Source organism: Nyctereutes procyonoides, unplaced genomic scaffold, assembly GCF_905146905.1.
Source record: "Nyctereutes procyonoides isolate TBG_1078 unplaced genomic scaffold, NYPRO_anot_genome, whole genome shotgun sequence".
Classification (NCBI taxonomy): domain Eukaryota; kingdom Metazoa; phylum Chordata; class Mammalia; order Carnivora; family Canidae; genus Nyctereutes; species Nyctereutes procyonoides.
Genome location: NW_026575146.1, coordinates 66,263,670 through 66,335,758, shown reverse-complemented (window position 1 = coordinate 66,335,758; position 72,089 = coordinate 66,263,670). Strand labels below are relative to the sequence as shown.

General features: G+C 43.8%; 1 protein-coding gene across 2 annotated transcripts; it reads left to right on the top strand.

Annotated features, from left to right (window-relative positions):
- Nucleotides 1-40,278: 40,278 nt before the first annotated feature.
- Nucleotides 40,279-67,472, top strand: ZNF274 (zinc finger protein 274). Of its 2 annotated transcripts, XR_008662459.1 has the most exons (8): nt 40,279-40,829; nt 41,578-41,704; nt 42,470-42,565; nt 55,763-56,245; nt 59,306-59,406; nt 60,522-60,669; nt 62,760-66,214; nt 66,319-67,472. XR_008662459.1 is itself a non-coding variant. In XM_055309683.1 (7 exons), the coding sequence occupies exons 1-7, from the start codon at nt 40,797-40,799 to the stop codon at nt 62,019-62,021; spliced, it is 1,890 nt and encodes a 629-aa protein (XP_055165658.1). In that variant the 5' UTR covers nt 40,279-40,796; the 3' UTR covers nt 62,022-62,440. The 2 variants fall into 2 exon arrangements, 1 of the variants encoding a protein (XP_055165658.1); XM_055309683.1 differs by lacking the exons at nt 62,760-66,214; nt 66,319-67,472 and adding an exon at nt 61,120-62,440.
- The last annotated feature ends 4,617 nt before the right edge of the window (nt 67,473-72,089 follow it).

Sequence of the window (72,089 nt, the reverse complement as noted above, 5' to 3'; positions counted from 1 at the left end):
TTCTCCCTCTACCTGTGTCTCTGCCTCTCTCTCTCTCTGTGACTATCATAACTAAATAAAAAAAAAATTTAAAAAAAATAAAAAAAAAAATTTAAAAAAAAAAAAAAAAAAAAAAAAAGAACCAGTAGCAGAAAGAAAATCAAGTACCAGAAAAACATTAAGTAAAACAAACTTCTATTTATCTGGAAAACAAAACCTTCTTTTTCCCTCAGGAATTCTCAGCTCAAAGAGAAATATCAATAGAAATTAGAAAACACCAAGAAGCAAACTGAACAATGGAAATGGTAGATCTCAGAACATGTGCAAATGGGGGTGAGACTAACAGTTCCTCCAAAAATGCTGGCCTTTACTGCTGGTGTTAAAAAAAAAAAAGACTGAAGGTTATTGAGTTCCATTTAAGACTTAAAGGAAAAAACAAAGGAATAAACAAACAGGAAGTAGAAGGATAGTGATAATAAAGGTAATAAAAGGAATTAAAGAAACAAAATAAAGAACATCCAAGAAGAGAAAGAAAACCAAGTCTGTTATTTGAAAAGATTAATCACACTTAGGAGGGCACTTAATGGGATGAGCACTGGGTGTTATATGTTGGCAAATCGAACTTCAACTAAAAAAAAAAAAGGAAAAGATTAATGAAATAGACATACTTTGGCCAAGAGTATCCAAAAAAGAGAAGGCACACATTAGTGATATCAGTCATGAAAGAGGGATTTAACTAAGAAACAGAAAGTTACCAAAATGGCAACATTGGATTTATCCTAAGAATGCAAGGACGGGGGATCCCTGGGTGGCGCAGTGGTTTGGCGCCTGCCTTTGGCCCAGGGGCGCGATCCTGGAGACCCGGGCTCGAATCCCACGTCGGGCTCCCGGTGCATGGAGCCTGCTTCTCCCTCTCCCTCTGCCTATGTCTGTGTGTGTGTGTGTGTGTGTGTGTGTGTGTGTGTGACTATCATAAATAAATAAAATTAAAAAAAAAAGAATGCAAGGACTGTGAAACATTAGAATGTCTACTGACTCAACTCCCTATATTTTCAGAAAGAAATAGAAAACAATCCCCTATATCCTATCTCAGTAAAGTAAGAAAGTTAATTTGAGGAAATCTCATCCAGACTCATGATCAAAATGCTCTCAGATTCAGGTAGTAGACCCCTTTAACTCTATCAATAAATCCAAAAAGGAAAGCTCCAACTCTTGATGAACATTCTTAACAATCAGGGACACAAGGAATCAAGGTAAGCATCATACCCAATGCAAAAACATCAGATTTGTTCACTTTGAAGCCAAAACCAACATCCCAGAAGCCTCCTACATCACAGCATTCAACAGTGATGTGGAGTTGGGCTAGTTGGTCTGGAGGACCAGGTCCCAAGATGTCCTGAATGTTACGAGTTCCTCACCTACAGAAAAGGCCTCCTGAGGCTGCCCTGCCACCACACTGCATGTTTCCCGTACTGGGTCTTTGGAGTACACTGGGGCCTGGATGGCCTGTGGTTATACTGTGAACATCAGAGATAGAGAGCACCTTCCTTTAGGTCTGTAGGGGAAGGATGTATGTGTGAACTTAAAAGAAAGGAGTCAGACATATATATATATACATATATATACACACATACACATATATATATACATATATATGTGTATATATGTATACATACATGAGAGACACAGAGACACAGAGAGACAGGCAGGCACGTGTGTGTGTGTGTGTGTGTGTGTGTGTGTGTGTGTGTGTATGATACCACTTGGGGAAATTTTTTAGGCACAGAAATATTCTGGAAGTAATGCCCTGCCAAGACACTTACCAAAGCTGTGATCATGACTGTCTCGAGGATATGGAGAATGGGCCTTGAGAGTAAAGGGAATATCTAGTCAATTTATAATAGACATTTTCTTTATTGCAATAAGAGACACCACTAAGAAAGTGAAATGACAACCCATCAATGGGAGAAAATATTTACAAAGCATACATCTAATAAAGAACTTATATGTAGAAGATATAAAAAAAAACTCTTAAACTCAATTAACAAAACAAACCAAATTTTAAAAACAGGCAACGGATGTGAGTAGACATTTATCCACAGAAAAGATACAGATGGCCAAAAAGCACATGAAAAGATACTCAACTTCACTGTCATTAGGGAAATGCTAATCAAAACCATAGTGAGATACCACTTCATACCCAGGAGTGTGGCCACAGTAAAAAAAAAAAAAAAAAAAAAAAAAAAAAGACAATAATGGGGCGTCTGGCTGGCTCAGTCAGTTGAGCAAGTGACTCTTGGTTTCAGCTCAGGTCATGATCTCAGGGTCATGGGATCAAGCCCCTCATCTGGCTCCACATGGATCTGCTTAGGATTCTCTCCCTTTCCAGTTCCTTCCTCTTCTCTCCAACCCCTCTCTCTAAAATAAGTAATTAAAAAGTAATTTTTTAAAAAAGATTTTATTTATTCATGAGAGACGAGAGAGAGAGAGAGAGAGAGAGAGAGAGAGAGAGAGAGAGAGGCCAGAGACACAGGTAGAGGGAGAAGCAGGCTCCATGCAGGGAGCCCGATGTGGGACTCGATATCCCGGGACTCCAGGATCACACCCTGGGCCAAAGGCAGGCACTCAACCGCTGAGCCACCCAGGGATCCCTTAAAAAGTAATTTTAAAAAGTTAAACATAGGGATACCTGGGTAGCTTAGGGGTCTCTCATGAATAAATAAATAAAATAAAATAAAAATTCAAAAAGTTAAGCATAGAGTTACATGACCCAGCAACTCTACTCCTAGATATCTACTCAAGAAAAATGCAAGCATAAGTCCACACATAAACTTGTATTTGAATTACAAGTTCACAGTAGCACTATTCATGACAAACAAAAAGTGGAAATTCAGATAAATGTCCTTCAACTGAGGAACAGCTAAACAAAATGCAGAAATCCACACAATGAGATATTCTTCAGCCACAAGAAGGAAAGAATCACTAATACATCCTACAACAACATAGATGAACCTTAAAAACATTGTGCTCAGTTGAAGAACTCTGACCCAAAAGACTACGTATTATATGATCGCACTTATATGAAATGTCCAGAACTGGCAATTCCATACAGACAGAAATTAGTGGTTGCCAGCAACTGGGAAAAAAAGTGGAATGATTACTAATGGGTATGGGGTTTCTTGTTGGCCTAATGAAAACATTTTGGAATTACACAGTGGTGATGGTTACACAGCTTTGTAAATATACTAAAAACCACTTTGAATGAATCATATGGTATTATGAGTTATACCTCAATAAACCTATAGTAAGTAAATTTACACCTTCAAGAATGATGCCAGTGATGCTAAGCATAGATGTGTCCCCTAGAAGGGGACAAGTCTCTTCCAGCCTGAACCAGAGCTCTTGACCTTGGTAGTACTTCCTCAGAGCATGTGGAAATCTGTGGAGGTGTTAGGTTGTCACAAAGATGCAGGCAGTGGAGAATGCGGGCCATCTGATGGGCCTGGCCTGGGGATATAAATTTGCTTCCATGCTCAGGACCACCACATGATGCTTGACCACCCCATGGACCAAAGTCCCTGCATCATACTACTTGGGGTATCTCAGAACAGAATAATACTTTATGTGTTACAAGACATTAAGGAAAAGGTGCCTTCATTTAGAAGAAAGCTAAAAAGAGGGATGCCTGGGTGGCTCAGAGGTTGAGCATCTGCCTTCGGCGCAGGGTGTGATCCCAGGATCCATGATCAAGTCCCACATTGGGCTCCCTGAAGGGAGACTGCTTCTCCCTCTGCCTATGTCTCTGCCTCTCTCTCTCTCTCTCTTTCTGTGTCTCTCATGAATAAATAAATAAATCTTAAAAAAGAGAGAGAGGGAGAGAAAGCTAAAAAGAAATCAGGATACTGCCCTGGATTTATGGACTCATTCCCTATTTTGCATCTCCTTCACAAAAACTGGTCATTCCAACTATATCTTCAGTCAATGAGTGCCTGAGGGCCATAGTGAGACTTTGGGGGAAATAATATTAGGGAATTTAACAAAGGTATCACATTGAATTTTACTAATTAAGGTTGTTTTAAAAACATCTCAGATTATGGCAGCCCCGGTGGCTCAGCAGTTTAGTGCTGCTTTTGGCCCAGAGTGTGATCCTGGAGACCTGGGATCAAGTCCTACCCACGTCGGGCTCCCTGCATGGAGCCTGCTTCTCCCTCTGCCTGTGTCTCTGCCTCTCTCTCTCTCTCTCTCTCTCTCTCTGTCTCTCGCAAATAAATAAATACAATCTTAAAAAAAAAAAAACTCAGATTGCAGCACTTGCTGGCTCAGTCAGAAAAGCATATGACTGACTCTTGCTTGATTTTGGGTTTGTGACTTTAAACCCCACACTGGGTGTAGAGATTACATAAATATATATGTAAATATGTACTTAAATAAATACATACATACATAAATAAAACTTAAAATACATACATACATACATACATACAACTTAAAAAAACAAACACAAGGGGCACTTGGTCGGCTCACTTAGTTAAGTGTCTGCCTTTGGCTTGGGTCATGATCTTGGAGTTCTTAGATGGAGTCCCAGGACTGAGCCCTGCATCAGGCTCCCTGCTCAGCAGGAAGTCTGCTTCTCCCTCTGCCCCTCACCATGCTCATGCTCTCTCAAATACATAAATAAAACCTTTAAAAAAATAAATAAGTAAAATAAAATATCTCAGATTATTTCCTTCCTTCTTATTTATGTACTACCACTTTTAGAAGTACAAAATTTATGCTGTAAAAAATTCACCTTGATGCCATTCACATATTTTGGGGGTTCCCTATTTCTCCCCCACTATTCTTCTGACCCTGTCCTCAGATGTTCACCATACTACTTGTCTGAAGCCCCAGTATTACCAATTTTCCCCAGTCTGTCCTTCTCTTCCCCATGGCCATCTACGAAGGTAGTCTCCAAGGCTATTTTTACATGTTACCCCAGCATGGGCTGAGATGTCAGGTCTGAAGAACTGTTTTCTGTAATAAATTGTCCTGATGTTGTTCCAGGTCATATCACAAGGGGTGACTGATCCTTTCCCTATGACTATGTCCCAGCTCATCTAAACAGCCTGGGTTGCCTTACTGCATAAGTACTTTCTCTCCTTTCTACTTAATACACCTGGTCTGTGTCCACTTCCCCAGCACTCATTGTTCCAAAAGCATCCACCCATACCTCACCTCATTCAGTTTCACTGAAGACAGTAACTTCTTACTATCCTATAATTCAAACCATCAGCACTGGACTGCTTCCTATATCTTCTAAGGCATTGTACCCAAGCATTTAAATCCGGAAATAAATACTTTCATTGATTCTTTATATGCACATAAGACTTTAGTATTTTAAAATTACATGGATATATAACATTATCTTAAAATTGCTTTAATAGCTACTCCAGGATGGCAAAAGACACACTGCAAATGACTATTCACAAAAAGTGACCATTACACAAAAATTAACTCAAAATAGATCACAGGCCTAAATATGAAAGCTGAAATCATAAAATTCTTTTTATATATATATAGATTTTATTTATTTATTCATGAGAGACAGAGAGAGAGGCAGAGACACAGGCAAAGGGAGAAGCAGGCTCCATGCAGGGAGCCCGATGTGGGACTCAATCCCGGAACTCTAGGATCACACCCTGAGCCAAAGGCAGACGCTCAACCGCTGAGCCACCCAGGCATCTCTGAAATCATAAAATTCTTAAAAGAAAAACAAGTACAGATTTTCACAAATGGGTACAACACAAAAGTACAAGTGACCAAAAAAAGTAGATAAAATTGACTAATCAAAATTAAAACATTTGTGCTTCAAAGAATTTCAATAGGAAAGTGAAAAAGGAAAAAACAATAACTCAACCCTCAGAGAGGCTCCTGGCTGGCTCAGTTGGAAAAGCATGGAACTCTTAATCTCAGGATCAGGAGTTCAAGCCCCATGTGGGGTGTAGACATTATTTAAATAAGTAAAACTTTTAAAAAACTCCACAGTGGGATGCCTGGGCGGCTCAGAGATTGAGCGTCTGTCTGCCTTTGGCTCAGGTCGTGATCCGGGGATGGAGTCCCACATCGGGTTCCCTGTGGGAAGCCTGCTTCTCCCTCTGCCTGTGTCTCTGCCTCTGTGTGTCTTTCATGAATAAATAAATAAATCTTTAAAAAAATAAAAATTAAAAACTCCACAGAATAGGATCAAATACTTGCAAATCATATATCTGATTAAGGTACAAGTACCAAGAATAAATAAATCTTTCAACTCAATAATTAAAAAAGATAGGGGATCCCTGGGTGGCTCAGTGGTTTGGCGCCTGCCTTTGGCCTAGGGCGTGGTCCTGGGGTCGAGTCCCGCGTCGGGTTCCCGTCATGGAGCCTGCTTCTCCCTCCTCCTGTGTCTCTGCCTCTCTCTGTATGTATATGTCTCTCATGAATAAATAAGTTTTAAAAAAATAATAATAATTTAAAAAGATCAAGGGGTGCTTGAGTGGTTCAGTCGTTTGAATGCCTGCTTTTAGCTCAGGTCCTGATTCCAGGTCCCTGGGATAGAGCCCCATTGGGCTTCCTGCTCAGTGGAGAACCTGCTTCTCTTCTTCCTCTGCCTCTCCCCTCTGCTCCTGCTCTTTCTTCAAATAAATAAAACCCTTAAAAAATACTTAAAAGATCAGTAACTCACTTAATAAAGGGGCAAAGGATCTGAATTGATAGTTCTCCAAAAAAAGATATACAAATGGACAAATAAGCACAATGAAAAGATGCACAACACCATTAATTACTAGGGAAATGCCTATCAATACCGCATTGAGATACCACTTCATGGGACGCCTGGCTGGCTCAGTGGTTAAGCATCTGCCTTCGGCTCAGGCATGATCCTGGAGTCCTGGGATTGAGTCCCACATCGGGCTCCCTGCATGGAGCCTGCTTCTCCCTCTGCCTATGTCTCTGCCTCTCTGCCTGCCCCTCTCTCTCTCTCTCTCTCTCTCTCTCTCTCTCTTATGAATAAACAAAATCTTAAAAAAAAAAAAAGAAAGAAAGAGATACCACTTCACATCCAGAAGGATGGCTATAGTCGGTTCTACTCCTAGGGAGTTATTTATCCAAGAGAAATGAAAACATAGGTCCATCAAAAAAAACAAAACAAAACAAAACAAAAAAAACACTCCACACATGAATGTCTACAGAAACATTATTCATAATATACAAAAAGTGGAAGCAACTCAAATGTCCATCTACTGATGAACTGATAAACAAAATGAGGTATATCCTTACAATGAAACATTTCTCATCCATAAAAATGAGCTAGATACTGATAGATGCTACTCTACTATACAACAAAAACCTTGAAAACATTATGCTAAGTCAAAGACAATCCCCCAAAAAGGATTTTATATGGCCATTTATATGAAATATCTAGAAGGCAAATGCGTAGAGACAAAAAGTAGACTAATGATTGCCTAAGGCTTGGAGGGATAAAAGACATAAGGAGTGACTGCTAATGTGTATAGATTTGGTTTTGGGGGATGATGAAAACATTTTTAAATTGATAGCAGTGATAGATACACAACCTAAAAAACACTGAATTGTATACCTTAAAGGATAAATTGTATACTATATGAATTGTATCTCAAAAAAGCTGTTTTAAAAACAAAATTAAGGAGGTGAGGCACCTGGGTGTCACAGGGGGTTAATTATCTGATTCTTAGTTTCAACTCAGGTCATGATCTCAGGGTCATGAGACCAGCCCTACTTGGGGCTCCGAGCTTAATGCGTGGAGTTTGCTGGAGATTCTCTTTCCCTTTGCCCCTCCTGCTCATGCTCTCTCTAAAATGAATAAACAAATCTTAAAAAAAAAAAAAAGTGTTGAGTCGGCTGGGATCAGAACCACTAGTTTAGACACCACCTAGAATGTTCTGATACCTTATAACTTCACAAGAGAAGTTAACAGTTTTATAGGGATGTGCCAAACTTATATAGAATTCTATTCCCAGGCACTGACCTCTGAAGGGCTTTATCCCCAGTTTGGACCACCTGGCAGAGGGCTCACTTGAGCTGGATGCCTGGATGTTTGACATCAGTGGCACCAGACCTCAGTTGTCCAACCCCATCCACATGGTTCCTGCCATCTCTATGGACCACCTATGATAATGTTTACTTGTTTAAGTGATGCATTCTTTAACAAAAATAGTTTCCCAATTTTAGCTCTGTCCTAATAAAGTCACCCACCTGACTACCAATGTGATAAAGTGTGATTCCATTTGGATGAATGACTGCTACTGGTTTTCAAGCCTCCCCCTTCTCCTACTGCTCCACATGTAGGCAAGCTAACTAGAAAGCCTGGGTGCTTTCTTCTTGCTATGAGCAGGACCCTGAAATCATGACCTAAGCCCAAATCAAGAATTGGTGGCTTAATGGACTGAACCACCCAGACACCTCCCCCCCCCCCGTTTTTTTTATTGGCAAAGGATAACAAACTTTTCTGGGGTGATGGTAATTTTGATAAAGAATTGGGTTGTACTTGTAAAAACTTTCCCAGTGGTACAGTGAAGATCTATGCATTTCCCCATTTCACTGTGTCAATTTTGCCTCAAAAATTTCAAAAAGCAGGACGCCTGGGTGGCTCAGCGGTTTAGCCTCTGCCTTTGATTCAGGGCGGGGTCCTGCGGTCCTGGGATGGAGTACCACATCAGGCTCCATGCGCGGCCCTGCTTCTCCTTCTGCCTAGGTCTCTGCCTCTCTCATGAATAAATAAAATCTTTAAAAATTTTTTTTCAAAGGGCAATAATGAGATGTTTGAGGGGGGAGCTTCGTAATACCTGGAACTTCCTTAAATGTTCCCCCCAAAAGATTAACGTATGGTTAAAGGATGAAGGAAAACATATAAGAGGCAGCATGTATAGCAAATGTTAGCGGGTAGGCTTAATTAAGGTCGCACAAGTATTGCCTCCCCTATATGTACGAAAACTTCTTCCATAAACTATTAGCAGGAGAGGAGTTGAAAAAAAAGAACCACTATACCAAGGGAGAGGAAAATGAAACGGCCACTAAAAAAACAGGTGGGAAAATAGTTGATTTTACAGCTAGCAGGTGGAGGGAAGAACGAGGGATCTGCCACCTGCGGGGTCTTACCACCTGTGGGAAATGGCAGTTTCCCGGCGCCACGCGGCCACTCTAGTCTGAGACCCACCGACAGCGGTCCATCACTATTCGGCAGAATAGCGGTGGACCCGGAATTCGCCCCAGCGGCAGAGCCGGGTACCTAGAAGACCGGAGCAAAATGGTCCCAGTGGAACGACCAGCCGGACACGAGCGCGGAACCCCTGAGCGGCGCGAAGGACTGAGCTGAGGCGTCCTCACTCGCGGGGGGCGTCTACGTCCAAGGTGGGTGCTACGTCCTGGGTCGCTGAGGCAGCTGTGCCCCGGGCCGACCGGCGCCCCTGAGAGCCGGACGCGCCCACTCCTCTCATGAAATCCGCCCGCCGACGCACCGCCCACGCCGCACCAGAATCCGGCTGACACCTTCCGCGCTCCACATACCCACCTACACACACACATCACCGTCCTGAGGGAAACTGAGGCTCCAGGGTCCGTAGGACACGGCCGCACTCACCTCTGGCGGGCAGGCGATTGGACCAGAGGCGGCGGCCATTTGCAGCGGGTGCGCGTGCGCGCGCCGGGACCCGGATGTGTGCGTCCCTGTGGGCTCCGCCCCGCCGCGGACCGTGCAGACAGGTCCGATGTTCCCCGACTTTGGGGGCTGAGCGGCGGTGTAGCCCCTCTGTCTGGGTGGGGGTTGGAGCGGGTTCCAGCCTCAGACGTCCACGTCCTGCGTCCACACCTCACTCTGCCTTGACGTCACCCGCGCGGGTCGACGAAGGACGTTGCCCGGAAGAGCTGCCTCTATTCCCCCTTTATCCACCCAATTATTTATTGATATCAATACGGACTCACGAGGAATTTTTCTCCTTTGGTTTTAATCGACGCCATCATATTGTACAGCCTCATTTTTATTATACCATATTGAATTATTTTAAATAGCTTTAGAATTATTTTAAATATGGTATTATGGTATAAATGTATTTATGGTATAAATAAATATGGTATTCTATACCATAATTTATTATTTCTGTGAAAAATACGTAAAAATTAAGATATTTACACCTCGTTATTCGTTGACAATATAACTAGTTGAAACAAGCTACACAATTTTGAATTAATAGGACAGCTAGGGGATCCCTAGGTGGCTCAGCGGGTGTAGCGCCTGACTTCGGCCAGGGACGTGATATTGGAGTCCCAGGATGGAGTCCCGCATAGGGCTCCCTGCGTGGAGCCTGCCCCCTCTCTCTCTCTCTCTCTCTCTCTCTCTCTCTCTCTCTCTCTCTCTCTCTTAATCTTAAAAAAAAAAAAAGGACAGCTAAGTAAGGATTTTATTAGTAAAAATCAGTGAATCCATTATGGAAAACGTAAAAATCAGTAATAAGCAGTTAGGAAACACGCTCTGAAAAGAAATACTGTCAATTTTATGTATGTATGTGTATAAAATGATTCCAATAACAATAATACCTTTCTGTACCTCCATCATCCATCATTAACTTTGGGGAAGATGATGCAACCCCCAAAGTAGACCAGGCAGCGTTTAAGTCCCAGGTTACTAGGCTGGGATCCTCCAGCAGAGCCTGGGAAGGGATGATGAGATGATTCTCAAAGAATGTCTCAAATATGTTTTTTTAATTATAAAGGGGAAAACAGTAGCTTGATAGTGGAGAAACCTAGCAGGCACCATCCTCACCATCACTTTTCTGGAATTCTTGTCAAAAATGCACCATCTCAATCTAATAATCATGGGAAACAGACAAACATTATAGAAAATAACTGACCAGTATCCTGCTAAAGTGTCAAAGTCATGAAAGACAAGGAAAGACTAAGGAATTGTCACACATTAGAGAAGACTGAGACACCACAAATAAATGCAATGTGGGATCTTGGAACAAAAATGGACATTTGGAAACAATAATTCAAGTAAAGTCTGTATTTCAGTCGTTAACAGTGAACCAATGGTAGTTTCCTAGTTTTTTTTTTTTTTTAAGTAATCTCTACACCCAACTTGGGGCTAGAACTCAAAACCCCAAGATCAAGAGTTGCATGATTTTCTGACTAAAGCCATCCAAGCACCCTGGTAATTTCCTTGTTTTGGTAACTATATCATGGTTACCTAAAATGGTAACGTTAGTGGAAACTGGTGAAAGGTCTACAGAAGTCTATTATTTTTCCAGCTTTTCTATGTTAAGAAAACCATAGGGGCACCAGGCTGGCTCAGTGGATGGAAGATGTAACTCTTGATCTCGAGTTTGTGAGTTTGAGCCCCACTGTGTATAGAGACTACTTAACAATAAAATCTTTTTAAAAAAGAAAAAGAAAACCACAGGCCAAAAATTGTATTACTTAGGCCACATCACCAAACTGGAACTTAATACCTAAATTAACTGCATTACATGTCTCCCTCAGACATGTAGTCCTAACCTGTTGTCAGGAATTTTCTGGTCAGTACCAAAAAGGTAATCTGTCACTTGGGCCCTCTTCATCCCTCAGAGGAAGGGGAATCCACCTAGTAAGATATAGTAAGACCCTTTTGATCCCAAATGAAGGTGACCTAACCTGCAATAATCCTTTTTTCTGGAGCTCCTCTCTACTTACTAGATGGGATGCTGCCCATTTTATGGATCCTTTAATAAAATTAATCAGAGTTCAAATCTACTTGGTTGAATTTTGTTTATTTACATTTGTAAGATTAAAATTACTTCTAAAATAAAAATTTAGAAAAAAAAACTCTAGTCCTGATGAGGGATGGAAGCAGAAAAATGTTCACCTTTAGACCAGAAGGCTGACCTATAGCCTGCATAGTTCCAATAAGGATCAAATAAGTGCTGGTTGCTACATTCCTAAATAGTCTCGTGACTGCCTGTACATCACACCAATAGTTAATACTGAACTGATTGATAAGCACTGAGAAACCTTGCAAAAGTAGTTTATGAGCAGAAATTAAAAGAAGACATTTATGATCTAATATTGAAGGCACATCCCCTCCCTCTTGATCACTATGCACATAACCAAGCTTCACACAGCAAAAGTACAGATCTTCCCACAAATCCTGTCCCTGTGCTACTTAAACAAACTTACTAAATTGCATCAGAAAACATCTTAATAATTCTTTCTTGGGATATCTGGGTGGCTCAGAGGTTAAGCATCTGCCTTTAGCTCAGGGCATGATCCTGGAGTCCCAGCATTGAGTCCTACATCGGGCTTGCTTCTCCCTCTGTCTATGTCTCTGCTCTCTCTCTCTCTCTCTCTCTCTCTCTCTCTCTCTCTCTCTCTGTGTGTGTGTGTGTGTCTCATGAATAAATAAATAAAATATTTTTAAAAATAATAATAAATCTTTCTTGACTATATTGTGTTTTTTAAAGATTTATTTACTCATGAGAGACACACAGAGAGAGAGAGGTGAAGTTTGTGGGCAGTGTTGTTTGAGTCCTCTATACCCTTATCAATCTCCAACTACTTATTCTATTAATTACAGAGAAAAGAGTATTTTTTTAATGATTTTATTTGTTTATTCATAGAGACACACAGAGAGAGGCACAGGCACAGGCAGAGGGAGAAGCAGGCTCCACGCAGGGAGCCCAACATGAGACTTGATCCAGGGTCCCCAGGATCAAACCCCAGGCTGCAGGCAGCACTAAACTGCTGTGCTACCAGGGCTGCCAGAGAATAGAGTATTAAAGTCTCCAACTATAATTACGGATCTAGTTTTCTTTAAATTCTACTAGTTTTTGCTTCATTTATTTTGGAGTTCTCTTGTCAGGTGCATACATATTTAGGATAGTTATGTCTTCTTCATAAATTTTGTATCTTTATGTAATGTCTGATTAAGTTTTGGAATATCAGTGAGGTCTAGAGCGGATGACCAAGAAAGAATTCTTGAGAAATCTTTGGTGCAAAACGGTGGCTGTATTAAAGCCCGGGAACAGGACCCATGGGCAGGAAGAGCCGCTGCCCCAGACCTGTGAGGGGTGGCTGATTATACACCTGGGAGTTAGGAGGGGTTTGAGGATAGTGTACTTTCTAAGGAATTTTGGAAGCAAGGTTTCCAGGACCTTGAGGGGGCTAGCTATTGTTGGGAAAAGGTCACTTATTACCGTCTAATAAAACCTGAGTCATGAGACCCTTCAGATGTATATCAGTGGGCCATTGTGCTTGGAGGATGACTGCCAACACGTATCTTGGAGGTTTAGAGATAAAGGAAATTTCTAAAGTCATTTTTATAAGTTAAAGTAGACTGACAGGATCCTGGGGGTTGTGCTAAGATTGCCTTCTGCCCTCAGCAAAGTGTAAACTTTGAGGTAGTTGAGTCTGTAGAGGAATGTCACTCTCTCTGTTTCAAGGACTTGTCAATGTGCTTTGTCCCTCAGCGAGTCCTCTGTCCCCTCATCACTGAGATCAAGAGTCACATGCTCTATAGACTGAGCCAGCCAGGCACCCCTACATCATTCACTTTTATTTTTTTTTATTTTTTTTAATTTTTATTTATTTATGATAGTCACAGAGAGAGAGAGAGAGAGAGGCAGAGACACAGGCAGAGGGAGAAGCAGGCTCCATGCACCGGGAGCCCGACGTGGGATTCGATCCCGGGTCTCCAGGATCGCGCCCTGGGCCAAAGGCAGGCGCTAAAGTGCTGCGCCACCCAGGGATCCCCATCATTCACTTTTAATGTAATTATTGATAAGGTTGAATTTAAGGCCTACAATATTACTATTTGTTTTCTGTTGGTCTCTTCCATGATTTGTTTCTTTGTTTCCCCTTTCCTGCCTTCTCTGGATTATTTGAATATTCTGTAGCATTGCATCTTATTTATCTATTGGCATTTTAGCTATACATCTTTGCGTTTTTTTAGTGGTTCTAATGGGGTGCAGAAGGCTAGCTAGGACAAAACACAAACTGACATTCTGCACCCTCCTTTCGCAACCCTCCACTATGGGGTTTGTGTGATGTTCCTCCAGAAAACTTCCAACTATTCCCAAACCCCTCCCAACTCCCGGGTTAATCAGCCACCCCTTACAGGCCTGGGGCAACAGCTCTTCCTGCCCATGGGTCCTGTCCCCATGTTTTAATAAAACCACCATTTTGCACCAAAGACACCTCAAGAATTCTTTCTTGGTCATCGATTCTGGACCTTACCCCACCAAACCTCACCTATATTCCAAAACTTCATCACTTGAACGTTTTAATTTTGCAAATATGTGCCTTTTACCAAATTTGGGGAGTTTGCAGCCATTATTTCTTCAAGTATTTTTTTCTTAGCCAATCTTTCTCCTTTCCTGATGCTTTAATGACACAACTTTAGACATTTTGATATTGTCCCATAGGTCACTGAGGCTGTTTTCATTATTTTTGACCATTTCATTCTGCCTATTCTTCAACCTGATCTTCAATGTTACTAATTATTTTCTCTTATTTTATTCTGCTCCTGAGCTCATCCATTTGGTGAACTCTTTATTTTAGGTATTTTTCAGTTCCAAAATTTGCATATGTTCTAATTTCAACTTCCAGTTTTAATTCCCTACTGAAAAGTCTGTCTTTCCATTTCATTTGTTTACCTCTACCTCATGGAGCAGAGTTAGAGTAGCTGCTTTAAAGTCTTTGGTAGGGACGCCTGGGTGGCTCAGCAGTTTGTTGCCTGCCTTCATGCCTAGGTCCTGTTCCTGGAGTCCTGGAATTGAGTCCCACATTGGGCTCCCTGCATGGAGCCTGCTTCTCCCTCTGCCTATGTCTCTGTCGCTCTCTCTCTGTGTCTCTCATGAATAAATAAATAAAATCTTAAAAAAAAAATAAAAATAAAGTCTTCGGTAATTGCTATATCCAGGTCCTTTCCTTTAAGTGTTGATCATTGTTCATATTTGCCTGGTTCTCTTTATAGCAAATAATTTGGATTGTGCCCTGGGAATTTTGAATATTACGTTATGGGACTCTGGGATTTCTTAAAATCAGCTGGAAAATGTTGCATTTTTGTTTTATCAGTGATAAACCCAGATAGCCTTTTTTTTTATTTTTTAAAGATTTTATTTATTCATTCATGAGAGACACACAGAGAGAGAGGCAGAGACACAGGCAGAGGGAGGAGCAGGCCCCATGTAGGGAGCCCGACGCAGGACCAATCCCGTGTTCCCAGGATCACGTCCTGTGCCGAAGGCAGGCGCTAAACCGCTGAGCCACCCGGGCTGCCCTCCAGCTAGGTTTAGACTGTAAGTTCTGCCTCATTTTTTGTGGATTGTGGTTCCAATGTCAGTTCAGGGTGGGTTGTTGTTGTTTTGAGAGAGAGAGAAAGAGAGAGACAGGGAGAGCAGGAGTGAAGTGGTGGTGATAGAGGGAGCAGGAAGGCCACCCTGGGACTCTTAGCCCAGGACTCTGAGATCATGACCTGAGCCAAAATTGGGAGGCTTAACCAACTGAGCTACCCAGTCACCCCTGCCAGTGTCAGCTCAGTTTTAAACTCTGCTATGGTGTTTGAGTCTACCTGACATGCAACCAAAGCTACATACCAGAATGTCCATATCACTAATATTCATAAAAGTCCAAAAGCATCATCAACCAAATAATCTACCAACAGTAAAATGAACAGAATTTGGCATTTTCATACAGTGTAATACTGGACCAAACAAACCACTACTTACATACAAAAAAAGGATAAATTTTATAAATAGTATTGAGCAAAAGAAGGCAAAAAAGAATACATACTTCAGAACTCCATTTATGCAAAGTTCAAAAACTGGCAAAAGGAATCCACCACAACAGAAATCAGGATAGTGTTTGTGAACCTTCGGAGGAGAGCTAATATTGACTTGGAATGAATCAGAAAGGGAGCATCTGGGAGCGCTGTTAATATTTTATTTTTTATTTTTTTTAAAGATTTTATTTATTCATAAGAGGCGGGGTGGGGGGGCAGGGGCGCAGAGACACAGGCAGAGGGAGAAGCAGGCTCCATACAAGGAGCCAGACATGGGACTTGATCCTGGGTCTCCAGGATCAGGCCCTGGGCGGAAGGCGGCCCTAAACCGCTGAGCCACCCGGGCTGCACAATATTTTATTTATTTATTTTATATTTGTGATGCCCTCTTCCAGAATGGAGAAAAGGCCTCCCAGAAGCCAGGCCAGGGACCCCAGAGGACATGTTTTCTTCCAGAGAGAAGAATCAGAGTCTAAAAAAACCGTAATCACTTCCTAATCACTAAACTCTACCTGAAGAAAGAAATAATACACTGAAACTAATAATACACCATATATTAATTGGTTTTGAATTTTAAAAAGGGGGGAAAGAAGCCTCCTTTGTGGTTAGGGCAGGATTTCATAGGTGCGGTGCACTGGAATCTGCCTTTTCCTTTGCGAATCCAGTCCCTCCCTGCTCACCACAGTACTTTGGGAGTGGGGCGGGGCTCAGAACTTCTCCTTTAGCGTCAAGGTCAATGGATCCCCGGGACTCTCGGGACCTGAGCTATCTGAGTTATCCCTTTGGGAGGGTAGTGCAGTATGTGTGGGAAGAAAGATGGACAGATATCCAGGGACCAGAGGGTGTCTGCCACCAGTGGGTCTCCTCCTCCAGAGGATGGAGGACTTGCTGGGAGATGGGGTTGGACGAGGAGAAAGGCCCCTGCCCGTACAGTGGATCTGGGGGACGATCCCCAGTGATGGCCAGCAGCAGATACCTGCCCCCACTGGAGCCGCCTGCGACCCCGCTCCGGGTCCTCCCGGCTGCCCCGCCGCCGACTCCGCCCGAGCGCTAATCACGCTGCCTCATCAGAAGCAGCAACGTTAACGCTGGGTTCTCCGTCACCCCCACTCGAAAGGCAACCGCCCACCCCTCCCGCGCCAGCGTACCCGCTTCCGGGTCTCCAGCACGCATGCGTGTTCTCCCAGAAGCCTACAACTCCCAGAAAGTCGCGCGAGGCGGCGCACCACCTTCTTCTACAAGTCGTGTTAGCTGTGGCGGCGGCGCCCTCTCCTGGCGAGAAAGGGAGACGACAGCAGATCCTGGATGTCAAGGATTCAGATCGCAGGGCTCTGAAGTTTCACCCCACAGGTGAAAGGAAAAATCACCCGCGGAATTCAGCCTCAAGCACCGAGCCCCGCAGTTCCTACTGGATTCATCCTCAAGGGCTATACGCGGAGCTCTGAGCCAGCCTGTAGGGGCGGTAGGGACTTTTATCTGGTGACTGAAGTTTACTTTTGGCCACCCTAGGTGTTCTTACCAGAATATTTTCTTTAATACAAGGAAAAGTCAATGGCTTAGACAATTTGTCTAGAAACGAATGAGGGCTAACTCCCTCAGCCAAAGATATGTGAACCTTAGAAAATACTGCATTTATTGGATTTACTTTTCCTCAACATCCTATTTAGAACATTTTCAATTATTTAGAAAACTTAGCAAGATTGTGGGAGCACACACCTAACCCTGCCCCTAAATTAGACAATAAACGTTTAACAACAGGTGTTTTATCACTATACACACATACACCATTGGGTTTATTTTGATAATAATCGAATGGGATTAAGAGTGGTTTCAAAAAGGCATGGCCTGTGCCTCAGGTTAACACAGATGCTTTCTAGCTTCATAAGTGATGTAAAAAGACCTCAACTCTCTAAACTCTCCAAAACTCACCTTTAGGGACACCTGGGTGGCTCAGCGGTTGAGCATTGACCTTCGGATCAGGGCGTGATCCCAGGATTCAGAATCGAGTCCCACATCGGGCTCCCTGTGAGGAGCCTGCTTCTCCCTCTGCCTATGTCTCTGCCTCTCTCTGTGTGTGTCTCTCATGAATAAATAAATCTTTAAAAAAAATAAAACTCACCTTCCTCATTTGAAAATCGGAGTAATTAGAGAGCTCTGTGAGGACTGTATTGCTAGTACCTGTGTGTTCTATACACACTAAACCCTCAATGCAGATTCACTATTGTTTAATTACTAAGGCCTCTTTAAGAATTTCTAGAAACGGAATTCCTAGATGCCAGAATGATATGAACATTTTAAGTAATTTTATATTATTATGAAATCTCCCTTCATACTTCTCCCACGTACACTCGCCACCAGATGTTTCCAGAGTCAGATTCTTGGGACCAACAATAGAAATGAGGCAGGACCACAAATCAAATGTAAAGGCAAAGCTATATTGGGGGTGACAGCTCAAGCTGAGGAAAGACAGTACTAACACGCAAGAATTAAACTAACTCCTTGGGCAGCCTGTGTGGCTCAGCAGTTTTACGTGCCGCCTTCGGCCCAGGGGATGACCCTGGAGACCCGGGACCGAGTCCCATGTCAGGATCCCTGCATGGAGCCTGCTTCTCCCCCTGCCTATGTCTCTGCCTCTCTCTCTCATGAATAAATTAATAAAATCTTAAAAAGAATAAACTCACCCCTCCTAACGATGGAGAGGCCCTGCTTATATAGAGAAAGTTCCACCCACTAAGGTTCCCACTCAGGTCCAATATGCTAAGGACAGAAAGGGGTAAAAAAAATACCTCATCCTGATTGATCAATATTGGTAGTTAACACAGGCAACTCACTGGTGCTTTTGGGAGCCAGGGTCTTCTGTTTTTGTTTTTTGTTTTTTTTTTAAAGATTTAATTTATTTATTCATGAGATACACAGAGAGAGAGGCAGAAACACAGACAGAGGGAGAAACAGGCTTCTCGCAGGGAGCCTGATGTGGGACTCGACCCCAGGACTGGATTCACACCCTGAGCCAAAGGGAGACACTCAACCGCTGATCCACCCAGGCATCCCCAGGGTCTTATGTTTTAAGTCTGGCTTGTATATGGGGTGGGCCATATCCTGGTTCTGCTCTGTAGGAGAAAAACCATGTAACAACAAAGTGCTCCAGATACACAATGTTTTTTACCTGTAACTTGTTCCCATAGTCCCTTTCATGCCTCTATTGTTTCTCTTGCTATTTAATAATCTACCATAAATTTAACACCATAAAACAACATGCATTTATTATCTTGTAGTTCCTATGAGTTCAGGAGTCTGGCATGGCTTAACTGGGTCCTCTGTCTTCAGTGGGTTGCAAACGGGGTAAGAGTATACTTCCAAGCTTATTCATTTGTTTAAGATTTTATTTATTTATTCATGAGAGATACAGACAGAGGCAGAGACATAGGCAGAGGGAGGAGAAGCATGCTCCATGGAGGAGACTGATGCAGGACTTGATCCCAGAACTCCAGGATCATGTCCTGAGCCAAAGGAAGGATGCTCAACAGCTGAGCCGCCCGGGCATCCCCCAAGCTCATTCAGATTGTGACTGAATACATTTCCTTGTAGCTGTAGAGCTCAGAGCAGCTTGCCTCTTCCAAGCTAGCAACAGAGAGTCTTAAACACTCTTTTCAAGACTTCAGACTGGGGCGCATGGGCGGCTCAGTTGGTTAAGCATCGGCCCTTTTTTGTTTTAATAAAGATTTTATTTATTTATTCATGAGAGACACACACACAGAGAGAGAGAGAGAGAGAGAGAGAGAGAGAGAGACAGGCAGAGGGAGAAGCAGGCTCCATACAGGGAACCTGACGTAGGACTCAATCTTGGGCCTCCAGGATCATGCCCTGGGCTGAAGGCAGTGCTAAACCGTTGAGCCACCGGGCTGCCCAAACATTTGTCTTAGGCTGAGGTCAGATCCCATGACCCTAGGATTTCTCCCTGGTTAGCAGGAAGCCTGCTTCTCCCTATGCTTGCTGCTTCCCCTGTTTGTGCTCTTTCTCTGTCAAATAAACAAAAACCTTAAAAAAAAATCAGACTGACCAAGTCCAGCTGATTCAAATTAACCTCCCTTTTGATTAGCTTAAATCAACAAATTTGTAACCTTAATTACATCTTCAAAATCCCATCCTTTGCCATACAAACTAAACTAATCATGGTATAAAGTTCTTAGAATTCTGTGTACCACAATATCCAATCTAGAAATTGCAGCGTATCATTGATTTAACTTGCATGTCCTTAATAATGAACATTTCTTGCATGTCGATTCATTAATACCCAGTTTGGGGGGGGACTAGTCACTTAATATTGTTTATTCATTTCTATGCTGGAGTCCATTGATCTCACAGATGTGTCTGAACTTTAACGTGGAAGCTCCTCTGCCTCCTTTCACACTTTTTTGTTTTGCTTTTCAAGGTGGTGCAGTTCAGGATCATACACTGAGACAGAGATAAAAGTGCAAAAATGACACCAGAGGCTAGGGGAGTTGCAACGCCTCAGACTTTAACCACCAGCCAGTGGCAGGTTCTTTTTTTTTTTTTTTTTTTGTTAAGACTTTATTTATTTATTCGTGAGAGACACACAGAGAGAAGGAAACAGAGACACAGGCAGAGGGAGAAGCAAGCTCCACGCAGGGAGTCCGATGTGGGACTCGATTCCGGGACTCCATGATCACGCCCTGGGCCGAAGGCAGGCGCTAAACCGCTAAGCCATCCAGGGATCCCCACAGGTTCTTGATTTTAGCATAGAACAAATTCAAGGATGAGTCTGCTGACGTATAGAAGTGGCTTTATTGCAAAGCAAAATTACACACCTGAAGGGGCGGAAGGAGTGCAGTCACAGATTCAGGATCTGAGTCGCTAGGTACATGTGGGGATCTGATCTTTATAAGCAGTTTTATTAAGGGGGTGGAAAATTCATGTAGAGTTCTGGGAATAAGCGGGACCTCTAAAAAGTCTACAGACTCTACATGCTCGATGCTAGACTATGCGCACGCGCAGCCTGATTTTTCTCTTGGGACACGCCAAAGATATTCAAGCTCTACTAGGAGTCCTTGAGCGCCCCCAGGGGAGGGGTCATTCGCAAATTGTTTTTTTAATTTTTTAAATTTACTTATGATAATCACAGAGAGAGAGAGAGAGAGAGAGAGAGAAAGAAAGAAAGAGAGAGAGGCAGAGACATAGGCAGAGACATAGGCAGAGGGAGAAGCAGGCTCCATGCACCGGGAGCCCGACGTGGGATTCGATCCGGGGTCTCCAGGATCGTGCCCTGGGCCAAAGGCAGGCGCCAAACCGCTGCGCCACCCAGGGATCCCTCATTTGCAAATTAAATGGGTCTTGGTGTGTATGCATGCTGTGAGCTTGTGCAGCAACAGGATTCTTGTGGCCCTGAGAAACCACAGGGGTATCAAGAGGTTACTTAATCACCAAAAACTCTGTGAGTCATCAAACTCAGTTTCCCCATTTTTGTTCCTCCTGCCATTTCCCAACGCTTCCTTATTCTACCTGCCTCCAATGGTTTATTGTAGAATAACACTGGTAAAAGAGAAAAAGGATAAAAGAGGGAGGAAGCAGGACAGGGCAGAAGGCACTGTCAGATCATAGAGCTGCCAACAATAAGCTCCAGGGCAGAGATTGCTGATTAAAGGAGTGTCATGTTAAGTGCAAACATTCAGGCCTTTGGACCATGGCCTTACTTGCTTAGTGGCCAGGGCTGCTAGAACAGGAGCATGACCCTGGCTCCTGAACGAGCTCAAGGCTAACAGCAGACCCCTCCTTGAGGGGGAATTTGGGCAGCAACTAACCAAGTCTCTATCCTTGGCACCTTTTCCGCTGTTGGTTCCTTTTTTTTTTTTTTAACAATTTTATTTATTTATTTATTCATGAGAGACACAGAAAGAGAGGCAGAGACACAGACAGAGGGGAGGAAGCAGGCTATATGCAAGGAGCTCAATGTGGGACTTGATACTGGGAATCTGGGATCACGCCTCAAGCCAAAGGCAGATGCTCAACCGTTGAGCCACCGAGGCATCCCTGTTGGTTTCTTTTTAAGAATAAAATCCTTCACTCAGTTTACAAGTCCATACCTGATCTGAGCCCTGCCCCTCAGCTTGGTCAGGTTCTAGCTCATTGGCGTGTGTGGCCTCTGATCTTCTTTCAATTCCTGATTTCTCTATCAGGCACAGAAAGCACAGTATCCAGGGCCCAAGATAACTTTAAGGGTCCACAAAAATGGTAGAAGTGAAAAATGAATATAATCCCATCTGGATTATATTAATATTTGTACCAATCCAGCCATACAATATAATTTTCTTTTTTTTAATTTTATTTATTTATGATAGAGAGAGAGAGAGAGAGGCAGAGACACAGGCAGAGGGAGAAGCAGGCTCCATGCACTGGGAGCCCGACGTGGGATTCGATCCGGGGTCTCCAGGATCACGCCCTGGGCCAAAGGCAGGCACCAAACCACTGCGCCACCCAGGGATCCCTCCTAATTTTCTATTTTTGATGAAAGAAGAAGCCCATGATAGCCAAAGGGAAAGAGTCAGGAAAGGAAGTCACAATCTGCCCCTTCTGTGTTGCTCTTCACACTAGGTTCTCTGCTAATAGCACTCTCGTCTCTACTCCTCCTTCTATTCAGCACCTCATTTCTTCAGATTTACTATTGCTTTCTATGACCCCTAAGTGTATAATTTCAGCCCAGACTCTTCCCTGAACTCCAGACTAAAACAGTCGCTTACTTCCTTGTCTGATGAACATCTTATAGGCCCCAAACCAAACACTGGTGCTTCCCCCATTCCCAGCCCCTCTCACAGCTTGGCCTGTGCTGGTCACCAGCATTTCTGTTCTTCCCCTGGTATAGGCTGAAACCTTATTGGTATCCACACTCTCCTAATTAATATCCTACATGTGATTGGGGAGCAGGTCCTGACAGCATCATGCTCAAATCTATCCAGAATGCAGCCTGCTTTCACTTCCTGTCTGGCTGCCAGCATCTATCACAGTGATGTCACCAACCTCTCTGCTTCTATCCTTATCCCCAAGTCTATTTCCCTACAGCAGCTAGAGAGTTCTATGGCACCTCCCTCCTTTGCTTAAAAGTTTCACAGGTTTATTTTTTCTTTCTTTTTTTTTAAGATTTTATGTATTTCTTCATGAGACACAGAGAGAGAGAGAGAGAGAGAGAGAGAGAGGCAGAGACATAGGCAGAGAGAGAAGCAGGCTCTATTCGGGGAGCCCAATGTGGGACTCCATCCTGGGTCTCCAGGATCACGCCCTGGGATGAAGGCAGATGCTCAACTGCTGAGCCACCCAGGTGTCCCTGTTTCACAGGTTTCTAACTCCTTCAGGGCAAAAGTCCATACCACAGCCTGAAAGGTCTGACCAGGTCAGCCTCTATTGCCCTGTTGCCCTGCTCATTGTCCATTCCATTCCCTCTTCCTCAATCAGTTCCAGCCACATGGGCTCTCTCCTTGGTGCTCTCACATGCACAATATGCTCCTACCTCAGGGGCTTTGCACATGTTGTACGCCTTGCCTGGAACACCTTTCTACCAAATATCTACCCAGCTCGTTCCTTCACCTCTTTAGGTCTTTACCAATACCTGGAACATACTAGATGCTTAATGAATTTATTGACTGAAAAACAATCAGTTGAACTGTTGGTCCCCATTTTTTCCTGCCTTTGCTAAAGGAGAATTACATGTTCCCATATTTCGCTAGTGACTTGCAAGGCTTCCTTGTGGGATTAGAAAGGAGGCATATATATGGGTGATATACATGTATGTCTATGATTGTATATATATTATATATTTATTCATAAACAGACATATAAATAACAATGGAAGAATAAACCAAATACTAATGAAAAATGATTTATCTACAGGTAGTAAAGTAACCAGGGTGGAAAGGATGGGGATAAGAGGTAGACTTCTCTGAGTATACATTGTTCTTCATTTTTGACTTCGGGATCATGTAATTAGCTTACAGGATTTAAAATTTTTAAAAACTATCAATTAGAAATAGTTTAATCTTCGGGAGTGCCTGGGTGACTCAGTTGGTTAGGCATCTGCTTTCAGCTCAGGTCATGATCCCAGCATCCTGGGATCAAGCCCGTGTGGGCTCCCTGCTCAGCAGGGCGCCTGCCTCTCCCTTTCCTGCTCCCCTTGCTTGTGCTCACTCTCTCTCTGTCAAACAAATAAATACAATCTTTAAACAAATAGTTTAGGGGGGCACCTGGGTGGCTTAGCAGTTGAGCATCTGCCTTTGGCCCAGGGCATGATCCCGGAGTCCTGGGATTGAGTCCCACATTGGGCTTCCTGCGTGAAGCCTGCTTCTCCCTCTGTGTCTCTGCCTCTCTCTCTCTCTCTCTCTCTCTCTCTCTGTCTCTCATGAATAAATAAATAAAATCTTAAAAAAAATAGTTTAGGGATGCCTGGGTGGCTCAGTGGTTAAGCGTCTGCCTTTGGCTCAGATCATGATCCAAGGGTCCTGGGATCAAGTCCCACATCAGGCTCTCTACAAGGAGCCTGCTTCTCCCTCTGCCTATGTCTCTGCCTCTCTCTGTGTGTCTCTCATGGATGAATAAATAAAATCTTTTAAAAAATAGTTTAATCTTCTTAATATTCTTCATTAAAATTCATTTTCAAATGTTTAGTAGAAAGAGTGAAATAGGAAGGAAATTGCCCAAGGGCCTCCCTGAGGATGGCCTGAAGGGACTAATTGCCTGTCTCAGGGATCCCTGGGTGGCTCAGCGGTTTAGCGCCTGCCTTCAGCCCAGGGCGTGATCCTGGAGTCCTGGGATCGAGTCCCGCATCGGGCTCCCTGCATGCAGCCTGCTTCTCTGCCTCTCTCTCTCCCTGTGTTTCTCATGAATAAATAAATAAAATGTTTAAAAAATAATAATTGTCTGTCTCACATTTACTTTTACTCATTTACTTTTTCAGGCAATGCCCCCCATTCACAATCTTTTAAAAAAATGACTATTTGTTTTTTTTTTTAAGATTTTATTTATTCATTCATGAGAGACACAGAAAGAGAGGCAGAGACACAGGCAAAAGGAGAAGCAGGTTCCATGCAGGGACCCCAATGCAGGACTCCAACCTAGGACCCCAGAATCATGACCAAAGGCAGATGTTCATCCACTGAGCCACCCAGGCACCCGACTATTTGTTTTGACCAAAACCCATCGGTAACTGGAAACATGTATTGGTCAGTTATTATCATAAGACAATTGTGCAACAAACTGCCCTTAAAGTGCAGTGGCTTAAAACAATAGTCATTTGTTCTGGCACATACCCCTACAGGTCAATGTGGGGTTTGCTGATCTAGGCGGGGTTTAGCTGAGCTGGCCTTCGGGCTTCATGAGGAGTAGATCTTCTCCCTTTGTCTCCCATCCTCCTTAGACAAGTGTGTTAGCCAAGTCTTGTTCTTGTTATTGCAGTGGAGAAGCATAAGAGGGGAAGTCCAGACACATTAGCACATTCTACACCTTTACTCACATCATAGCTGCTAACCCATTTTTTGCCAGAACAAGTCTCATGCCTTAGTCCAAAGTCAGGGACAATGAGACATAGTGTACATTAATTATCCACTGCCATACAAAAATTACCCCAAAATACAGTGGCTTAAAACAAGAGTAGCAAGCCTTTTCTATAAAGAGCCAGAGGGTAAATATTTTAGATTTGGTGGGCCACATGGTCTCTGTTGCAACTACTCAATGCTGTTTTTGTTATAGGAAATAAGTAATGAATGGACATGGCTGTATTCCCATAAAACTCTATGGACAGCAAAATTTTAATTTCATATAATTTTAACATGTCATACAATATAATTCTTCTTTTGATTTTTTTAACCATTTAAAAGTATGAAAATTATTCTGTTTGTGAGTCATCCAAAACCAAACCAAAACAAAAAAATGATAGCCAACTAGATGAGTCCTGGAGGCTGTAGTTTGCTGACTCCTAGCTTAAAACAACAAATATTTGATACCCTCACAGTTTCTGTGGGTCAAGAATTTAGGATCAGCTTAACTGGATGGTTCTTCCTCAGGGTCTCTCATGAGGCTGTAATCAAGATATTGTCTGGGACTGTGGTCATATAAAGTTTAACTGTAATAGAAGATATATTTACAAGTTTGTTTTTGTTGTTGTTGGCAAAAAGCCTCAGATCCTTGTACCTTAAGCCTTTCTACATGGCTAGTTGAGTTTCCTTATAACATGGCATCTGGCTTCCTCCAGAATGAGAAGTGAGAGAAACAATCAAGACTAAAGCCACAGTGTCTCTTATAATCTACTCTTGGAAGGGATATACCATCACTTCTGCCACATTCTATGAGTCATACAGAGCAATCCTGGCACAGCATGGGACAAGGCAACCACAGGACAGTGTGAGTTCCAGGAGTGGGGAATCACTAGAGGCCATCTTGGAAGCTGCCTACAACACAGCATCTGTTTATTTTCCTTCTACTTGATCTGTTGTGAAACATGGTCTGTCAGACTGTAAAGTTTCCATGGTCTGGATTTTCCTGATCATACCCTCATGGTGTCATCTGTGTTCCCTGAAGTTTCCAGGCCAGGCTTCTTTCTTGCCCAGAGTCATTCCTGCCTTGGCATTTTTGGCTACATTTTACCCCTGACCTGACATCTCCATGCTGTACCTCCTCCATACAAGATTCCTCGAGGGCTGCATGCTGCAAGTGTCATTGGATGAATCTTCCTTAAGGACTATAGGCTATATGCAACTCTTATGTCTCTCAGTTGGACACCCAAGTAATTCAGTAAGGAGAAAAGTGGAAGCCCCACAATTGCCAATGAACTCAGGTTACCATACTAGAGGGATTAGAGTTCAGGACCACTGGGACCATACAGCATCCTGAAGATGATGTTACTGGAGCATAGGAAGATTACTCTGGTATCAAGGTGAGTCATAGAGCAATGACTAAAGAGAGAAGATTAAGAATGCTTTAGTTATCCAAGTATGAAGTACTAGGGTCCAGACTCTTCCCTCATGGTTCCTTTTAACTCCATCGCCTCTGTTCATTTGCCAGCACTATTCATTTCCTACTGAATGTCAGGCAGCTGTTGTGCTAGGGGCTGCATTTTCTTTGGAAAATCTTCATGTATACAAGTCATCACCACATATCATGATAAGCATGGCACGTGAAAAGAACAAGAAAATATGAGGGAACAAAAGAGAAGGTACTCTAGATCATATGGACTGTATTATTATTTTTAAAGATTTTATTTATTCATTTATTCATGAGAGACAGAGAGGCAGAGACATAGGCAGAGGGAGAAGCAGGTTCCATGCAGGGAGCCTGATGTGGGACTCCATCCTGGGACTCCAGGATGACGCCCTGAGCTGAAGGCAGACGCTTAACCGCTGAGCCACCCAGGCATCCCCATATGGACTGTATTAGTTTCCTATTGCTTCCATAACAGATTACCACTAACCTAGTGGTTTAAAATAATACAAATGTATTATCTTATAGTCCTAGAGGTCAGAGGACTAAAATGAGTTAGTATTCCTCCTACAGACTCTGGGGGAGAATCTATTTTCTTGCCTTGTCCGGCTTCTAGAAACCACTCACATTGTGTACTTCATGACCCTAACTCACTCCAACCTTTGATTCTATCACCAAAACTCCTCTGATTCTGATTCTCCTGCATGCTTCTTACACTTTTGAGGACCCTTGTGATTACACTGGGCCCACCCACATGATCCAAGATAAACTCTTCATCTCAAGATCCTTGACTTAATCACAACTGCAAAATCCCTTAGGCCATGTGAGGTAACATGTTCTCAGGTTCTGGAGATTAGTACGTAGACATCTTTGGGGATGATTATTGAGCTCACTACACAGCTCAAGAAGGCCTATTTGAACAGGTCAACTTTAATCTGACCTCTTAGGCATGAAAAGGAGCCAGTATATAACGAGCTGGGGAAGAGCATTTTGGCAAGAGAAGTACTAGTGAAGGTGGGAAGGTGGGAGGTGGGAAGAATTTGGTGCAATCAAGAAACTGATGGCAGGCAGTGAGGACAGAATGGATAGATGAGGGGGTGAGAGCAGAAGGACGAGGGTCAGATGCAATGAGGCTCAGATGTGCCAGCCTTGTGAACACTAATTAGGAATTTGAGCTTCCTTCTGAATGCAATGGGAAGCCACTTGGGGTGGGGTTACCATGGAGAGTGACATGATCTGATTTACATCATTAGAAATTCATGGCATGCTGTGTAGGAAAGATCTTCAGCAAATATATATGGTCACAAAATTTGGAAATTTAGAAGTCGGGGGTTAATGATCTCAACTTGGAAGTCACCTACATACCAGTCAAAAGTGAAATGGTGAGGGGTACAAGTGACCTCCTCAGACAGTTGGTCAACAAATAGTCTTTGTTTTTTAAATATTTTATTTATTTATTCATGAGAGACACAGAGAGGGAGAGGCAGAGACACAGGCAGAGGGAGAAGCAGGCTCCATTCAGGAAGCCCAACGTGGACTCGATCCCAGCACTCCAGGATCACGCCCTGAGCTGAAGGCAGGCGCTTAACTGCTGAGCCACCCAGGCATCCCAAGTCCCTCTTCCATGCCAGATGTGGTATTACCTGTATGCATCTATCATCATAGTGGAAGTAGATACTCTAGAAAAAATTATAAATATTTTAAAAAATATTTTGTTTGAGAGAGAGAATTGGAGAGTACAGGCAGGGAAGGGACAGAGGGAGAGGGAGAAGCAGACTTCCCACTGAACAGAGAGCCCAATCATGACCTGAGCTGAAGGCAGACACCCAACTGACTGAGTGACCCAGGTGCCCCCAAATTATAAATATTTAGGAATAACCATTGGTTAAGTTTAAGTAGGAAAATGACACTATCTGGTTTACATTTTGGGTTTTTTAAAAATATTTTATTTATTTGTTTAACAGACTGAGAGCACAAGCAAGGGGAGTGGCAGAGGGAGAGGGAGAAGCAGGCTCCCCGCTGAGCAGGGAGCCTGATGCTGGGCTAGATCCCACGACCCTGGGAACATGACCTGAGAGGAAGGCAGATGCCTAACTGATAGACTACCCAGGTCCCGCTGTTTTATATTTTTGAAAGATTGTTCCGGATGAGCATCAGGACAGAGCTAAGAACAGAAGGAGGAATGATAGTTAAAGCACTACTACCGTATTTCCTCTGACAAGTTCAGTGACTCAGAGTCAGACAGGGCAATGGAAATGAAAATGAGACCAATTTAATGTATACTCAAGGTAGCCACAAAAATTGGTGATTGATTCAAAATGAAAGTGGAGGGTCTGTGAACAACTGGGTTAATGGTGATGCTGTCCACTGGTAGAGAAAACCAGGATAAGAGCAGGTGGGGATGTGGGATTAGTATTCAATTTTGGCAGGTTGTGGTTGTAGAATAGAGATGCCTAGCAGACAGATGAATGTGTCCAGTGCTCCAAAAAGAATCTGGAATTAAGCTACAGAAATATGATTTATCAACTTTAAAAATGGTGTTTGAATCCAGAAGAATGAAAGAGATAACTGGTAGATGTTAAAAAGTCCTCAGGACACCTGGTTGACCATCTGCCTTCGGCTCAGAGTGTGATACCAGGGTGCCAGGATGAGTGCCACATCAGGCTCTCTGCAGGAAGCCTGCTTCTCCCTCTGCCTATGTCTCTGCCTCTCTCTCTGTGTCTCTCATGAATAAATAAATGATATCTTTAAAAAATAAAAATTTAAAAAGTCCTCAAGGAATTGGGGTCTAGGGCACCTAGGTGGTTCATTCAGTTGGGTATCAGTCTTCAGCTCAGGGCATGATCTCTGGGTCCTGAGATCCAGCCCTGCATTGGGCTTCCTGCTCAGCAGGGGGTCTGCTTCTCTCTTTCTCTCCCCCTCTCTCCATCCCCACTGCTCATTCTCTCTGTCTCATATAAATAAATAAATAATCCTAAAAAAGAAAAAAAGAATTGGGATCCAAAAGAGCACCTAGAAAAGATGAGGGAGGAGTGATCAATAGCTTAGACTGATTTATCTTCCCATAAGCTACCTAAAGGGGCCACGTTCACTCTCTACGCTCACAGCTCGATCACTTCTTGCAAGACATTTTAAAACAAATCCACATGCTTCCAATGTGCTTCTTCACTTAATACCACTATTTTCTCTCCAGGAGTTTTTCTCTAAGCACTTAAAATTATGTTTTTTTTTTTCCAGATTGGGAAACTAGACTCAAAAGTAAATAGTCAACCAGAAATCAGGGCATTTCTCTTAGAAGCACATGCTGTCCTGAAAACAGATTCACAAGGGATGAACTATATCCCCCCATATTTGTCAGAGACCAAGAATGTGAAGCCTACTTAAAGAGACAAGAGAACCAAGAAAGATGGATAGAACATATCATGAAACACTGATTCAGGACAGAGGCTGAAATAATAATGAACTTGGGGAAAAAGTTGATTAGAACTCAATCCTTCTTCCACTAGGCAATGGCATCAGAGAAGTCATACTTAAATCATATAAATGTGATGAATGTAGAGAAGTTCAAACAGAGCTCAACTCTTTTAACTGAGCAAGTTCACTCAGGAGATAAACTTAACAAATGTATTGAGTGTGGCAAAGTCTTCACTGAAAAATATTGCCTTTCATAGGTTTCAGAACTCATACAGGATAAAAACCATATAAACACAAATTATTCTTTACTCAGTATGAGAGAATTTATACTTAAGAGAAACTTTATATTTGCAGTGAATTCAGGAAATAATTTGCAAGGACGGAATGTTTTACTCTATATCTAAGAATTTATAAAGAAGGAAAACACTACAATATAATCATTCAGGAAAAGTTTCGTGCTTTTCTCCTTCCTTTCTCAACACCACAGAATGAACGCTAAAGAGAAACCCATGGATATATTCATTGGGGGAAAGGCTTTAAATATAGCTCAGCACTTATGTTGCTATACCAGAGAACTCATACTGGGAAAAACCCTCTCTATATAATCAATGTGGAATAGCCTTCAGGAGGTGTTCTCACTTTTTCAACACATGAGGACTCATACTAGAGAACACTGTAAATAGAGTTAATGTTGGCACTCTTCCAACTATGGCTATCACCTTATTTGACACTTGGAAATTCATATAGATTTGAGAAGCTTTTGATTGTAATCAATATGGAAAAGCTGTTAGTTGGAATTCCATTTTATTTGACATCAAAAATAAACCAAAAGAGGCAGAATCCACAAGGTATTTTTTTTAAATTTATTTACGATAGTCATACAGAGAGAGAGAGAGAGAGGCAGAGACACAGGCAGAGGGAGAAGCAGGCTCCATGCACCGGGAGCCTGACGTGGGATTCGATCCCGGGTCTCCAGGATCGCGCCCTGGGCCAAAGGCAGGCGCCAAACCACTGCGCCACCCAGGGATCCCCCACAAGGTATTTTTGACCCATAAACAGGTATATGCATGTAATAAAACTTTGCACTTGAGGTTCCCTGCAGTTGAGGATAAGCAATTATAAGCAGTTATGTTCTACATATGCCCTTGATTTACCGTTGAAACACCATTTAATGGGACTCATAGTCTAGGCATGATGGACAATGTAGCATAGAAATGATTGCCATAGATGATAAAATGTAAAGGTTATAACAATACCATATCTAACTTTTTTTTAATTTTTTTTTAAATTTTTATTTATTTATGATAGTCACAGAGAGAGAGAGAGAGGCGCAGAGACATAGGCAGAGGGAGAAGCAGGCTCCATGCACCGGGAGCCCGATGTGGGACTCGATCCTGGGTCTCCAGGATCGCGCCCTGGGCCAAAGGCAGGCGCCAAACCGTTGCGCCACCCAGGGATCCCCATATCTAACTTTTTATATCATATATGATTTAGAGAACTACCACGTTTGAAGTGTTATACAGAGATTATCTTTTAGTATCATAGGGATCAATATATGCATAATTATATAGTATTCATAGAAGAGGACTGAAGAATATGCCATTCACTTTTTCCCTCCATAATCTAAATGCCATCACTTCACACAAATCATGGAGGTCTATACTAACTCAGCAATATTTCACACACAGCATTCTACTACTAACTTTAAGAAAGGTATCATAAAGAGTTGTATGCTTTTGCACACTTCCATGAGCACAGCCAAGATCCAGGCAGGATTAAAAAGACATACCACATACCACAGCCGGGTGACATGTCCATTCTCTAAGGATAATTCAAACCTCATAAACTTCAACTAAATTCTCTTAAAAAGATGGATCCTGAGGCAGCCTCACCCATAGCTGCCTAAAAAAATATCTGGTGTGTTCTGGGGGAAGATATGAGGAAGAATGTCCTATACATGAATGCTGAAGACCTTCCTCTCCATCCCCCTTTATGAGAATCCTTTGAAACACTGGCTTTCCTCCGAGACCCAAGGGAGAGCCCTGCTCCTCTCATACTCTGTGGAATACCACTTTTCCTCTCCAACGCAACCATCAAATTCTTTCCTTGCTGTCCCTCTGATCTTGAGACTTCATTCAGTTCCAGACCTCTGCTGGTAGCAAGCCCAGAAACTTCCAGCACCATCTGCTCTCAGATTTAGCATGTAGCCTTTAAACTCAACTGGAGGAGAGGCCTCTGGGGCAGATGAATTTCACCTAAGAAGATTTTTGTGCCTGTGGCTATGCCATCCTCCTCATTGTGGAGAGCCCATCTCCCTCTATAGATCTCAAAATGTCAGCCACTCTCTTTACCAGCTTTTCTTACAGGCAGGACATAGACACAAGTGTCAATCCTGGCCAATGGGGTGTGAGGAAGTCCATGAGAAAAAGGGTTTCTGGAAATATTGTATCCCTTCTCTGTGCTAAGTAAAGTAATGGCTCCCAAAGATGCTCGTATCCTAATGCTGGGAACCTGTAAATGTGTTCTTTTACAGGGCAAAAGGGACTTCACGAATGTAATTACATTAAGGATCTTGAGATGGGGAGATCATCCTGGATTACATGTGCTGGCCTAATGTCAACACAATTGTCCTTGTTTAAGAGAAGCAGGAGAAGTAGAGTCCGAGAAAGTCCCTCAGAATCAGAGGGAGACTTGAACATGGCACACTGTTGGCTTTGGTAATGAAGGAAAAGATCACAGGCCAAGGAATGCAGTCTCTAAAAGCTGGAAACAGCAAGGAAACAGATTCTCCCCTAGAGCCTCTAAAAGGAATGCAGCTCTTCCAACATCTTTATTTTAGCCCATTAAGACCCATTTTGGACTTCTGACTTCCAGAGCTGTGAGATGATAAATTTGTGTTGTCTTAAGCCTCAAAACTTATGGTACTTTGTTAAAGTAGCACAGGAAACAAATACACTCCCTAATGCCAGTATCTTCAGCCAAATGTTGCATGGCTCCATGCGATGCTTGGAACTGTGATAACCACTTTGAAACCATGGGGACACAAGCCTCAGGAATAATCAAGACAGTACACTAAGGAGGGTTGAGATAAAAGATGAACAGTGCCTGGCTAAGGGTAGTGGTCAAGCCCAGGAACTATTCCTGGAAGCCCTTTGCCTCTGGATTTCATGCAGTGTCAGATAATGAATGGGGCCATATTTTGTTACTTGGAGGGAAAAAAAAACTACAAATTTCTTACACTATCACCCTTTGTTGCTCCCAACCAGCTTCTGCTTTCAAGTGTCTTCCTAGTCATGCTGAGCCATGATTTAGGTACGAAATAGCCATCAGAGGTAACCAAGTTCTGCAGGCTCAGATTGACCATTGCTCACCTGATTTAGAGCCAATCCTTGGGAGATGGACACTCCACAAAGAGCAGAGATCCACTGAAATCAGCAGGAAGAGCCAAATCACCTCAACTACAATCTCAGAGGCATAGCCAAGGGACTCCAGAGAAGGCGCAAAGACATTTCAGAGGTCCAAAGGTAAGAGGTGAAAACACAGAGTGGGACCAAGAAGAGACGGTGGCTTCATCAAATTACATATGCAGACACGGGTACAGTCTCTCCCTCATATTCCTCTTCATAGTAGGTGACATAAGAGTGCTTGAAACAAACCACACACTTCTAAAAAAAAAAAAGTGCCTACTCACTGAACCACAAAATGAATTTACCACCACCATCATATAAAATGTTCTGTGATTATAACTGCATGCTATGGTTGGCTTTGAAGTCTAAATTTATTGGCAAAAAAAACAAGGAACATTTTTGTAGTAGTAGTTTCTGGGACCATTTCCCTTTAAGATGAGTTTGAATCCATCTTGTGTGTGGGTGTGTGTGGGGGGTGTTAAGATTTTATTTATTTATTTATTTATTTATTTATTTATTTATTAATTAAGATTTTAGTTATTTATTCATGAGAGATACACAGAGAGAGAGAGAGGCAGAGACATGGGCAGAGAGAGAAGCAGGCTCCATTCAGGGAGCCAGATGTGTGGGACTTGATCCCGGGACTCCAGGATCATGTCCTGGCTGTAGGCAGGCACCAAACCGCTGAGCCATCCAGGGATCCTCTATCTGTCTATCTATCTATCTATCTATCTATCTATCTATCTATCTATCTATTTATGAGAGACACAGAGCTAGAGCCAGAGACATGGGCAGAGGGAGAAGCAGAATCCCTGCAGGGAGCCTGATGCGAGACTCCATCCCAGGACCCCAGGATAATGACCTGAGCCAAAGGCAGACGCTCAACCACTGAACCACCCAGGCGTCCTTGTGTGTGTGTGTGTGTGTGTGTGTGTGTGTTTATTTTTTATTTTTGTGTGTGTTTTAATTTAAATTCAATTTGCTTGGGTAGCCACGATTGCCCAGCGGTTTAGGGCCGCCTTCAGCCCAGGGCGTGATCCTGGGGTCCTGGGATCGAGTCCCACGTCAGGCTCCCTGCATGGAGCCTGCTTCTCCTTCTGCCCTGTGTCTCTGTCTCTCTCTCTCTCTCAATCTCTCTCTCTCTCTCTGTGTGTCTCTAATATAAATAACATCTTTAAAAAATAAAATAAAATAAAATAAAATAAAATAAAATAAAATAATAAAATAAAATTCAATTTGCCTGGGAATCCCTGGGTGGCTCAGCAGCTTAGCGCCTGCCTTTGGCCCAGGGCATAATCCTGGAGTCCCGGGATCCAGTCCCGCGTCAGGCTCCCTGCATGGAGCCTGCTTCTCCTTCTGCCTCTGTCTTTGCCTCTCTGTGTGTCTTTCATGAATAAATACATAAAATCTTTTTAAAAAAATCAATTTGCCAACATAGAACACTCACTACCCATTCCATCAAGTGCCCTCCTTAGTGCCCATCACCCAGTTACCCAATCCCTTCACACACTTCCCCGTGTGTGTGTGTTTGTGTGTGTGCTTTATTTTTTTTAAAGATTTTATTTATTTATTCATAGACACACGGAGAGAGAGAGAGAGGCAGAGACACAGGCAGAGGGAGAAGCAGGCTCCACGCAGGGAGCCCGATGTGGGACTCGATCCCGGGTCTCCAGGATCACACCCCAGGCTGCAGGCGGCGCCAAACCGCTGTGCCACCGGGGCTGCCCTGTGTGTGTACTTTAAAGATTTATTTACTTATTTATTTATTTATTTATTTGTTTGTTTATTATTTATTTAGAGAGGATAGGTGAAGAGGCGCAGAGGGAAAGTGAGATTCTTTTTTATTTTTTATTCATTTATGATAGTCACAGAGAGAGAGAGAGAGAGAGGCAGAGACACAGGCAGAGGGAGAAGCAGGCTCCATGCACCAGGAGCCCGATGTGGGATTCGATCCCGGGTCTCCAGGATCACGCCCTGGGCCAAAGGCAGGCACCAAACTGCTGCGCCACCCAGGGATCCCGGAAAGTGAGATTCTTAACCAGACTTCACTCTGAGCATGGACCCTGACTCCAGGCTCGATGCCAGGCTTGATCCCATGACCCCGAGATCATGACCTGAACAGAAATCAAGAGTTGGACGCTTAAGTGACTGCACCATCCATGCACCACAATCTTAATTGTTCTTGTGAAAAACTAGTCAGTTCTTCCCCCTCATACTTTGGGGAAGAAGGAAATACAGAGTAAAGTCCAAGGGCCAGGATCCCAAAGCATCCTGCTATAATCCTATTTCCTCTTGAATTAAGCCTAGTGATCATTTGGGATTTACAACTGGACTTCCCATTCTGGAACATGATAATCATTTTTACATTAGTATATGTAAATTTACTTATAATTCTTTCCAGAAACTTATCTTTATATAGGTCCCCTGCATTTCCCAACGAATTAATCCCAGACATTTGACTATATGGAGTATACTTTTTTTTTTAAGATTTTATTCATTATTCATGAGACAGAGAGAGGCAGAGACACAGGCAGAAGGAGAAGCAGGCTCACCGCATGGAGACCAATGTGGGACTTTATCCCGAAATGCCAGAAACATGCCCTGAGCTGAAGGCAGACACTCAACCACTGAGCCACCCATGTGTCCCCTCTATGGAGTATCTTAAGAGAGGAAAAGTACAAATTAAATTTTACATTGAATGAAAAATTACTATTGCTAATCCAGCCATTTTTACATGATCCACAATGCCTTTTATGCAATTCTAAATCCCCAAGCCTTTCCTAATCAAGTTTCTTCCTCCATTATGTATCTGCCAGATACCAGAACTCACCAGGCTATTCACATTGTCTTTCTCCAATTTAGCATTACTCTTCATGTATTTTGCTATCAATACACGTATAAGTGGCTAGATGTTGCCCCAGACCTGCTCAGGATGTTACATATTGTGTGGTATATGCGTCTAACACAGTGGATTCCAAAATAGTTTTGGCCGTTAAGGTTTTTTTCTTTTTTAAGATTTTATTTATTTATTCATGAGAGACACAGGGAGAGAGAGAAGCAGGCTCCAAGCAGGAAGCCCGATGTGGGGCACGAACCCAAGATTTCAGGATCATGCCCTGAGCCAAAGGCAGACACCCAACCGCTGAGCCACCCAGGCATCCCATCGCCCTTAAGGTTTTGAATGAGGGATTGGGGCCCTGTATGCAAACAGGATGCATAACATTTTTGATATTTTACACCCATAATAGTTAGTAATTGTTCAGAAATACTTTAACATAGTCAAATTACAGTAAATTAAGTAGTTTAATTTGCTAAATGAGAAAAATAACAATTTGTTGCTTAAAAGTGGCTTTCATGAATAAATCTTCAATAATATACGTACTGAAAATCACCTTTGAACCAAAATCATGTTTTTATCCCATACCATGTAAACAGAATAAATAACTGAAAGAACTTCCAAGGGGACTTGCTCCCCTAAATTGTTAAAGTCCTCCATCAAACTTGATGGTGAACCACTGCAAGCTTCCCCAGTTACATCCAAAACAAAGTAATAATAACATGATAAATTAATGTGGCTCTGTTGTACTACCTAGGGCTATGTAATATCAATTTTTTAAAGTCAAGATATGGAAAAGGAAGAAGTGAAAGTACTTATGGAATGGGGGTAGTGTTTTATCTACACAATTTTTATAGCTATGAAAAATTCAAGGAAATACTGTTAGAATGAAAGACATCGGCATGGTCTCTTAGTAAATACGAATCAAAATCAAGCCTGTCTAATTAAAACAAGTAAGATGAACAATGTGCAGCCTGCAGGTGGATGCTCTCCACAGTGACCATGAAGATTAACAACTCCTGGAACAAGTTTGGCAGGCAGTGCACAAGATGACCCAAAGGGAGGAATAGGGCTGCTAAAACCTGCTAGGAGGGCAGGTTGAATGAATAAATAAAATCTTTAAAAATAATAAATAAATAAATAAATAAATACATACATACATACATACATACATACATACATACAGACATACATACATACCTGCTAGGAAACCCCAAGAGGAGAGTACAGCAGGTCCTGGGCCTAAGAATGTTAGGAAAGCCCCAAGAACATTGGAGCCTGGGCCCTGAGGAAGACAAGACCACAGGACCCTGGGACCTGAGGAAGACGAGAGAACACCAGATACTGGACTCTGAGGAAGATAAGAGACTTAGTCCTTGCTCCCAAGAAAGAAGAGAACACAATGGGCAGAAATAAGCACACACCAGATCCTGGCCAGCGACAGACTTCTTTCATTTCCTAGACACCAGCCCCTTGGCTCACAGAAGAGTGACAAGAGTGTCTCCTCCCTGACAGAGTCTTTGCTTACCGGAACTTGAGTCAGGTTCCCCCCACCCTCTTCCTAACAGGGCCCATCCATGAACTTCCTCCTAGAATCCAGGTTTTTTGTTGTTGTTTGTTTGGTTTTTTTTTAAGATTTTATTTATTCATGAGAGACACACGGAGAGAGGCAGAGACACAGGCAGAGGGAGAAATAGGCTCCATGCAGGAAGCCTGACGTGGGACTTGATCCTGGATCTCCAGGATCATGCCCTAGGCTGAAGGAGGCGCTAAACTGCTGAGCCACAGGGCTGCCCCTAGAATCCAGTTTTAGCAAGAATCCTCTCAGTTTAACAAGACTTCTCTACCTTGAAATCTGATAAAAATTCTCACCCCCACTGTTGTCCTCAGGTGTTATCTGACCACCGTGGCCTGCCTTCAGCAAAAATCTTAATAGGTTGGTTCAGCGAGAAGCCCCCAGACTATGTAATTTTCTAGCAACCAACACCCTCCCACACACACTCCAACTTGCTTCTTAGCTATAAATTCCCACTTGATCTTGTATTTAGAACTGAGCTCAGGTCTACACTGGACCGTCTCTACCTGCAGCAACATTTTTGGGAGTAAAATCTATTTCCACTGTTTAACTTCTTTGTAGCTCTGGTTTTGATAATCCACACCCCACCCTCCTGCTTATGATGACGTTTTGGAATATAAGTGAGGTTTGGTGGGGTGAGGTCTGGGGCTGACGACCAAGAACGATTTCTTAAGACGTCTTTGGTACAAAATGGTGGTTTTATTAAAGCATGGGCAGGAAGAGCTGCTGGCCTGGGGCCTGTGAAGAGTGGCTGATACCTGGAGTTGGGAGGGGTTTGGGGATAGCCTCATCTCTAAGGAATTTTGGAAGCAAGGTTTCCAGGACCTTGAGGGGGTTTAGCTATTTATGGGAAAAGGTCACTTATTACCAGCTAATAAAACCTTCAAATGAGGGGATCCCTGGGTGGCGCAGCGGTTTGGCGCCTGCCTTTGACCCAGGGGGCGATCCTGGAGGCCAGGGATCGAGCCCCATGGTGGGCTACCGGTGCATGGAGCCTGCTTCTCCCTCTGCCTGTCTCTGCCTCTCTCTCTCTCTCTCTCTCTCTGTGACTTTCATAAATAAAAGTTAAAAAAAGAAAAAGGAGTTGTTAAACTTTAAAAAAAAAAAATAAAACCTTCAAATGTTTGTCGGTGGGCCATGTGCTTGGAGGATGACTGCCAACACGTATTTTGGGGGTTTAGAGATAAAGGTAATTTCTGAATGAGTTTTTATACGTTAAAGTAGACTTACAGAATCCTGGGGGTCAGGCTAAGATTGCCTTCTGCCCTTAGTAAAGTACAAACATCCAGGCAGTTGAGTCCCTAGAGGAATGTTTCTCTGCTTGTTTCAAGGACTTGTCAATTATGCCGGCGGGGGCTTTTCCTTTGTCAGCTGGTCTAGGGCACAATTAACCCTGCTTTTCTTCCCACAGCTTGAGTGAACACCTAGGCCTGGGCCCTCTCCCCTTCTCCCCTCCCCAGACACAGAATCCCGCCGTCTTCACGTTCCCAGCAGGCCTCACCCCCAATCCTCTCAAAACCCAGGACTGATCTGAGACCCGCCTCGGGCACACTTCCTGCCCTCCCCAACCCCGCCCCCTCCGTTCAGACACAGATCCACATTCAGCACCGCCCCCACTCTCTTCCGTCCATCCTCTCACTGCCTCTTCCCAGAACTTCAGTGGACTTTAGCTCCGCCCCCACACTACCCTCCGGTCCCTCCTCCCCCAGCTTTGCGGGACGTTAGCTCCGCCCCCTAGACGCTTCCTGCCCGCCTTGTTCCCGCCCCTCCTTCCTCCATATTGGGTAGGAGTAGCAGTTAGCCCCAACCTTCTACGCTTCCGGGCCCTGCCCGCTCTTCCTCCTCCGCGCTGGGACGTAGTAAACCTTCTCGCCAACACCCCACCCAGCTGTAATCAACTTCCGGCCTACCCCCTTCTGCGCTCCTTCCCTACCCAATTTCCGGTTCGTCCCACGAGTGGTCGCCCTCGTGGCGGTGCACGACTCGGTCCTGGCCTGCGCCACTGACTGGAAAAGTGTTGATACACCGCGACATAGTGTATCCGACTCGAGCCCTCCCCCAACCCAGCTGGACCACCGAAGGTCGCCAGCCAAGGCCCTCTTCTAGGCGGTCCGGTCTTCGCGGGCCATCCGAGATGGCCCTCCACGATGGCCCTCCAAGATGGCCGCCGCCAGGGAGAGGTCGAGCGGGCATGCCGTAGGGGTGGCTGGGAGTTGTAGTCCGGGCCGACGCGCTGACGCATTTCGCCGCGGGCCGACGGTCGCCATTGTGCACCGCGCGCTGGGTGAGTGTGGCGCGAAATCTGCTCCCGTCGGGGGCTGTGCGGATCCATCGCGGAGGCACTCTTCGGGGTGTGCAGCCCCAGTCTCCTCTTGGCCAAGCTCAGCAGCCGGAGGCCGGTCTTGCCTGCCGTCTTCCCGCCGCGGGGCCGGAAGGGGCGGTGTGGTCGGGGACTCGGGGCCCACAGGGAAAACAACCCCCTCCGGGCGTGGGGCTTAAATTGGGCTTACCTGCAGCGGGCGTGTGCGGACTGGGCAGGGAAGTAACTCCCTCCAGGTGAGAAAGCTGTGAGGACGGCCTTCTCTCCAGTAGGGGGAAACCTGCCCTCCAGGTGTCGGGGAGGAAGTGGAGACGAACCTTTCAGTGCGTTTTTCTAGGTTGGGAGTGGACTTGTCAGTTCACTTTGGTCGGGTCGCTGCTGGGTAAAGGAGGGGGTTGCCCCTCTGCGTAGCGCTCACACTCCTCCTGCATTCCAAATTCAACCTTCTCAGGACTGCCTCCTCCCACGAGATACGTCGAGAAGGAGGTATGGCCTCCGGGCTTCCGACAGCCTGGTTCCATGTGAGTAGAGGCTTCTTTGAGTTTCTGCATCTACCCCTGGATTTGGGGGTGGGGGGTGGCCGGATGATAGTGAGATGTCACCTTCCCTCGAGATGCCTTCAGGCCCCGAGCATTTTGGGGAGGATTGAGAGACTGGCTGGGAATGAGAGACCCTGCTGGACAGATGAACCTCAGGTTGCTTAGCTTTCCAAAGGAATGTTTAGAATACAGGTCAGGTTCTGGGGGATTCTGATTTATCCTTTATATAGAGGATAGGCATTGATAGGTTTAATCAGGGAGTAGGCTCATATTTAGATTTCAGTAGCTACTTTGGCATCAAAGCTAAAGGGGAAGTGAGCTCAGTCATTAAGATAAAACAGGAGGATGGGTCCTTGACATGTGAAGGAAGTAGAGGCAGCATAGGCAGTGGGGTGGGGGCTGAACGGTTGAGTGTGATGATTCAGCTTACAGGGAATTCTCTAGGAGGTATAACCACTGATACCAGTATTGGAATTCCCAAGTTAATAAACGGAGAGGTCTTCAGAGAAGGAAGAGCCCTGTCTGGCCTCATGTGTTGTCCTCCTTGCTGTGACCTGAACAGGGTCAGGCTTGGGTTTGCTCAGTTTCAGACAAACGCAGGAACACGTGAGACACCTGGAATGCTCGGGTCATCTTGTAGACTGTGCCTTCATGTGCTGGGTCAGCCTTCCCCCTCCTGTCAGTGTAGGTGACGACAGACCATGGCTGAACAGAAACCTGTGGGTTTTAGGAACCAGTGACCTTTGAAGATGTGATCCTGGGTTTTACTTCAGAGGAATGGGGACTACTGGACCTCCAACAGAAGTCCCTGTACAGGGAGGTGATGCTGGAAAACTACAGGAACCTGGTCTCAGTGGGTAAGGATGGCCTCCATGTCAATAAAGATCTGCGCTTTGCAGCACGAATGTGGTGCCTCTGAAGTGTGTGTCTGCTTGGGCTCAGATTGCAGGGATGAGAGTGAAATTGTAAAGGCCCCAGAGCTTGAGGGAAAAGGCTTTAATTTGTACCTGGAGGGAAAGGTAACTTTATGTGACTTCTGAAGCCACCTAGTCCACCCCCCACAGTCCTTGAATGCTATGGAGGTAGGTTTGTCAGGGATGTTTTCAGACAGTAGTGGATACTCATTTATGTAACAAGAATTCCATAGTATGTGGGGTCAGTGTCCCAAGAATTCAGGAGTATCACTGAAGACTGTTCCCTTCCATTTCTTTGTGATTAGTATGAACTTTTCCACTCTTAGGTTAGTGGCTGCATGGCTGTGGCACCCAGCATCATGTTTGTATTCAAGGCAGAAAGAAGGGAGGGGGCAGCTTTGGCTAGTTCTCTTTCACACCTACCATATTTAGCAAGAAAGAAAAGTCCCTAAGGTCCCCAGCTGACATATTTTTCTTTGTACCTTGTTGGCCAGAACTGGATCCCGTTGCTGGCCAGCCACTTTTAGTGGCAGGGGAGTCCGGGGATGCAAATAGTTGATAAAGGGAATGGATTGGGTTATCATCACTGACATAGACCAAAAGTCATGCCCTTGCAGGGAATAATTCAGGGACAGCATGTGCCACAGCAGGAACACATTTTCTCCGGAACACAGACCCCCCAAGCCCTGTCTCTTTTCCCTTGGGCAGAACATCAGCTTTCCAAGCCAGATGTGGTATCTCAGTTAGAGGAGGAGGAAGCGCTCTGGTCCGTGGAGAGAGGAATTCCTCAAGACACTTTTTCAGGTGAGAACCAGGCCCACAGGAGTCCTGGCAGGGATGGGCTGTTTAAGATAGGGACTGGTGTCTTAGAAGAAAAGATGGGACAGGGGAAAACTCCAGATGGGGTGTAGCTGCAGACATGCTGAAACTGTTTTCCTCTGGTCTGAGTCAGGGGTACCTCTTGGTTGAATATGAATTTGTTGCAGCTGGCAGATTGGCTGTAGGGGCTCCATCTGTTCTACTGCTCTTCTTTCATGTAATCACCAGTATCTGGCTTGGTATGTCTGTCCAGACTTCTTTATAGATGTTTATATGTATGTGTATGAATATGTTTATGACTTGGGGGTGTTACACTCAATACAAATAGGCCTGTTTCATTCATTCTAATAGATACTGTGTAATTCACATTTGATCTTTCCTCTTGATGGTTGTTCAAGTTGTTGAAGAAAACTTTGTTGCCTATTTTTTTTTGCACATTCCATTTGGGTTTTTTTGTAGGTAGAATTTCTTGAACTAGAACTTCAGAATCAACCAAGATAGAATCTAAAAATATGGTAGCAACAGATTGCTTTCTAGAATCCTTTAAAATATATGTAGGTGCTCAATTACATGAGAGCTCCTTTTCCGCTTCATTGCCAGCAATTTATAACGATCTTTTTAAGATTTGTGGATCTGATAGTATGTTCAGTGTAGTTCACATTTTCTTCATGAAGTTACATATATTTTTATGTTACGTTTATATTTTTTCTTGTATGAGTTCATATATTTTTTTTTTCTGTTGGTTTTTGTCTTTTTGGGTGGGGTATTTTGCTGAGAACACTGCATTCATTATGAGTATTGATAATGTCTCAGACCAACAGTTACCATCTGCCTTTAAATTTAGTCTCCATAAGGAAGTTTTATGATTCAGGTATTTTTCCCTAACAAAATTTTTTATTCCTATTCATATCATAGTAGCAGATTTTATACTTTCTTGTATTCCTGTATGTTTTTAATTGCTGCACTTATCTGGAGTTTGTGTATATGGCATGGAGCATAAATTCTTTCTTTCAGCACATTTTCTGATTAGATTCTTCCGCTTATCATAGACTAAATTCCCACAGTCCTCATTGGATGCAGGGCTCCATCTTGGTCCCTTCTGCTTCATTGATCTTAGTCTGAGTAAACACCATATTGCTGTACGTATGGTAGTTTTATAACAAACCTGGATAAATGGGAATTCCTTTCATTATTTAAAAAAAAATTTCTTAGCTGTTCTCAACCACCTGGTTTGCCAGATGAACACTTAGCATCAGCATGTTAGGGGTTCATTGAGAAAATCCTGTTATAATGATTGGATTTAGAATTCCTTGATGCAGAATTGGTTCGTCTAGTTTAACAAGTGTGCAAAGAAATCTGTTCACCTCACTGTTCCTCACTCAAGCCTTTTGAGTGTTGTTGGGCTTTCACTGTGGTTGCAGTTAATCTCAGGTTAATCTTTGCAATCTCACGTAGTTGGTCCAGATGAGACTGTCAGGTTGCTAAATTCTCTTAAAGTTGTCTTATTAGGTTCTCATTAATTTTCTTAGTGCAGCCATTTTACCAGCAAGTATAAAGGAGGAGGCAGCTGTATTATTATTATTATTTTTTTTTTTACTTCTTTTGCTCAATTACATAATGACATCACATCTGGTACTTTGAAAACACTGAAACTGAGAGTGTGAAGAGTGAATGTCTGACTTAAATAGTAAAGTTTCTTGGCTTTGCCGAGCATGATCCTGGACTCCTTTGATTCAAATAAGTTTTATTTGGGTAAAGAAATAGTCCTCTAGTTCTTTTGATAAATGAAAAATCAGTAATAGCCCTAGGTTTCCCTCATTATCTTCCCAAGGTGATCCTCACAATTATCTCCTTCAAACAGTTAACACAGTGACTTAATAAATGTAGAACAGACCTTGTTGTAACATGCTGCTGGCATCCACTGATACATCAGTATTCATAAATTAGGTTGGGGAGGTGAGTGGATTTTTAAATTATTTTTATCAACTTTTATATCAGGTATTCTGAGTTTGTAAAGAAAACTTTGGATACTCTTTCTTCCCTTTGTTCTTTGTGTTCTAATGCAAGTGACTTTGGAACTACCTGCTCTGGCATTATGCAGCTATGAAATCTGCACCTGGTCCCCCATCTTTGGTGATGATTTTCTGCTTGCCACAACATAGACTGGCATTTATGTGACTCTCTGCCCCACTTTTCTAGACTCAGTTTGATGGCTCAGCATTAGTGTTTTTTTCTTTTCCGTATTCAGATTCATTACTTTCATTCCCTACATTGAAAACCCTTCCAGCCATTAGCACAGGTCACTAAACTGTACCTCACTGGGAAGGTCCCCAGCAACACAAGCACTTTGTATCCACCCACTGTGGTATCTTCCCTGGTGTTTCTCCTTGATCCAGCCTCCCAAAGTCCTTTCCTGTGTGGTGGTGGCTCTGGTTGTGGCAGGTCTGTGTCTCACCCTACCTGGAGCTCAAGTCCCAAGTTCCTGTGTTGGCAGACCCTCCAGTCTATTGATGATCTAGTAGTTCCCCGAACCTAGCTGCCATGTGGGATTTTGGGCACCTGTGATTCTGCACATCTTAGGAGAACTGACTTATTAACAGGTGACAGGAGATTCTGAGGTGATGTCCCAGAGCAAGAGACCATGTGCAGGGAGACTTATCAGGACACTTTATTACCTATGCCTGAGGTAATAGGTGCTGGACTCTGCTATGTCACAGAGTCCTTTTTTATAGGTTTTTCCTCCACTGCTTCCCCTTACACCTCACAAATACTTGTGGAAGTCCTCTTGTGTCCCCTGTAGTACATTAAGCACTTTGGTAATAAACCAAAGACCTAACATAATCCCTGCCTCTGTGGACCTTGTAGCCTAATAAATTATGGCTTCTACAAACAAGTTCCCCAGATATCTGTAAACAGATAAATCGTGGTAAGCACTGAGAAGAAAAAGGACATGATGTAAAGTGGGAGGTAGTGGGGAATTACTCTAGAGGAGCTGGTTGGGGGCACTGCAGGTGTGAAATTTTAAGCCAATTCCCAAAGAAAAAGAATTCTACAGACATGTAAGAGTGGTAGTAAAGAGAGCTTCCAAGTACAGAGACAACATCTGGCATGACCATGAACATGGAACAGCTTGGCACATTCAGGAATCCATCCCTGAATGGGCTGAGAGGAGGTGATTGAGGTATACTGACATGTAGGCTAGGTTTGGTAGTGCACATATGGCCTCCACTTTGAGGAGAGTTTTGATTTTTATCAGGCAGGTGTGTGATGTGGCGTTTCAAGTACAATTCAGGTGCTTTTGAGCCATATTGGGGCACAGATGGAAGCAGGCTTGGAGCTGTGGTAGGTAGCATCTAGGGAGCAGGTGATGACACCTGGCTTGAGTAGCAGAGGGGTTGGGGAGAAACTGGCATGGGCTTATCCCAATTTATAGGTGGATTCATTGGGGCCAGATGAGTAATGGGAAGAAAGTGGCAAAGAATCCTTCACAGGTAAAGGCTTCAGGGATTTCCTAGGACTATTCTTTATAATGTATGTGTTTACCACATAAGTTTTTTTTGCATCAACATCTAGTTTAAAAAGAGAAGAATAAAGGAGAAAAATTATTACTCCTGAATTTTTGGCTTTAGTCACTGACAAGAGGAAATCTGGTAAAGGCATAAACTTTTGAAGGGTAGAAATGGAGGTTTTGTTTGGTTTTACTCAGTTGAAGTAATTTTTAGAATTACGTGAATAGTACAAAGAACTCCCTTATAGCTTTCACCTAGATTCAATAGTCTGTGGTACTGTCCCATGTCTTGACTGGTTCTGTTAATGAATTGTGAATGAGAAGGAACTTAGAGATGTTTAAGTAGAGGTTTGTAAAGCCAGTGGAATGCACCTCTCTGACTCCAAAAGGAGGTCCCAGTGGGGCATAGAAACTTGGGAATGATAAGTGTTTGGAATGGCATGCTTTATTACTATTAGATTAGATCATCATCTTCAGCAGTGGTCTCTTTGCCATCACTGGTGTAGTGGTGCCTCTCCCCAATGCAAGGGACTGGGTTTAAGTGGAAAGTTGTCTTTCTGAGGCAACTCGTTTTGTATGGCTGGCTCTTCAGCTCCCTCTGACAGCAAAAATGCAGCACAGATATTGGCTGCCATTGAAGGTATACTGAGTAATAAGCACATAAGACATGGCCATCTTTAAGGTGGCACTTGGGAAAACAGATACTTGATGGCATTCAGATCTTTAGCTGTAACTCTGTCCTTTCAAGAAAGTTCTGCCATATATGTGGTTTGGGTGGAAAACTTGACATAAGCTAAATTTAATCCATAGGAAAGCAATGGAGTAAAGACACTGTATTGAAAGTCATGAATATAGGAAAGCCTGCAGGATATTTAATTCTTGACTTGTCAAGGAAGACACAGGAGAGATGAGCCCTACAAATATGAATGTAGCAACACTCAACTTAGTGTGAGCTTTAGCAGAGAAAAATAACCTCTATAAGGAGATTGTTTTGGGGAGGAAGACAAGGAAATCCTTTTCTAGATTTCACCCTTTGTGTAGCCTGAGAGGACTCACATAGGCTACAAAGCAAACATGTAGTAGGTGTAGGAAATCAGTTGTTTTATACAAAGGGTAATTCATTCAAGAACAAGACTCCATAAATGTGTTCAGTGTGAGGAAGCCTACTGTCAGTTCAACCTTTAACTAAGGGAAGGCTCACATGGGAGATAAACATGCAAAGACCATAAATGAAGAAAGTTCTCATGATTTTTTTTGACCTGAGAACTCAAACAGGGAAGAATATCATCTTAGCGGGAAAGGCTTCTGGCCTGATTGACTCTGGCTTGTAAAAGCTCATACTGGACACACACAGAAAACTCCTAAAACCAGTTGTATTAAATGTGGGAAAGTTGCATGCATAGCTCTCTTACTCAGTACCACAACAGTCATACTGGAAAGCACCTGAGAATGTCATCAGTGTTAGGCTTCAGGAGGCATAGAACCTGCTGGCAAGAAGCCCTTCAGTATGAGTCCTCATTGTACTCAGGATCAGAGGACTCATATGAAAGCACTCCCTCAATGTATTCTGTGCAGGCAAATCAGCCTTAGTTCCCACTTTACGTGACAGAACAACAATCCAAAAATCAAACTGGAGAGAACCACACTGAAGAGTGAAAATGAAATGTCTCATCCTATTTTTATACCAGATAATAATACAGAAGGTAAACTCTGAATAAAACTGGTGACATAAGTATACAAGTATAGTAAAAGAGGTCTTGTTTTTTCCAACTTGTTCTGTTATCTGACCTGAACACCTAGAACAAATATTAAACAACATGAGAACAGTCTTTATTTCAGTGTCCCATATAGGTTCCCATTGCTAAGACAATGACTCAATCTCTAGCTCAGGAAACGGGTGAATAAATGTTTGAAGCAACTAAAAAACAAGAAGACCTCTTCAAAGAGGAGACTTTGAAGACAAGATAGGGCTTTGAGGCGAGAGGGTGGGAAAAGGACGGTAAGGGGGAAATCTTGAGATACATAATGCAATTAAGAACTCTTAAACGTTCACATCGTAGGGAGTGGGCCAAAAGTTTAGAATCATGAGTGATTACCAAAACATTTGACAGGAATCTAGCCTAGCAGGATGTGGTCACATACCATGCAACCTTTATTGAAGAATACATTCTCTGTCATCTTCCATATATTTACTCTTTTGGACCCATGTCCAAATCTTGATTCTTTTATCTGGAAACCACTCTGCTTTGGTGTCTAGATGTAATCCCCAGGGTAATTTCAAGGCCTGAAGATGGTTTTTAATTGAATAAGGAAAATAGGGGCAATTTGGCTGATTTGGTAGGAGCAGTAACTCTTGATCTTGGGGGTCTTGAGTTCAAGCCCCATGTTAGGTGTAGAGACTGTTTAAATAAAAACTTAAAAAAAAAAAAAAGAAAGAAAACAAGCATTTGATTCCAAAAGTTCTATGGAAAAAAAAGGAAGATAAATACAGCTCAAATAAAAGAACCAGAAATGGAGAAGAAAAAAGGAACCCAAGAGCTAATGTTCCAGAAGGAGAAAAAACAAAATCAACTTTGATTAAATAGAGGAAAAATAAAAGGCAAGTTAAAAAACTACACAGGGAAACAAAACAGCAGTCACACATTCAGCAATACATGTAGTTTTCATTATAGTACTTTGTACAGTAATGAGCCAGCTGTATGTACTGATATGGAAGTCTCCAGGATATGCATATTTATTAAATATATCGTTTAAGATGTATGAAGATATGCAAATGCACATAATATCAATGCCTTTTTTTTTTAATATTACAAACACAAATGTGATGGCCTCCTGAGAAAGAAACTGGACAGAAGGGTAATTTTCCATTTTTAGAAGTGTTGCCCATAACCATGCTGATAAAATGGAAACTGCTATCTCCTGTTGTGTTACCAGTTCGTGACACAATACAGATGCCTCAGTAATTACTTGTTGAGTTTAGGAATGAACAAACGATAAAATGGAAAGATTTCTGGAAAAGTTATGGTTGTCAAAATTGGTAACAGGAAAAGTACTAAAATTAACCCTTTTAAAAATAAAGTGGCCAGCTGCCTATTACTGACCTGGGCAGTGAATATTTTCCAACTTCTTGTTAAAAGACAATTTCTGTGGTACATGAGCAGTTCAGGGACAAAACACAGGCTGGAATGCTGACAAATTCTGCAAAGTATACATAGCATTACTAAAGTGCAAAGTGAGAAAAACATTAAAAAGGAAATATTTGTAGATTATATATCAACCACTTTAAAACTTCTCCCTGATATAGTTCTTAAGAGTTCATCAGTATGACAAATTACAAAATAATATGGAGACTAATAGCTTTGGCTTATACCAGGAATAATGAATTTAACACAGAAAAGATTGTTAATAGGTTCTTGAAATGGGATCTAAGAATAATTTAAGAAATGATTGTTAAGGAATCAATTGTTAAGGAGTTTCTACTTGAAAAAATTCTAAGTGGGATGTAGAGTAAATAGAAGCAATGCCCCCTTCCCCGCTTTTTTATCGTTAGTTTCAGAGGTAGAATGTTATGACTTCTTTTTTGAGGGCTTATGAAGGCTAGAAGTGTATAAAGTCCCTTTAAGTCCTGCTATCATTCTAGCCAGCAGCCTCTAGAGAAATGTTGATGTAGCCATTCTACCAGTGGAAGCAGAAATGCAAGTCTCTGACCTGGCTGGTCTAGGAGTACAAACTGGGAGTCCTCTTACTGGTGGCCTGCACTCCCAGCTACTGCTCAAGCTCTCCAGGGGAAGAAGGGAACTTTGTAGCAATAGCAATCCTCCCGCACAATTAAAATGATAGGGAGATTTCCTAATTTGACAGAAATAGGGGAAAATCCAGACTGACAGCTAAAATTCAAGTCACTCTGAAGCTGTGTTGAGTCAACAAATACTGCTTGAGAGCCTGCCAAAGTGCCACATACTGTTACAGGGATGGGTCACAGTGTTGAAAAGGATACAGTCAGGCCCCTGTCTCATTGGGCCTACATTGTTCCAGAGCAGCCACTAGCATGTGGCTGACTACATTTAAATGGATTAAAATGAACTTAACTAGTTCAGTTCCTTAGTTGCATTGGCCATCTTTCAGATGATCATTGGTCTCCTGCAGCTAAAGGCTACTATGTTGGACATGGTAGATCTAGAACATTTCCGTAAATGAGCATTCCATTGGCCAGTGCTATAGAGAAGGTAGAGAGTGATAATTAATGAAGCAAATACTTTGAAGTGGCAGTCAGTGACCTGAAGAAAAAAATGAAACAATGGGATATGCTAGAGGGGAGTGACAAGGGTGGGCAGTACTAGTTTAGAACTGGGCAGGAAGAAAAAAAAAAAACTGGGCAGGAAGGCAGTTCTGAGGAGGTGATAAACTTTGGTTCAAGAGCTGGATGGTGAAGGGATACCAGGTAAAGATGTTAGGAAAGACTACCAGGCAGGGGTGTGCCCAGTGCAAATACCTATAGACAAGGCACACTGGCACATTTAAGGAAAAGTAAGATAGCAGCTGTGAGAAGCACCCTTTAGTATAAAGGATATAAAGGAGCAGAGTTTGGACCCCAGCTGCTCTGTTCCCCATTGTGGCCTGGGCAGAGCTTCTAGGCTCTCAGCATGGATTTCCTTTGTGTGAAGGATGGACGCTACTGCTTAGTGGGACTGTGGTGTGTAAAGCCCAGGTCTTGGGGGGCCTTCAGGTAACTCTTGTTGCTCAGAGACTTTAATGTAAAGATGATCAGCACCTTTGGCAGATCCTCCTTTGGGCCTGGCTTTAGGAATTCGAATGCACAAGACCCAGTTGACATCCTCAGCAGGTCAGTGGGGTAAACAAACTAAACAAACTTAGAAGGTGATGCTATAGGGTGCCCAGCTGAGCTGAAGAGTGAGTGATGGGAAGAGGAGGAGAAAGGGTGAAGAGCTGAGGGCATTCTGGACAAGGAGAAAGGTACAGGGGAGTGTACACAAGGATAGGGGGAGCTGAGATAAGCGTTCTTCCTGGCTTTGGCCCCCAACGAGATCATGAAAGGTCACTGTTGAATTTATGGGCTGACAGCCCTAGTATACCTGGCTAGTTATGGAATTCTGAGCACGGAGAGATGGCTTATCCTGGAAGGGATGCAGCAGAGACATGAGAGGAACTGTAAGAGGAGGAAGAAAACAGCAGCTCCCATCAGCCTTTCTTTCTTACATACTATATCTAATCAGAGGAAACTAAGGTCCAGAGGATTAAGCCCCTAGTCCAAAGGCTTGGTGAATTTGTTTAACAACCCACTAAATAGTTGGCAAGTGAGGGGACTAAACTGATCAAATCCCCACCCTAGATCATTCAGTTGGTGGATTGAAAAGCAGTACTTAGGGATGCGTGAGTGGCTCAGCGGTTGAGCATCTGCCTTCAGCTCAGGATGTGATCCTGGAATCCCCGGATCCAGTCCCACATCGGGCTTCCTGCATGGACCCTGCTTCTCCCTCTGCCTATGTCTCTGCCTCTCTCTGTGGGTCTCTCATGAATAAATAAATCTTAAAAAAAAAAAAAGAGAGAGAGAGAAAAGAAAATCAGTACTTAGAGCTGCAGTTGATAGAGACCATTTTGTGTAGCTCCACACAGATGAGTGGATCAGTCAGTCCCAGCTATGCTCCAGTGAGCTGAAGATCAATTCTGACTCTGCCAGCTGGAAAACTTTCTTTCACTTTCTTTGTGAAGTAGGGTGACTACTTCCAGTAGGAAAGAATACTTTAGAGGGCTTGGGGGATGGTCCAAAGGATGAAAGATTTAGAAGTCAACACTGCCTAGAATGACACTTACCACTGGCTTCCAGGCTTGTGGCTCATCTCATTTTTTGCATAGTACCCAGTAGGTGCTTTACAATAACCCTGCAGAATGTGTTGTCCTGATACAGTAGGGAGAGCCAGGCTGCAGATCGACTGAGCGCCCTCAGCACCACAAGGATCAGCAGGGTTCCCAACATCCAAACCTATAGAGGCTTTAAAACTTAAGATGGTAAGAGTTAACATTTTTGAATGAGCATTCAGTTCAAGATTTTGAGAAATTTCCCTGGTGCCCTTAAGGATAAGAGGAAGAACAAAATACCTGATTAGGATTAAAGGAGAAATAATGGGATGGATTAGAATAAAAAGAACCTACAGTTAATTTTCTTAAAAGATAAAGTACTAAGTAATCCCTGTGATTAACAAGGAGTACAAAACAAGTTTTTGAAATTAGCTGCTAAGCATTGTGGAGAATGATACATTTTTTAGGTGTCATGCATGCTCAAAATGGTGCCGGTGGCCCAGCAAGGAGCCGCTAGGGAGCGCTAACTATCCCCCAGCACCCCAATATCCCACATCGGGCACTTTTCAAGGTCCAAGGGAATCTGGGAAATTGCCATCTCTGGCTTCCTGAGTTACTCTCACGGAATTTCGAGCTCTGAGAGCTCCAATAAAAAAGGAATACGTACTTTGCTTTCAAATCAAGAATTTGGAGGTAAATGAACCCCCAGAAGTCCTAAGGAACAGGAAGGGAATTACATGCTAACGACAACAGCAGATATAAACGAGTTGGGAAGGGCAAGCCCCCAAATGAAATTAAATGAAATTAATACGAAAGTTTAGGGTTAAAGGTCGGCAATGGGAGATCAACGCTGTAAATTTTACCAAAGAAGAAAGTCACTTTAAACCTAGGAAAAGGGACGCCTGGGGTGGCTCAGCGGTTGAGCGTCTGCCTTTGACACGGCATGGTTCTGAAATCCCGGGATCAAGTCCCACATCGGGCGTCCCTGCTTGGAGCCTGCTTCACCCTCTGTCTCCCATGAATAAATAAAATCTAAAAAAAAAAAAAAAAAAAAACTCTAGGAAAGGAATACAAGATGAAAAGTGCGGCCCCGGGCGTGTTTGGCAACCCCGAGCGCCCAGGGCCCGTCCGGGGCGGCAGGCGGCCCCACCCAGCGCGGCCGACTCCTGACCCCGAGCTGATGACTCACTTCTCGGATAGCGCGCTAGCGACTTACAGCCCCAGTGAGGTCGGTGAAACCGGTAAACCGAGGAAACCACCGACGAGCCAAGGTTTGTAGTCAGGAAGTTTGGAGGGGGAGGGGGGAAAAACCCCACGGGAACAAAGGAAGGACTGCAAATCGGAGGCACGAAGATTGTTTAGGAATCGGGTGAATCGCTGCTTCTGGGGGAAGCGACCGCGCTTTCCCCCGCCCCGCGCTCGTCCAAAGGGAAAAAACTTGCAGATCCGCAAGGTGGGTGTAGATGTTCCAGCTGCGTCCGCGCCGCCCCAGGGCGCGTCCGCCGTCGCGGGGAATCGGGGGATAGGGAACGAGAGCGGAAGAGGCCGAAGCCCAGGGTTCAGCAGTTAGCCAGGGGGCCCACCATCCGGGCAGGGCTCGGGCAGGCTGCGGGCCGGACCTACACCCCCAACATGGCGGCCCCGGAAATCTGCGGCGCGGAGGCTCCTGGGAGTTGTAGTGTGACGGTGCCCGGCGCGTGACGCACTTCTAGACCCGGACGGAAGTTGCGGCCTGCGCTTTTCCGGGCTAGGTATTCGGGGCGTGGCTGTGGGGGCTTGGGCGGTGTCGCCCCATTTTCCCAGCGTGGGGGGATGGGGACTAGGGTTCGCTTCAGTTTCCCGAACGCGAGCGGAAGTGTGTGCTTGTGGCTGAGGCCTCTGCCGGAGCAGCCTCCCCGGCATCGCCGCGTTCTGGGGGCGGAGCCGCTGAGCACCGCTTCAAAAGGCGCGGGCAGCCGATTTGAGTCCGAGGAAGGATGGTCACCGAGGAAGGAAAACATTGGCGCGATGCACGCAGGCCGCCGCTCCTCTTAGTTGTCTTTCCGAGTTGGTTTTGTTTGTTTTTATATAACACAGCTGCAGTGACTCCACACCGGTAATTTTTCGCCTCGCTTTTTTTCCTTCACGTGACGGAAGCTTTTCTCTGTTGTAACAGCCACACTCAAAGCAGTGCTCTTAATGCCTACCTGTGAATCTTGCACGATTTTCTTGAGCCATGTTTTAACACTCCCTGCTTTACAGTTTTGCTCCATCCTAGACTACTGCTCAGCAGATGTGGGTCGTGGAAAAAAGACCACACGAAGGAGAACAGGCAGGGGCTGTCGTGGGAGCCCACTGGAGTGAGGGAGATGGGGAGTCGGAGGAGGTTATTGACTTGCAGGGGTAAAAAAGACAAACAGGTCCTGGGTTTGTTGCCACAGAGGTTTCAGGGTCGGAGTTCTACTGTCCACGTGGTCTGCTTTGTGTCCAAGTAGTCATTCCCTTGGTGTTTGTACATCTGTGTTCCTCTTCAAAAAGCTCCCTGACCACGAGTAGATGAATCTGGTGAGAGTCTTCTGGGCATTCCCCTGGGCAGTCGTTGCTAAGGCTTTGAGTCCCTGCTGTAAATTCCCTTCTAGGTAGACTTGTGCTAATCGTGTATTCAAAACAGCCAGGGTACGAGGGCACCTTTGCGCTTGACATTAATTCTGCCATTTCTGTTTTTATAAAGCAACGTAAATCAAATCGGAAGTGAACCATTATGACCTGTGGTTTACAATTTTCCTCTTTGCTTTTTTAAAGCTTTTAACTCATTTAGTCAATTAGCATTTCTTCTTGGAGTTGTAGAGAACTTTCTTGTTTTCTATTGGTTTGTGTCCCCTCCTTGGCATTTCTGGGCCATGCTGGAGTTGTGTTAAGCAGCTGCTCTTGTAAACCCTGTGCCAAGACACAGAGGCCCTGACTTTCCCAGTCATTGTTTTGGCTCCCATGAAGGCAGGATCAGGTTCTATTCCCTGTGCATGGCTGTAGACCTCTACAGCCTCAGAGGTCTCTACTTAATCCTCCTTGTTTCTCATATTTCTTTTCACCTTTTAATGAAATATAATTTACATTCTATAAAGTTTACTTTTTGAGAGTGTACAGTTCATTGGTTTTTATTTATATTTACAGGGTTATGTAGCTATCACTACAATCTAATTTCAGAACATTGTCATCTCTCTAAAAAAAAAAAAAAACGCTGAACAACACTCCCCAATTACCTCAATTCCCTATCTCCTCAAAACCACTACTCTGTCTCTATGTTGGTCTGTTTTGGACATTTCATGTAATGAAATCATACTATAGGTAGCCTTAGGTGTTTGGCTTCTTGCACTCAGTATAACGTTGACAAGATTTATCTATACTGTAGCATGCGTCAGTACTTCATTCCCTTTTTACTGCCAAATAATACTCCATAGTGTGGGTAGACCATATTTTCTTTATCCACCCTTCATTTGATGGACAGTTGAGTTGTTTCCCTTTTTGGCTGTTAGGAATAATGCTGCTATGAACATTCCTGTACAAGTTTTTGTGTTGACATTTATTTTTATTTCTCTTGGGTGTATGCCTAGGAGATTTCCTGGGTTGTAATGTAAGTCTATGTTTAACTTTTTGAGGAGCTGCCAGACTGTTTTGCAAAATGGTGCAGCGTTCTATATTCCCACAAACAGCAGTCTTTCCACATCATCACCAGCAGTTATGTATCTTTGATAACAGCCATCCTAGTGAATATGAGGTAGTATATCAGTGGTTTTGATTTACATTTCCCCAGTGGCAAATAATGTTGATCATCTTTATATGCTTGTTGGCATGTGTCTGGCTGTGCTGTTGACTTACAGAGTATCCTGCAACCCAGTTGGACCCTCATTTGGATCCTCTTCCTGCTGGCAATCCCCTGATGAAGATCGAAGTCGTTGAAGTCCTCACACTGAACCAAGAGGTAGCCCGTCCCCGAAACGCCCAGATACGGGCCCTCTATGCTGAAGATGAGGGCCTGAGCCTAGATGTGCCTGGGGAGCCCACTCAGCAGCTAGGCAAGCATCCAGGTGACCCCGAGGCTGCACGCCAGAGGTTCCGGGGCTTTTCCTTCGAGGAGGTGGCAGGGCCCAGAGAGGCCCTAGCCCGGCTGCGGGAGCTGTGCCGCCAGTGGTTGCAGCCAGAGGCGCACTCCAAGGAACAGATGCTGGAGCTCCTGGTGCTAGAGCAGTTCCTAGGCGCACTGCCCAGGAAGCTCCGGATGTGGGTGGAGTCGCAGCACCCAGTGGACTGCCAGGAGGCAGTGGCCCTGGTGGAGGATGTAACCTGGATATCTGAGGAGGAAGGTAAGTGCAATGGAAGGGTGGAGAGAGGCAGTTCTGTGGGGGCAGCTTGGAGGATGAGGGAGCTCAGTTCAGAAAGACCTCAGGCTTCCTGGGAACAGTTGGAGAAGGGTCACGCTCTCTCCATGTAGGCCAGGGTCTGCCTCCTGACCATGATCTTGAGTCAGTGCTTTAGATGCTTCCTTGCTGAAGTACCTAGTGCCTCTAAGTCAAGGGATCTGATCCAAGAATGGTGTTATCCCTGGACCTATCTATGGAAATGGAAAGTCTCAGACCCCTCTTCACAGCTACTGAAACCTTTGGGTCAGACCTAGGACTACATTTTAACCAACCCTCCCCAGGCTTCTGATAAAAGCTTACAGTTAAATTCTTCATTTTCATCCCTTTCAGATCCCTGCTGCACTACAAGCTAATCAAAAGTGTGATTTTAGTCACTTAAGCATATTCCCAGAATGCATTGGTTTTTTTAAGATACTATTTTTTTAGGTAATTTCTACACTGCCCGCACATGAGTTTCAGACTTTTCAACCTCAGGATAAAGAGTCACATGCTCTACCAACTAAACCAGCCAGGTGCCCCTGCCAGAGTGCCTTCCAATGTTGTGCAGTTGGTGGGGGTTGTAGATAAAGTGGTGACCAAGAAAGGACTCAGGTTCATGAGCTCAACAAGACTTAGGTCCAGCAGGAAGGATAGCAATTTGACGAACAGATATGCCTGTGACAATAGTGGGGATGAGAAGAACTCAAAGGTGCTGGCGGAGCTCCTGGAGGTAAGTTGCTGTAGCTAACATCTGGTGTGGAGTTAACTTAGAAGTGGACAGGAAGGAGGCATGTAAGTGGTTTGATTTCTGATCAGGTCATGAGATCCAGCTGCATGGCAGGCTTCCTGCTTAGCCGGGAATCTGCTTCTGTCTCTCTCCATCACCCTCTATCCTCCTCTCCGCCCCCACAGTGTGTGTGTGCACATGTGCATTCTCTCTCTCTCTCTCAAATAAGTAAATCTTTAAAAAAAGAGAGAGAAGTGGGCAGGAAGGATGTGCCAAGCAGAGGACTATCACCTATGAAGGCCCAAAGTGGGAGCAATAACAGTATACTCCAAAATTGGAGACAAATTGGGTAAATCTGTAGTACAAGGGAGCAGGGGAAGGGCTGATGGGGCCTTTGAAGGGATTTTCATGTCCTAAAGCAATGAGAAGTATAAAGCAGTGGTAACCAATCCATGAGCTCTCCCTAGGGACACATGGCTTGGTCTGATTGAGCTCTAAAGATGTACCAGGTTGCAGCTTGCTCTGGATGGTGAACGGTGAACAAGCTCAAAATGAGAAGCAGATTGGCCACCTAGAGCTGTTACTATGTCCTCCAAGAGGTGTAGTGGCTAGGGCAGGAGTGACAGTGGTGGGGAGCTGAGATGGGAGCAAATATGTAGGGTGCATTTGGAGGTGAGATTGCATGAAACTTGATTTCTGTCGGGCTGAGTTTCATGAAGCACGGACACTGCTTTCTTGCTTACCTGAATATATAATCTCACACAGAGTGACTGTAGATGCAGTTAATTAAATTGAGAATTTTGAGGTGGGGAGATCATCCTGCATTATTTGGGTGGGCCCAGTGTAATCACAAGGGTACCTATAAAAAGTCAGCCATGAAATTTAGGGGCAGAGAAGATAGGTGACCCCCAAAGTGGGGGTGACATGAGAAAGGGCCAGGAGTCATTCTAGGTGGCCTCTAGAAACTGGGAAAGGTAAGGAATATATTTTTCCCTAGAACCTCCAAAAGGAGGGTAGCCCTTCCAACACCTTGATTTTATTAGCCCAGTGAGGCTGGTGTCAAGATTTCTGATCTCCGTAATCATAAGAAAGCTAATTTGCATTATTTTTAGTCACTGCTGTGGCAATTTGTTAAGGCAGCAATAGGAAACTGATAGAGATGCCAAGGGGACAGTCTTGGAACTCATAAGACAAAAGCCAGTTTGTCTTTTATTTCACATCTTGGGGGTGAATGAAATCAATATCACAGAGGATGGTGGAAAGAGGCCTTCCAGAGAACTCTAAGAATCCTGCTTTTGTGATCAGCAAGTTAGTTGGGACTCTTGGTTGTGAATGCCAGGGGAGAATTTACTGAAAAAGGCCCAGGGCAGTCTATTAACTTCAGGCATGACTGGACCCAGGACTCCTGTAGTGTCCTCAGGACTCATCCTCTCTATGATATTTCTGCTGGCCTCTGTTAGCTTTACTCACTAAGGCAAGCTGTCTTCATGTGGGGCCTCACTGCACAGAATTTCTCTTTCCTAAATGTTCCAACAAAAGCCTCTTTGGCTCTGATTGTCTAGCAGTGGGCCCCATCTTCATCCATGATCCAGTCATTATGGCCGGGAGGAAGGGGCAGCCTGGCGGGTTAGCCTGGGTCACATCATGTGTTCCTCTTGAGAGTGGGGGTGGAGTCAATTATGGAAGCCCATGGACCAGCTGGGGACAGATGAAGAGAGTCAGACATGAAGGAGCTATGGTTGAAAGGGGCCTTAAGATCAGGCAGAGGTGTTTTCTAATATGGAGGAAACTTGATAAAACAATTGTTAAGATAGGTGTGTTACAAGAATAGATCTGGTCCTGGGGGTCAGAGGATGTCCAATGGAAAAAATGAGAAAGAGGAAGAGGGTAGAGTACTCAGAGGCCAGAAATGGGGTCTTTGCTTCTTCTTCTTTTTTTTTTTTCCATTTAAAAAAAATTTTGGGGCGGGGAGGGGGTTCTTTGCTTCTGAGGTCAGGTGTGAGGCCAGCTGCTAAGGTGAATGGGGAGATGAGGCAGCTGCTTCAGGGGAGGGATTGAGTCCAGAACAGTCCTTGGAGGGAGAGAGAGTGAGATCAGGGGCTCAGCAGTGGGGACATCAGTGCTCTATATCACATTGGGTGATGCATCCTGAGCTATCCAGGTGTGGGGATTTGGGCATGGGCTGTGAAGAGGAGCCAGAGTAGGGATCTGAGCTGGTAGGGGAAAAGGCTGGAGCACAGATGCCCTCACAGTAGCACCGCACCCAGCTGATCCACTGTGCTGATGTCTCTTCCCAGCATCACCCTCCCAGGGCCCCACCAGCTCTCTCCAGACCACAACTCCTCAGGAAGAGAAGGAAGAGAACATGACCACCTGGCCAGTGAAGGCACTGCCTGAGGTGAGTGGGGAGTGCTACCATTTCCTTCTCTGGTCATAGTATCCCCTGTGAGGTGACAACCCTTCTCCCCAACCGCCACCCCCACCCTGGGCCGGCAGCCCACCACAGGCCAGGCCTTTCAGAGTTTCTGAGCGGGAAGGCCTTGCTATCACCATGGGGACCAAGGAAGGGCACAGCAATAGGAAATCCAGAAACTTGAAGGCAGAAGGGAGAGGCCAAGTGTTTATGGGTGTTTGGGACCACGTCTGGATCTGGGTGAGAACAAGACAGCCCTCGTCCTTCAGAAATGCATATTTAGGTGTTTATAACAGAAACAATGTCTGGGATTTGCCTCAGAATATCTCAGATCCAGGGCATAGATGAAACAGCACTGTCCCTGCCTTATCAACTATTGAGGCTCAGAGAATGTGATTGAGTGATGGTATGTGTGGCATTGGTCCCAACTCTCTGCTGTAAGTGGCTCCTAACTGGCTTAAGCATAAGGTGAACTTATTGGCTCTCACATGAGTGGTCTGGGGTAGGCTTCAGGCAAGGCTGTATTCAGGGGCTTCCAAGAGATAAGAGAGAGGAATGCTCTGGTCCTGGTCTAGTGGCTCTGTTTTCTCCCATTCCTTCTCAAGCAGGCTCTGCCCCTCCTAGATCCAGGCAGAGTGCCATGGGGAGGCCTCTTCCTCCTAGAGTTCTGGCCAGCTTCCCAGAAAAGACTGATCTCGGTGCAGCCTTTGGCTACCTCACCCCCAGGCAGCCCCAGTCCACAAAGGCAGGGGTTGGTTCCACCACATGTAGAGGCACTATTACCAGAAGAAGGGGGTGTGCCTAGTGGTGGGGCTTGTCTGAAGTGCAGTCTTCTATGGGAAGTTGCAGAGAAAGGGTAAACTGCAGATAGGGTTAGGTAGAGTGGGGGCAGTTTGCTTAGTGTAGCTCTTAGTGAAGCAAGGACTCTGCCTCCAACCTGGGCCCCAGACTTTGATTTTGTGAGAAGGTACCCATTGGGCATCTTATGGCCCAAGTCATGGTTCTAAGCAAACCCCAGAGCAGGGGTATCATCAGCACAGCAGTTGCGAGACCCTGGTAGTCCTCCTTCTGTCCCTGTCACTGAACCTTCTGCTGAGCAGACACAGAATGTGGCATTGCAGGAACCAGTGACCTTCCTGGATGTGGCTGTGGACTTCAGCAAGGAAGAATGGGGGCTACTGGACCCCATGCAGAGAACTGAGTACCATGACGTGATGCTGGAAACCTTTGGACACCTGGTCTCCGTGGGTAAGTGCCCATGCTGACCACTCCACCCTTTTGGGACTGGGAGCACCAGAGGCCCTGAGTTGGGGCTGTGCCTTTTCTGGGCCCAGTGTGAGAACTAGGCATGCCCTCAAGAATTCCTTGCACCATCCATGCCTTCAGTTGGCCCTGTGGAGCTGGAGGGGTGGGCATTGTGTGGATAGCAGCAGCCTCAGGTCCAGCGAAGGACTGACTTGCTCCCCACCTTGAAGGCATAAGAGGAGTTGGAGAGCCTGGACAGTGCTCCCAGTTCTAGCCCTATACCCAATTGCCAAGCTCAGTGTTCCTCTCTTTGCTGCTTCACTGGTTTTTGCTGTTCCCCCAGGTTGTACGACTGTATTGGGGGGGGGGGGCAGCTTTTTAGTACTTGATTATGTCATATTATCAGCCCTTTTAGCACTTTCTATAGTATCTGGATCTTTTGGGTTCTTTCAGGGTGGGAGACTACACTGGAAAGTAAAGAGTTAACTCCAAAGTCTGATGTTCCTGAGAAGGAACCAGCCCATGACCTGAAATTGGAAAAATTCTCAAGGAATGACACCAGGTCCCCTACCTCAAGAGATGTCTTACAGGGTGAGGCCCCGGAAGTCTTGGACACAGCACAGAGGCAGGTGGGGCCAACTCAGGAAGAAACCCTCCCTCAGAAAAGTCCCCAATCCCAGGCAAACACTGGCGTTGTCACAAGCCATATTTCACTCCAGAAAACTCTCCCTAGAAAACGCTTGCGCAAGCGTGGCTCACGGGTTAAGAAGGTGACACGTGGTCCATGTGTAAAAATTCATCAGAAGGGCCACAAAGGAGAAAAAGCCAGGGAAAATACTAGTTGTGGGAGAGCCTTCAGCCGGAGCACTCAGCAGATTACATTCACAAGAATCCACAAAGGGAGCCAAGTTTGCCGATGCAGTGAGTGTGGCAAAACTTTCCGGAACCCAAGATACTTCTCTGTACATAAAAAAATCCACACAGGAGAGAAGCCTTACGTGTGTCAGGACTGTGGGAAAGCATTTGTTCAGAGCTCCTCCCTCACACAGCATCAGAGAGTTCACACTGGAGAGAGACCATTTGAGTGTCATGAGTGCGGGCGGACCTTCAATGACCGCTCGGCCATCTCCCAGCACCTGCGGACTCACACTGGAGCCAAGCCCTACCAGTGTCAGGACTGCGGGAAAGCCTTCCGCCAGAGTTCCCATCTTATTAGGCACCAGAGGACGCACACTGGGGAGCGCCCCTACATGTGCAACAAATGTGGAAAGGCCTTCACGCAGAGCTCCCACCTCATTGGGCATCAGAAGACACACGGTGGGGTGAAATACAAGAAGAAACAACCTACCTCATAGCCCTCCAGCTGAGCCGGTTGAAGAACATTGCCTTTTCAGCCTTATCCTGCAAACTGCAAAGTAACCTGAATGGGCCTGGTTGGCATTCAGAACTGAATGTGAAAAGCAGCATTGAGTGATGATGTTCTGAAGACCAAAGGACAACCAGGGATAACACCCTGCACATGAGGAAATAAAACTGCTGGGGGGTTGTTGCTAATGAACATAAGTTGGAAAAATATTTAATTTTTCACTCACTTAATTTGCTTTTATAATTTGCTCATTTGGTCATTAAAAATGATACTAGTGAAACCTGAAAAATGCTTTTAATATAAATTTAAAAAGCCAGGTACCAAAAAGTCTGTGCACTGATATATTTGTGGTAAAGTATTTATGCATATGGTCAAGGACTAAGAAAGAACAAGGATAAATAAACTATATTTCTGTGATAGAATCTGTGTGTTTTTCCCACTTATTAAATACCTTTTCATTAATAATTTGATATTCAAAGTAAGCAGCATTAAGACAAAATGGAGACTGTCAGCTCAGATCTAGATGACTCTGTTAAAGGCTGCAGTCCTTCTAGTCCAAGATTCCAAATGAGTTAGGATGAGTGTGTCATTCTCATCCTTAGAACATCAGCATGTGGGGAATGTTAGGTTCAGGGAATGGGAATCTCAAGCAACCATTGGAGGTCTAGAGGGAAGTGTGGGAACTTCCCAGGAATGTTCATTCGATTCATTTCTACTTTTTCTACAGGACTCCTTCAATGGAAGGAACTACCCTGGCTGGATGCTCATCACCAAGTTAAGCAGCAGGAGACTGGCAGTGTTAGCATATGTGTCTGATGCCCATATTTCACGTTTTACATGAAAGGACAGATTAAAATCCTTTCTCCAGGTCATATAGTCTATAACTTGCAACCCATCCCATCTCTTGCTCTACAACTCCACCTCTGTTTTCTTGAGTTGTGCATAATATTTCAAAACATGTTCTAAAATTCTGGGTCAGATATTGAACTTAGGCACATCACGTATTGGTTGAGTGCTGCTGGGCATGCCTCTTAAAAGAGTCCTTGGGTTCATGCTGACAAGGGTGAGGCACAGTCATGGCTTCTGGAATGAGTATGTCTTGTTCCTTTCTCGACAGGAGTGAATAGCTCCTGGAGACCGACAAGGGGAGCCAGGAGGACATGTGCCTAGAGAATGGTGATGGCACACCAGCTGTCCTGTTCTTCATGCATTAGGCACAGGGCTCATGGCTGCTATATCACATTTAAACCTCTTCACATGTTAGCTTCTTTGAGAGAGTTAACATCTAGGGGCTTAAAGAACTTGCCAGGGCCTGCTGCCTTCCCACTACACAGTTGGAGATCTTTCCAGGACAGAGCAGTTTTCAGTGGAGAACATCAGCAGTTCCTTTTCCAAGTCCTGATGATGTAGAGATGTTTGTTTACCTTGGGAGTGACCTCACCATTATGCCCAGTGCCCACTGGTGAAAGTCATAGCCATGCCCTCAAATGAGGTCAATTTATCCTGAAATGACATACACTGATTTATTGCCAGAAGATGGTCACTGAAAGGTGAGCAGTACTGCTTTCACATCTGTGGTTGTTTCAAATACAGAAATTCTTTACCATTCCTCCATTCCTAGAATCTGGTTGGGCTTCTGACTGCTTCCATCTGTAGGGTGGGCAGAAGTTATGCTGTGTATCTTCCATGAGATGAGGTCATAAAGGATGCTGGGGTTTTCTGTTCCCTCAGTGAAATGAGAAGTGGTGTCAGCTGAAACAGTGACAAGGCTACACAGTGTTCTGTGGTGAATGAGGAGAAGGAATATCAACCCTTCAGAGGGGGTGAATGGATGAGAGTAGGCTTGCCTAGCCGCTTATCCAGGGCCCCTGAGGTTTGGAGTCACTTAATGAAAGTGGCCAAATTTGAAACCCAGTTGACTGCTTTAGGTCAGAGAAATTCATCTCTGAAGTGAATGGAAGAGCTCTTACTTTCTTTAAAGTTGGATGTAATGATGCAGAATTTGAATATGTGAAACTGTTGATTTCCCATCTTTTCCCACTCACGCATGATAATAGCAGCACCCACCATTACCCTCACAAGTTTGCCATCAGGGCTCAATGTGTCTGAATCTCCTGGGGGACCATGGGAGGCAGGGTAATGGCCCCACAGATGTCCATGCTAGTCCCCAGAACCTCTGAAAATTGTGTTTCACATGGCCAGAGGGACTTTGCAGATGTGATTATGCTAGGATTTTGAAACCGGGAGATCATCCTGGATTATCCTCATGGGCTCAGTGTCATCACAAGAGTCACCATAAAAGGGAGAAAAGGGCAGCCTGGGTGGCTCAGTCATTTAGTGCTTCCTTCAGCCCAGGACCTGATCCTGGAGACCCAGGATTGAGTCCCATGTCAGGCTCCCCGCATGGGGCCTTGTCCCTCTGCCTGTGTCTCTGACTCTCTCTCTTTGTCTGTCTCTCATAAATAAATAAATGAATAAATAAACAAATAATGGAGAAATAAATAAGAGGGTCCAAGTAAGAGAGGAAGATACAATGACAAAAGCAGGGATTGGAGTGATGCAGGGCTATAAGCCAAGGGATGTGAGTAGCTTCTAGAGGCTGGAAAAGGCAAGGAAACTGACTCATTCCCTAGAGTCTTCAGAATAAACAGTCCTGGAGACACCTCGATTTCAACCTCTAGGATGGTAAAAAACATATCTGTGTTGTTCAAGCCGCTAAATTTGTGGTAATTTATTTCTGCAGTGCTAGCAAACTAAAGCAGGAGGTATATGTGATTTGCAAATTTCTACCAAGAGGTGCTGATCTGTGCACTAAAGGATGGTATACCTCAACAGGAAGCACTGGATCTGTGGGAGGGAATGGGGGCAGGCACTGTGCCTAGGATTGGCAACCTGAAGGGAACTAGTGGTTTAGTTCTAGTGGGATGACACTCTGTTCTCACAGAAATGTGGAGATTGGTTAGGTAGGAAAACTCACCACAATATGGGTTAGTAGGATGCTCAGACTTTTGTGAGCTTGGCACAAGGACTGTTGTCTGCTAGAAAGGGGTGCAAATGTAACATCTGGGGTAGAGGCAGCTGCACTTGTGGAAATGGATGAGGTATAATTATGAATCATCTGAAAGCTGGAGAAAATGGTCCAGTTCACAAGCTGATACCTGGCTTTCTACTTCCTCAGACCCTCAGATCACAGAACATAGAAACAACCACCCTTATACTCTTGAAATCTGGCATTTAATAACAGCCAACGATGTGGACAACCATCAGAGCCCCTCCTTGGTTTCAGTATCTTCTTAGCACCCACAATAACCTTGCCAATTCGTCAGTATTCTTCCTCAATTGTGGGTGAACAGGAGGAAACTCAGTAAGTTGTCCAAAGGGACAGAAGTGGAAGTGGCAGAGCTGGGAGGTCTACATGCTTTTGGTCACTTGTTCAACAAGCAGTCCTTGAATGCCTGGAGAAAACAATCCAAAGACACAGAATTATTCACCTATCCCCAGGGTCTTCAGTTATACTTAGAAGAATATGGAAGGTCATAAAAGATAAACACTAAAATGCAAAGGATTAAAGTAATTCTTCTGGGCTGTATGTAGGGTCAGACTGAAATAGGGCTTTGGCAGTGAGAGTGGAGGTTATTTCAGAATAGAGAATGAGCTAATGGATAGACAAGTACTTGGGATCTGCATCCACCAAGGTATATGGTTCTCATTCTTTTCCAAGAACCTTGTTCACAATTGCCACCACTTCCAACATCACTCATGACATTTGGGTATGTCAGGACCTACTAGAATGCCAAGTTTGAAACAATCCTTCAAGTGACATAAAAAATATGGGGAGGGGTGTTTATGTCTGGAATTAGAATCATGGGACTTAGGAGGAAAAAGAGCAAGGGAACAGGGTCCAGAGATGGAAGAAAAGGGGATTTAGGAAAGGGGCATGAGAGGAGGTACACTCAGAAGTTTCATGAAAGGTTTGTGAGCCATTTAAAAGAGTTACAATCATCTCTTCTCTGCCTAAATGTTATTGTGTCAGGATGTGACCCTGGATTTGTAGCAGTCACCATGAGAACACAATGAGGCTTAATGAGAAGTGCTGCCAAAACAACAAAAAAGGAAAGTGGAAGGAACCTGGACCTATAATGCCTCTCCAAGCCCAAAAGCCCCCTGCCTCAGCACTTGCTGGTATGTGAGCTGATATTTTCTACTTTTAAAAGACGATTTACCTTGCACACTGTATCCACCGGCTAGTACCCCACTGCTTGTTTTTCTATTCCCAATTCTTTCAGGTGCTGATTTTCCCACACCTCTCAGTCACTGGGGTGAATGTGGATTTGCAGAAGGCACTCGGGAATTCCACTCTCTTTACCAGAGATTGCTATAGATATGGGAATGTGACCTAATCCTAGGCAAGATTACTATTCTTGATGGTTGTCCCTGTGAAGACAACTGCTACAGTCATCTTATCGGCCCGTGGAGGGTGGCATAACAGAAAAATGGCAAGTGTCTAGATCTGCAGTGTCTTTGCCATCCACTGACCCAATCTTGCTATCATCTTTGTTCTGGTATACGCAACAAGTTTCTTATTGTTAAGGCCAGTTGGCTGGGCCATTCTGTTACTTGCATGTAGTTAAAACACCCAGCTATTGAAGAGGAAGCAAAAACATTCTAATGTATTAATCTTTCCTCACAGTAGGAGTAGACATGGAGAATCAGTGGGTTGAATATAATTCACGTCCTCTATAATATCTAATATTCATGAGGTAAGATGTTATGTGTAAGGGGTGTCAGAGTGGGAAATTACAACCAGTGAAATGGAAAAGTAGAGTAAGACTTCTAAAATAGCAAAAAGAAAAAATAGAATGTATGAGCAAAAATTCAGGTAAAAAAAGAAGAAAGAAAAAAGAAAGAAAGAAAGAAAGAAAGAGAAAGAAAGAAAGAAAGAGAAAGAAAGAAAGAGAAAGAAAAAGAAGGAAGGAAGGAAGGAAGAAAGAAAAAAAGAAAGAAAGAAAGAAGAAAGAAAGAAAGAAAAAGAAAGAAAGAAAGAAAGAAAGAAAGAAAGAAAGAAAGAAAGAAAGAAAGAAAGAAAGAAGGATGGGATCCCTGGGTGGCGCAGCGGTTTGGCGCCTGCCTTTGGCCCAGGGCGCGATCCTGGAGACCCGGGATCGAATCCCACGTCAGGCTCCCGGTGCGTGGAGCCTGCTTCTCCCTCTGCCTGTGTCTCTGCCTCTCTCTCTCTCTGTATGACTATCAGAAAGAAAGAAAGAAAGAAAGAAAGAAAGAAAGAAAGAAAGAAAGAAAGAAAGAAAGAATATAATAGGGAAGCCTGGGTGGCTCAGCGGTTGAGCTCCTACCTTTGGTCCAGGATGTGATCCTGGAGTCCCAAGATCGAGTCCCACATTGGGATCCCTGAGAAGAGTCTGCTTCTCCTTCTGCCCGTGTCTCTGCCTCTCTCTGTGTGTCTCTCATGAATGAATGAATGAATAAATAAATAAATAAATAAATAAATAAATAAATAATCAATCCTAAAAAAATAGCCATAGAACTGTAAGAATGGTATCAATTATATAGGGTGGCACTAAATGTAAATGGCAAATTTCTTTATTAAAAATAAGGATGGAGGGCAGCCCTGGTGGTGCCGCGGTTTGGCGCCGCCTGCAGCCTGGAGTGTGATCCTGGAGACCTGGGATCGAGTCCCACGTCGGGCTCCCTGCATGGAGCCTGCTTCTCTGCCTGTGTCTCTGCCTCTCTCTCTGTGTCTATGAATAAATAAATAAAATCTTTAAAAAAATGTTTAAAAATAAATAAATAAATAAATAAATAAATAAATAAATGGATGGATGGAAGGAGGGGCAATATGGCGGAAGAGTAGAGGTCCTCAACCAACCTGGCCCCACAAAGTTACATAGGTAACTTTCAAAATATCCTGAACACCTATGAATTTGACCTGAGATTTAAAAAGAAAGTAGCTGTAATGGTACAGAGAGAAAATTTTTCTAACCTTTCTAACAAGGTGGAAGATGAAAAAATGAAAAAGAATAAAGTGGAGGACAGGAACTGCAACTAGCCAGGCTAAAGTGGAGCACTGAGAGCCTCCAGGGCATGAAAGCCCAGCCCTGGAGAAGTGGGAACTTTAATGGGACACCTGGGTAGCTCATCTGTTGAGCATCTGCCTTTGGCTCAGGGTGTGATCTTGGAGTCCCAGAATTGAGTCCCACATCAGGCTCCTTGCAGGGAGCCTGCTTCTCCCTTTGCCTGTGTCTCTGCCTTTCTCTCTGTGTCTCTCACGAGTAAATAAATAAAATATTTTTTTAAAAAAGCTGGTGTCTCTGGAAAAAAGTGTAAAGGACTCTAAGGCTTCATTACTGCAAAATTGAGATCTAATCAGGTCGAAATTAAAAATAGATTAAATGAGATGCAATGCAAACTGAATGTTTTAACGGCCAGGGTTAATGAGGTGGAAGAGAGAGTGAGTGACATAGAAGACAATTTGATGGTAAGAAAGGAAGCTGAGGAAAAAAGAGAAAAACAAGAGCCTACAAGAAAAGGCTTAGGGAAATAAATGATAGCTTGTAAAGGAAGAATATACATCTAATTGGGATTCCAGAATAGGTTGAGAGACAGAGAGAGAGGACCACAAAGTATATTTGAACAATTCATAGCTGAGAACTTCCCAAATTTGGGGAAGGAAACAGGCATTGAGATCCAAGAGATAGAGAGGACCCACCCAAAAATCAATAAAAACCATTCGACACCTCTACATTTAATAATGAAACTTGCAAATTTCAAAAATAAAGAGAAAATTCTTAAAGAAGAAAGAAACAAGAGATTCTTAACATATAGGGAGATTAACAGCAAACCTCTCCATAGAGACTTGGCAGGCCAGAAAGGGCTAGCATGATATATACAGGGTACAAAATGAGAAGAACATGCACCCGAGAATACTTTATCCAGCAAGGCTGTCATTCAGAATAGAAGGAGAGAGAAATATCTCCCAAGATAGGCAGAAACTGAAGGAATATGTGACCACCAAACCGTTCTGCAAGAAATATTAAGGGGGACCCTGTAAAAGAAAGAGGGAGCCCAAAGAAACAGTCCACAAAAACAGGGACTAAATAGGTAATACAATGACACCAAATTCATATTTTTCAATAGTTACTCTGAATGTGAATGGGCTAAATGATCCCATCAAAAGATGCAGGGTATTGGACTGGATAAAAGAGCAAGATTCATCTATATGCTGTCTACAAGAGACTCATTTTAGACTTAAGGACACCTCCAGCCTGAAAATGAAGGGGTGGAGGACCATTTACCATTCAAATGTTCCTCAAAGAAAGCTGGGGTAGCAATCCTAATATCAGATGAATTAAAGTTTATACCAAAGACTGTAGTAAGAGATGAAGAGGGGCACTATATCATACTTAAAGGTTCTATCCAACAAGAAGATTTTTTTCTTTCTTTCAAGATTTTATTTATTTATTCATGAGAGATACAGAGAGAGAGAGAGAGAGGCAGAGACACAGGCAGAGGGAGAAGCAGGCTCCATGCAGGGTGTCTGATGTGGGACTCGATCCTGGGTCCCCAGGATCATGCCCTGGGCGGAAGCCAGGCGCTAAACGCTGAGCCACACAGACATCCCCCAACAAGAAGATCTAAAAATCATGGATATTTATGCCCCTAATGTGGGAGTTACCAATTATATCAATCAATTAATAACCAAAGTAATGAGATTCTTAGATAATAATACACTAATAGTAGGAGACCTCAACATGGCACTTTCAGCAAATGACAGATCTTCTAAGCAGAACATCGCCAAAGAAACAAGGGCCTTAAATGATAAAGTGCACCAAATGGATTTCACAGATATATACAGAACTTTCCATCTGAATGTAACTGAATACAAATTCTTCTCAAGTGCACATGGAATTTTCTCCAGAATAGACCACATATTGGGTCACAAATCAGGTCTCCACTGATAATGAAAGATTGGGATTGTCCCCTGAATATTTTCAGACCACAATGCTTTGAAACTAGAACTCAATCACAAGAAGAAATGTGAAAGAAACTCAAACACATGGAGGTTAAAGAGCAACCTACAAAAAAAAAATTAATTGGTCAATCAGGAAATTAGAGGAGAATTAAAAAGACGAAGATAGAACCACTCAAAATCTTTGGGATACAGCAAAAGCGGTTCTAAGAGGGAAATACATTGCAATACAAGCCTCTCTCAAAAAATTGAAAAAAAATCAAATATGCAAGCTAACCTCACACCTAAAGGAATTGGTGAAAGAACAGCAAGTAAAGCCTACACCAAGCAGAAGAAGAGAATTAATAAAGATTTGAGCAGAACTCAATGAAATAGAGACCAGAAGAACTGTAGAACAGATCAACAAAACCAGGAGTTAGTTCTTTGAAAGAATTAATAAAATAGATAAACCCCTAGCCAGCCTTATTAAAAGGAAAAAAAGACTCAAATTAACAAAATGACAAATGAAAGAGGAGAGATCACAGCCAATACCAAGGAAATAAAAACAATTTAAAAAATGTATTATGAGCAGCTATATGCCAACAAATTAGGCAATCTAGAAGAAATGGATGCATTTCTGGAAAACCACAAATTACCAAAACTGGAACAGGAATAAATAGGAAACCTGAACAGCCCAATAAGCAGTGAGGAAATTGAAGCAGTCATCAGACACCTCCCAAGACACAAAAGTACAGGGGCCAGATGGCTTCCCAGGGGAATTCTATCAAACATTTAAGGAAAAATGCCATACCTATTCTACTAAAGCAGTTTTGAAAGATAGGGAGGGAATACTTCCAAATTCATTTTCTGAGGCTAACATTACCTTGGTACCAAAACCAGACAAAGACTCCACCAAAAAGGAGAATTATAGACCAATATCCCTGATGAACATGGATGCAAAAATTCTCACCAAGATACTAGCCAATAGTATCCAACAGTACATGAAGAGGGTTATTCACCATGACCAAGTGGGATTTTCCTGGGATGCAGGGTTGGTTCAACACTCATAAAACAATCAACGTGATAGATCACATCAACAAGAGAAAAAACAAGAATGATATGATCCTCTTAATAGATGTACAGAAAACATCTGATGAAATACAGTACCATTCCTGATTAAAACTCTTCAAAGTGTAGAGGAGAGGGAACATTCCTCAATATCTTAAAAGCCATTTATGAAAAGCCCAGAGTGAATATCATTCTCAATGTGAAAAAATGGAGAGCCTTTCCCCTAAGATCAGGAACATGACAAGAACGTCCACTCTCACCACTGTTATTCAACATAGTACTAGAAGTCCTAGCCTCAGCAATCAGACAACAAAAAGAAATAAAAGGCATTCAAATTAAAAAAAAAGGCATTCAAATTAACAAAGAAGAAGTCAAACTCACCTTCTTGACAGATAACATGATACTATATATAGAAAACCCAAAAGACTCCACCCCAAGACTGCTAGAACTCATACAGCAATTCAGCAGTGTGGCTAGGATACAAAATCAATGCACAGAAACCAGTTGGATTTCTTTTTTTTTAAGATTTTACTTATTCATGAGAGACACAGAAAGAGAGAGAGAGGCAGAGACACAGGCAGAGGGAGAAGCAGGCTCCATGCAGGGAGCCCAATGCGGGACTCGATCCTGGGTCTCCAGGATCAGGCCCTGGGCTGAAGGCAGCGCTAAACCACTGAGCCACCAGGGATGCCCACCAGTTGGATTTCTATACACTAACAATGAGACAGAAGAATGAGAAATTAAAGAATCAATCCTATTCACAATTGCACCAAAAAGCATAAGATACATAGGAATAAACCTAACCAAAGAGGTAAAGGATCTATACCAGAAAAAAACTACAGAACACTTCTGAAAGAAACCGTGTAAGACACAAAGAGATGAAAAATACTCCATACTCATGGATTGGAAGAATTAATATTGTGAAAATGGATATGCTACCCAGGGCAATTTACATGTTCAATCAATCCCTATCAAAATACCATGGACTTTCTTCAGAGAGTTGGAACAAACAATCTTATGATTTAT

Coding starts and splice junctions, on each gene's coding strand:
- ZNF274 (XM_055309683.1), top strand. CDS start 40,797: ATGGCCTCCGGGCTTCCGACAGCCTGGTTCCAT. Junction 40,830..41,577: donor TTCCGACAGCCTGGTTCCAT/GTGAGTAGAGGC, acceptor TGTGGGTTTTAG/GAACCAGTGACCTTTGAAGA. Junction 60,670..61,119: donor TGGACACCTGGTCTCCGTGG/GTAAGTGCCCAT, acceptor GGGTTCTTTCAG/GGTGGGAGACTACACTGGAA.